General features: G+C 65.0%; 1 protein-coding gene across 6 annotated transcripts; it reads left to right on the forward strand.

The window, feature by feature from the left end:
* Nucleotides 1–9,626: 9,626 nt before the first annotated feature.
* KCNQ2 (potassium voltage-gated channel subfamily Q member 2) lies at nt 9,627–51,910 on the forward strand. 6 transcript variants are annotated; one of them, XM_053927059.1, is made up of 17 exons: nt 9,627–10,104; nt 24,265–24,355; nt 24,781–24,907; nt 25,194–25,369; nt 26,052–26,177; nt 27,136–27,246; nt 27,924–28,019; nt 31,205–31,299; nt 32,319–32,348; nt 34,590–34,658; nt 36,071–36,100; nt 39,778–39,831; nt 42,798–43,021; nt 43,417–43,525; nt 43,905–44,036; nt 48,376–48,499; nt 49,020–51,910. In XM_053927059.1, the coding sequence occupies exons 1-17, from the start codon at nt 9,809–9,811 to the stop codon at nt 49,722–49,724; spliced, it is 2,595 nt and encodes an 864-aa protein (XP_053783034.1). In that variant the 5' UTR covers nt 9,627–9,808; the 3' UTR covers nt 49,725–51,910. The 6 variants fall into 6 exon arrangements, with proteins under 6 accessions (XP_053783034.1, XP_053783039.1, XP_053783036.1 ...); XM_053927064.2 differs by lacking the exon at nt 39,778–39,831 and adding an exon at nt 45,895–46,002; XM_053927061.2 differs by lacking the exon at nt 39,778–39,831.
* The last annotated feature ends 4,376 nt before the right edge of the window (nt 51,911–56,286 follow it).

Raw genomic sequence — 56,286 nt, forward strand, 5'->3', positions numbered from 1 at the left:
CCCTCCCCGGCGAGTAATTCTCTCTTTCTCTCTCTCTCTCTCTCTCTCTCTCCCTCTCACACACACACACACACACACACACACACACACACACACACGTCTGCACCCAGCTCTGGGGGTCCCCTCCCCAGCTGGTCACCTGCGGCAGCACACCTTGTGCCCTGCTCCTCAGCCCACCCTCGGCACACCCAGAAAGCCCAGGTCCAGGCCTGACCTTGGTCAGCAAGGACTGGGGTGTCAGGGTGCCTCCCTGCTCAGCCAGTCCTGCTACAGGAAGCAGCCCCCTGCCTCCCCGCTGTGGCTGCACAAGGAGCTGAGGGTGGGGGCCAGCAGACCCCTGACCCAGCCATGCCCATGGTACAGACTCTGGGCCAAGTGCAGGCCCCCACAGCACACAGACAACCACAGCTGACAGCTTGAAGCAGCAGGAAGGACATCTCACAGTCCGACCTCAGAGTCCCCAGAGCCAGGTCAAGGTGTGGGCAGGGCCCCACTCCCTCGGGGGCTCGAGGGCAGGGGTCTTTACCTCTGGCCCCTTGGCTGTGGCTGTGTTACCAGTCTCTGCCACTGTGGCCCCACAGTCTCCTCCGTGCCCACCTGGGTGAGCCAGGATGATCTCCTAAGGTACCTCTTTTAGGCATTCCTGCAAGACCCTTTCTTGCTATATAGGTCCCATGGGTGGAGCCTGGAATCTCTGGGGGCGTATCCCACCCACAGATATGGGAGGGGTGGGCCCATGTGGTTCAGAGGTGCCCATGGAGGGGTTGCTCTCGTCTCCTTGAAGCTGCGTGGGCCCCTTGAAGCAGCATGAAGGGACAGTAGGACAGGGACCAGACCCAAGCAGCCAGAGTGCAGTTTGGGGCCCACGTCCAGGGCTGCTGGGGGCTGCCGGATGCTGCAGACCCATGGGGAAGGCTCTGGGCTGACCCACAGGGGCCTCCAGGGAGGCCAGCCTGAGTCGGCAAAGACAGACGCAGACCATGCAGGCAAATCTGGGTTTCAGAGCAACGGGGTGGTTTTTAATACCAATCTGTCCCCAACAATATTTACGCTGACAAGTATTTGCTGTTTACCTGATATTCAAACTTCTCTGTGTTTTGTGTGGCACCCCTGCCCAAGAGACCTGGGTGCTTCTTGTGACTGCACCCAGCCCCTGGCCCACTCTGGGCCCCCATCATGGCCACTGTCATGGGTGGGTGGGGCCTGAAGTTGTCCTTCCACACTTGGCCCAGTTAGAATTGGGGTCAAATTGAAGAAACTTGCCAGCCTGAGACAGGGTTAGAGTGAGAACCAGCCCCCTGGAATGGGTTGAAGCCTCCCCTGCGTGGTCCCTGAGGACCCAATCACCCTCCTGTCCTGGTCACTGGTGCCTCCTGGAAACCCTGGCCACCCAGACACTAGGGTGGGGTGCTATCAGCCTGTCCACACTGCAGCGGCCTGGGCTGGGAGCTGCCCTGCCTGCCCTCTGGGTGGGTGCATTCGGGATGGGACACAGGCTCTTCCAGGCTCATGGGCTCCCAGGGTCTCAAGAGGACAGAGGTGGGAGTGTGTCCCATTCCCATCCGAGTCCCAGTGGTGGGGGGGGCCCTGGAGGAGGGCCTCTGCCCTGTTGGTGTGATGCAGGCAGGTCTGGGAAGGTTCAAGCCCACAAGGCTGAAACCTGGTGGGACTCTGGGCCGCGCTGCACCCTTGGTGCCCAGCTCGGGGAGGGGCCCACGCGGTGGGGACGGAGAGGGACAACGACCAGAGGAGGCTGAAAAATGGGACTGGGGCCTGGTGGGACATGCAGCAGTAGCTCCCGGTGTCCACGAGGGGGCAGCACACACAGACCCCTCTCCCAGGTCTTTATCCCGCACCTGGGGTGGGGGGCTCCCCTGCCTCCACCACCCTGCAAGCTGGGGATGGGCGGGGGTCCCGGCTCCGAATGTCCCTGCGCACACTCAGGGGGAGGGGCTTCTGGGGACCGTGGGTCTAGGCCACGGCTGGGGCCTGGGACACAAAGCCGGGGTGAGATGTGCCTACCTGCCAGGAGGGGGCGCTGTGGGGTGCAGGCGGAGCTCCCCGCAGCACACCGTGGGCTGTGGGTCTCGGGCCCTCACAGTGCCGAGCGGCACCGAGGCTGCAGGCGTGGACAAACGGGAACGGAGACGTTTGAAACGAGAGTGCACGGCACACACCAGCAGGCCCCCACACGCGGCGGGACAACCCCGCTGCGCAGGACAGAACAGGGGGCAAGACGCAGCTCCTGGCGTCATTGCAAAACCAGTTCTGACCTCCAGAGAGCCTTCTAGAAGGTTCTGGGCCCCGGGAGCCCACGCCGAGGACAGGGCGGACGTCACCTGACAGGCTGAGGGGAGGGTGGGTGGCCGCTGAGGTCCGGTGCCCCAGGGTGCGGGCCTCTGGGAGGGGCCACTGGAGTCGGAACTGAGGCCACCGGGCAGGGGTGAGACGCAGGGGCAAATGCGGCCGTGGGGGGAGTGGGGCCCTTTTCCTTCGCAGACGGGCGGGGGAACGGGGTCGCAGGAGCGGCCTCAGCTTGGGGCGCCCCCAGCTTGGGGTGCCCCGTGGGCAGGTGGACGGGGCTGTGAGCTGGTGAGGGGCCACTACAGTGCGGACGGTGTGCCCAGGGGCGGGGGTGGTAGAGCGTCATGGCCAGGGCCCACGTTGGGGGCACACCGCTTGGACGCCTGGATCGCCGAGGAGGCGGTGGAGGCCCACAGAGGTGCTAGTAGGGCAGGTGCCCGGGCCCTCCACTCTCTGGTGAATAACAGAGCAAGAACCGCCAGGACCCCTCCAGCAGCTTCGGTCTGCATTCCGGGTGCCTCTGAAAGCCCCCGAGCTGTTGAGGCTGCGGGTCCCACTGAGCCTGCCAAACCCGCTGTCTCCTGGCTGTGTCCCAGTGTCTCCTGACGCCCTCCCTCCGGGCAGGAAGTGCCTCCTCGCTCTCCCCCAGGCTGCAGGGTGGTCCTGGCGGTGACCGGCCAGTGTCCTAACAGTGGTTTCAGACCCGAGCGATCGGGTCCCAGGGTGCGTCACTGGGCAGTGACTGGCCCAGTGGACACGGTCCTTGCCGGGCGCCCTAGTGTGTTTCTGGCGGGGACCGTGGGTGGCCGGCCGACATGTGTCTGGCGTGTGAGCCCAGCGTAGGCCACGTGTTCCTGGGTGAGTGTGGCCTGGGCGAGGGGTGTGGGGCACAGTGTCCAGAGCCCTCGGGAGCTGGTGCAGCAGGCACGTGCACCTGTGTGTTCACAGATGTGCACACGTGTGCACCTGTGTGTTCACGGGCATGCACACATGTGCACCTGTGTTTGGATTCCTGTATGTGCATGTTAGAGAGCACGTATGCATGCATGTGTGTGAGTGTGAGCATGTTTTTGGACTCTGCCTGTGCAAGAACTCCCGGCTGTGGTTGCTGCCAGCGTGGGGTCTGGTCAGCTCAGCACTGAGGGTCCGGGCCTGGACAGGGCGCTGGGCGGGGGCCAGAGGCAGGGTGGGGAGGCCCGAGGGAGGTGGGCAGAGTGGGCAGGCCTACGGGGTAGGGGCAGGGACTGGATCAGACTTTGGGTGGCCACCCCGAGGAAGCTGGCGAGGGGGCCCAGGCCTCTGATGGCGTCTTTCAGGGATGCTGGCAGCTCTGGGTGGGAAGGTGGCTTTGCACCTGCAGGCTTCCTGGAGGACTTAGGGGGCCGTGGGCCGCGCTTGCGCCATCCCCGAGTGCCTGAGGGCCCAGCTCCCTGGGTGGACTCTGGTGACGAGGACAAATGCCAGCCACACTTCGAAGTGGGCTGTGGAGCGGGCTGTGGCTCCTGGGTTCCAGGGCCCAGCTGCCTGGAAAGTTGGCGGGGGCAGGTGGCAATGCAGGGCAGAACGGGGGTCAGAGGATACTCGAGGGAAGGAGGGGCTGGGAGGAAGGGCTGTGCCCCGTCCCGTACGTGCCGGGGGGTGTAAGGCCCCCCTTCCGCCTCCCCGTCTCCAGGTAGAGCTCCTGCCCCCTGGAGGAGCCCCCACATCCTGTGAGGCCCTGGCTCCCCAGGAAAGCTGTGGGCCCTCGGTAGGGGTCGGGGCTCCTGGGACATCAGATGCCTCGGTGTCCTCTCTCCCTCGTTCCATCCCGGGACACCAGGGTCATCCCCCTGCGCGCTGGGGATAGCAGTGCCCTCTGGGCCAGCCCTGCAGCTGATTCATGTGTTTTCACTGCGTGTAACGCTTACATAGCACTTATTCCTGCCAGGCCCGCCCTCAGCGCTCTACAAACCTCCCATTCCACCCCTCCCCGCCGTCATGGTCCTGTGCAGCCTTTACTGTCCTCGTCCCCTATCTACGGGCCAGGAATCCCTGCCCAGAGCCGCACTTGCCAGCGGAGCTGCTGAGCTGCGATGGCGTGAAAGCGGCACGTCGTCAGCAAGGTAGCAAACAGCGCCGTGGGGACCGAGGGTGACATGCTGGGCTCCGAAGACGGGCCCACCCAGTGGCCACTGGTGGGTGTGGCCCTCCCAAGGGGGCCTGCCAGCATCCCTGCCTGCCAACTTCTTCCTGTGAAAATGCTTGTCCATCGGCCTAGCTATTCTCCTGAGCTTTGGGGAGAAAATCTGTTTGCACTATTTCATGCTAGGGTGTAAATGGCTGGCTTGCCAGAAATAGTTGCATTTAAAGAGAAAACCTCTGTCTTAGCCTCCGCACTGTGAACACACAGGGACAGGTAGTCCCCTGGGGGCACTTTCCTGTGCAGTAAAGGAGGCCTCCACCTTCCCCATCACAACAGCCGAAAACGCCTTCAGACATTTCCAGGTGTCTCCAGGTGAGAGAGATTTGGACACGGGTGGGAGGGTGTGGTCAGCGTGTGGGGGGAGGGGAGAAGCGGTTCCCTTTCAGGACAACCTGAGGGAGTGTCTGTGAAAACCAAGGAAGAAGGTGTTTCTGAGCCAGGATGTGGGGTTGCCGGGCACCCACCTGCCACTTCCTGGACTTCGATCTGTGTTCTCATTCGACTGCCCTGCAGGATCCTCTTGGTTTGGCGCCTGGCAGCCCCGTCAGGTGTCAGCCCTCCGCTCCCCTCGACCAATAAGGAACCTGGGCTCTGTGAGGTCACCTGAACTGCTCAAGGTCAGAGGGGTCAGAGACCCACGGGGCGCCCGCGTCCATGCTCTGCTGCCAGCACCGTGCTGCCCTCCGTGGGCTGTGGATGGGGCCCATCTTTGCTGGCAGCGTGGTCCATGGACCGTCCTGGCAGAGACCGGGCTGGCCGCGGGCTCCAGCTCTGTCCCGGCTGACCTGTGCCTGATTTGCCGGTCAGACAGTCTGGCCTTCTGGTCCCCCCTCCTGGCTTCGTGTGGTGACCTTGTCCCGGGAGAGGGGTGGGTGGGAGCGGGGACTCTGAGAGCCCATGGACCCTGCCCCAGACTGGACAGCCCAGTCCCAAGCCTACTGGACATCTGGCCAAGCGGGCAAGGCGCCCAAGCGAGCCTGGGCGGGTGGGCGGGCAGCCAGGGCCCAGATGCCGGCAGCCTGTGAGTGGGCGGGCGGCTGGCCGCGTGCTGGCAGCGAGCCTGTCTCCACGGCGCGGAGCTACAGTCACCCATGTCCTCCCAGAGTCTACCCCGAGGCCTGAGCCGCACAAGCCCCGGGGGGCCCTGGGCGCACATCCTGCTTCTGGCTCCAAGCGATGCCCGTCCGAGAACAAAGTGACTGCTCACTCATTCAAGGAATGTCGATGGGTGGGATTGGGGGTGTGGGCGTGTGTGCTCGGGGTGCGAGTGTGTGCACAGGATGTGAGTGTGTGCGGGGCTGGGAGGGTCTGCATGGCCCTTCCCTGAGAGCTCCCTGCCTGGTGCGGAGGGAGGTGAGCAGGCAGTGAGCCAACAAATCAGACAGCATCAGACTGACCTGAGGGGAGCGGCAGGGCTTCCACCTCAGGGGGAACCCACAAGCAGGGCCTCCCTGAGAAGACGCCCAGGACCTCCCGGTGCCAATGGAGGGAACAGCATTCTGGGTGGAGGGAACAGTCTGTGCCAAGGCCCCTTTGCTGGCTTGAGGCTCCCAGAGGCCTTCATGTAGGTGCTGGGTGGGGCTGTGGGGGCATGGGTGGCAGGTGGACTGGCTGGTCTGGGAGCCTCGGGGCCGGACCCCAAGGAGAAGAGGTCCTTTCCCTGGTGGGGAAGAAAGCACGGGGGGAGCGTCCAAGTGCCATGCGAGCGCTGATGGGCAGAGACCCTGGGCCGACCTCAGCATCCCAGTGCCGGGGTGAGGGGTGAGCTGAGGGCCTGTCTGTTCCTCCCGCCGCGTCGGCCACAGAACGGGGACAGTCGTCACAGTCTTCCTTTGCCCACAAGTGTGGGAAGGGGAGTGAGGGACTGGAAATGACAAAACGTACAGCCTCCCAAACACGGCCCTTGCTCCCTGAAGCTTGCCCTCGGAGGGAGGGGACGCAGGACCTCAGCGCGGCAGGTGGGAGGGGGGCGTGAGGCCCAGAACCTGCAGTTGGACTTCCGTCCCCGGTGTGTCGGGCCTGTCTCTGTCCCCGGCGGCCGTGCACTGAGGGTGGCAGGGTAGGACTGCAGACACCGACAGCACCAGGCAGCTCCGCGTGCTGTCTGCTGGCCTGCCAGGGGCTGACGCTTGTCCAGAACTCCGATCCTTTGGAAAACACACTATAAATTGAATTTTATTGAGTTTGGTGTAAGATGTGTTTTAAACAATGCTTTCACATGTTAAGTCTCTTCTTCACTCCCCACTCCCCTGGGAGCTGGGTAAACGCAGCCCTGTCTCCTCTGGATGGCAGAAAACTCAGGTGGGACCGGGGGCGGAGGCAGGGGGCGCGGAGGTGGAGGCTGGGACCTGCCGTCTGCATTGGCACTTCCTGTTGTCCCAGATCCAACAGGAGGTCAACGGAGCTCTGGCCCAGGCCGAGTGATGGAAAACCTGTCCGTTCTCATTTCCCCAAATTAAGTCTGTTTTCCAGGCTGGCGGAGCTTTCCCTCCGGCCTCTGTTGGGATCATCTGTTTTCTGCTGCGGCCCGTGATGGGGTGACAGGGTGATGGGGAAGGAGCCTGCTCCCCTTTCTACTGAGAGGAGGGGGACAGTGTTGCCGCCCCCAGAACTCCAGCATGGGCCAATGCCTGGACAGAAGCACCTTCTGACGGGCCCAGTGAGCAGACGAGGGCTGTCCCAAAGGGCCCTGCACACAGCCAGTCCACCTCCACGCCCACCAGGGGACAGGCCTCACCCTGCGGATTTGCCCACTCACCTCCCCTGCCCAGTCCCCTGTCAGGGCCAAGACGGTAGAATCGGGAGCCCCGGGTTGGCAGGAGACCAGGAGACGTGGGTTTCCAGGGAGTGCAGAGCCTGCTTTCTGACCCACGCCACCACAGGAAGGCTCACTCTGCAGGTCCCCAGGGGATCTGGGTCCCGCCACCAGAGGCTGTGACATCTGCTAGCCCCCCAGCGTGGGCGGTGTCTGTGCGGGGCTCTGCGGGACACACACAGGGGCAGGGAGCAGGTCAGTGAGGTGAGCTCCCCCCAGGGAGCGGCAGGATTCCTGAGACTTCTACGCTGGTGTTGGAGAGGACAGTGGCCCCTATCAGTCCTGTCAGCTCACCCACTAGTCCCTGCCTGGCTGCTCGGTGTAGCCAGTGACGTGGGGGCAGAGAAGGAGGCTCCGGGGTCTGGGGACAGAGCTCATTGTGGAGTGCTGACAGGACAGCGCCTGGCCTGGCAGTGGCTGTGCCGGCTGCCCGCATGTCTTGTGCGGCTGAATTTTTCCACTCTCCTCCGGCTCCTCACTGCTGTCTTGGCAAAGATGGCTTGAGCCTGAAAGCTTTTCCATCTATTTTTAAATAAGTGGCATTCTTGTCGCTGGTGTTGAATTTACTCCAGCCGAAGGTGTTCGAGACTTGCTTGCCTGGGTTGCAGGGGACAGGTGTGGCACCTGACACCAAACTGAGAACATAAATGACCGATGAGCCAGCTCATCGGAAGGACATCCTGACAGAGAAAAGCAGGCGTTCAAGCCCCGGCGTGGGGTGTGCATTCCGGAACCCAGAAAGCACCTTTGCGGATGAGAGAGTAGAAGGCGGGTTCCCTGCCAGCCCCTCTGTGGGTCCTCTCACCTGAGGGGCCTTCCTCTCAACCCACCCCCTGCCCCGCCCCACCCTCCAGCAGGAGCATCACTGTCCTTCCTGGGCCCCTCCCTCTCACATCAAAGGCCCGGAGGGGGGATTCTCCTGGAAGGGACTGGAGCTCCCCCTTAATAGATGGCAGTAGCATCCCCTTCTGGAGTTGGCACGTCTGAATTGCAATCACTTTGTCCAGTTTTCCTAAGGGTGAGAGTCACCAGAGGCCACCCCTGTGGGTCCAGCTGTGTGGGGAACATAGGCACCTCTTCTTTCCTTTTGCCTCCCAGGCCCCGCGCCTGTCCAGGGTGGGCCAGGCTGGAGCCTCCTTCCTGGGCCTGGGCTCAGCCGGGGAGCCGGCCAAGGTTGCTGACGAGGAGTGGGGAGGTGGGGGCCAGGTGTGTGGCCCCAGGACACGCCCGCGTGCACAGGGGCGTGCACGGCACGGGTGGCAATCTGTCCCCAACATTCTGGATGACTCACAGATTGGTGCCGTGCCTGCCTCCGCCATTCTGTGTTCTGCTGAATGACAGAGAAGAACAGTCCACACAGATGCTCTCTCTGGAGACCTGTGTGAGGGGCCGAGTGACCGGCTGCTGAACGGGCCTTCACCTGGGTGGACCCCAGGGTGCTGGGTGGATGTGGGAAGAGGCTGTTTGTGGTCAGGGGAGGCACCTCCATCCCAGGTGGGAGAGGCCTCCGGGGCTGGGGAGTAAGTGCCCGTGGCCTCCCAGTGGCAGGTTCCAGAGGGACCGGCCAGGACACCCCGAGCTCCCCGACTAGGCACGGCCGCCTCTGCCCACCCGCCTCCAGGGACAGCCTGCTGGCTGTGTCTAGAGACTGCCTTCCTTCGTCCTGGCCCGTGGCACCAGCATCTCCGCTGGCCTCAGGCCCCAATCTCACCCTGGGGTGCATCCTCTATCCCCTGGGAGGTCTGCAGACAAAGCACAGGCTTCCAGGGGTCAGTCTTCCAGGCCCCATCGCTGAACACTGGGCCCACTGCCTGCAGTGGTGGAGGGAGCTGGGGGCTCTCCCTGCCTCTTCTTCCAGGACCTCTCCTCTGGGCCCCGCTCAGGCCACCTCTTAGGGACTCCTCTCAGACGCTTCCCGGCACACCCAAGGGGCAGGGTGGGGGTACCGCTGAGGCTGGGGGTCTGGCTGAGGCTGGGTCCACCTAGAGGCCCAGCGAAGAAGATCCCCACGTGGGCTGGGCCCTATAAGCCAGAGCCTGGCAAGGTCCGGGGCGCACCTCCCCCCTTGGAGGTGACCAGTCCAAGGCCGTTTGGGCCACTCGGGCCCCTCAGGTGAGCGCTGGCCTGGTCCTGCCCACCTCAGAGGTGACCCAGGGGCCGGTTCCCTCGTCAGGGCGCACGTGGCCTGGCAACAGGAAGGGGTCCACTTGCCCAGCAGCAACGAAGCCTGGCTCAGCGGGTCCTGCCTCCTCTCGCTTCCCGCCCCTCCCCGCTCTCCCGCGACTGGTGAGGCGTCGCAGGGGTTAACGGGGGCGGGGCGAGGCGGCGGGCGGGGCGAGGTGGCCGCCGCGTCCCTGCGCGAGACCCGGGACGGCAGGAGCGCGGAGCCGCCGCTGCCGCCTCGGCCATGCGGCTTTCGGGCCGAGGGCCTGGGCTCAGGCCCGCGCCGCCCCCTGCGCGTCGCCCCCGCTGATCCCGCGCCCCCGTCGCGGGGCGCCGCCGGCACCATGGTGCAGAAGTCGCGCAACGGCGGCGTGTACCCCGGCCCGAGCGGGGAGAAGAAGCTCAAGGTGGGCTTCGTGGGGCTGGACCCTGGCGCGCCCGACTCCACCCGGGACGGCGCGCTGCTCATTGCCGGCTCCGAGGCCCCCAAGCGCGGCAGCATCCTCAGCAAGCCGCGTGCGGGCGGCGCGGGCGCCGGGAAGCCTCCGAAGCGCAACGCCTTCTACCGCAAGCTGCAGAATTTCCTCTACAACGTGCTGGAGCGGCCGCGCGGCTGGGCCTTCATCTACCACGCCTACGTGTGAGTGTCCGCGCCCTGCGCCCCGCATCCGACCCCGCGCGCCGCGGCCAGCGGGGACCGCGTCCCCTGGGCAGAGCGAAGGGCGCAGATTGGAGAGACCAGGAAGGAAGGAGTTCCGGGGTGCGGGGTTCAGGTCGGGCGGGGGCGCCCGTCCCCCGCCCTCTCCCAGGCTACCCCCACACACCTGGGCTTGGCCGGGTTGCATCAGCCCCTCCCCCGCAGGACAGGGTGAGGAGAGCTCTAGGCGCCCCTCCTCAGCCCGAGAGCCTCCTCTACACGGCCACTTTGCCGAACAAAGGGCCAGCGGGGAGGAGGGGGTGGCGCTGTTTGTTCTGCCTCTGCCTCTGGACTCCTGGGGGTCCCCCTGGTCTAGAATGCCCGGGAAGAAGCGAATGATGGGGGAAGAGCTGGCCTCTCCTGCCCTGTCCCCAAAGCCGTTCACTACATCTGGGTGGGCTCCTGCCTTCCTGAAATGGGGAGGGGTCCTCCCATTGCTGCCCACTGCAGCCCCAGGCCAAGGAGAGTTGACTCCTGTGCTCGGTGCCCACCCGGCCCAGCCCCACCTGCATCCCTGACTCCCTTCCGCACCCCCCACCACGCAGCCGGGACCCCACTCTGCAGCTGCTGGCTGCAGAGCAGGTGTGTACCTGCTGCCCCTCCTCATTAGGGCTCCAGAGCCCTTCTGGGCAGAGTGGACGCCCAGGGGCGTGGGCACAGCTGCCTGGGGCCTACCCGCCTGGCTCCAGAAGAGGCTGCCAGAGTCTCCCCGGGCCTGGTGTTCAGGGAACTCCTGGCTCCCTGAACAGGGCCCGTGGCCTCGGCTAGCGTGGTGTGCCCCGGGCCTTCCGTGTGGTGTTGGTGCAAGTCTGTATGTGCGGCCGTGTGGTCAGCCTGGCCTCTGAACTGGCAGGCGCCCTCTCCCATCCCACTGGACTGGGCCAGCTCGGCCATTTTGTGTGATGGCATTTTGGGATGGGAGCGAGGCGCGGATTCTGGGAAACTGCCTCCACCCGACCCCGTGCCCACCTGGGATGAGAGGGGCGTGTCCCTGGGAGTGTGACCCGGCGTGGGTGTTCGACAGACCCTCCGTGGGACTGGCACAGCGACCCTGGCAGGGAAATGCCGGGCTGCTTGCAGAGAGGGAGTCCTGGGGGGACCGTGTCCCTAGGAGGCACCCTGAGCGCTGTCCCCAGGCCCAGCGGGCGGCCGGCCAACCTGGGAGTCCCAGGGGCAGGGGCTCTCCTGGCACAGGGAGCATCCGTTGGCCCCCCGCCGGCCCCCCACAGTGGCTCTGGCTCAGGTGCCCCCAGGCAGGCGATGCCCAGATGTGCTGCCCCTCCTGGGAGGGGCCTTGTGTCCCTCACCAGTGACCCTCCTGCCTTACCTCCCTCCTCACCTGGCTGGGGCCGAGGGGGCTCCCAGTGGGACCGGCTCTGGTCACGCAGGTCCTGGCCTGAGGTGACCTCTGGTACATTCCAGCCCACCCGCAGCCCAGCAGCTGGGCACGAATGGCCCCTCTGTGTGGCCCTATTCCCGGCCCTGAGTGGCCGCTCCCTGCTGGGGCCTGAAGTGACCAGTCCGCGGTGCCAGCTGCCTCCTAAAAGCTGCCGCGTTCACACCCGAAGCAGGGTGTGTGGGGGCCCTGGGTCCGGCTCTGCGCTCCCCTGGGGAGGGGTCTGTGTCCTTTCGTTTCTTTTTCTGGCAACCCTGAATCAGGACAGGCAGCCTGGCCGCATGCGGGTGGGGGCTTTGGGGGAACTGGCCTCCCTTTCAAGGCAGCCCTGCTCCGCCGCCGGCTCGGGCCCCTCCTCGACCCCTCTGCCAGGAACCAGCTTCCCTGAACTCCCCTTGCTCCCAGCTCACAGGCGGGGGTGGGGGGCAAACTCGGAGGGCAGCCCAGGGGCAGGCGTTTCTCCTGGGGAGTGGGACGAGCAGGAGGGGGCTGCCCCGCTGTTGGGTGAGGCACTGAAGTCCAGGGACAGACCCGCTTCAGACCTCAGTGTTCCTGTCAGTGAAGGGGGCCAGCAGGGCCTGGGGGAGAAGCATCCTCAGGGCTGGCACCGCGTGGGCTCTCGCCACGGTGACACGCCTGTCCTGCCAGCGTTGCTCACGGCCCATCCATCACGCAGCCCTGGGGGTTGGAGCTCCCCACTGTCCCTGTGCCCAGCCTGGCTCCAGAGGCCTCTGCCTCCGGGGTGCAGCTGCCCTGGAGCCCTGCTCCCTTGCCCAGCTCTGGCTGACGGAGCGACTCCTGCTTTGGCTTGTGGATTCTTTAACTAAATGAAGTTCAAGCTCCTCCTTCTGGCCTGGTGCTGCGTTGGACCTGGAGACGCCAGGGCCGGGAGGGAGGGACAAGCCCCAGGGTGGCAGTCCTGGCTGCAAACCAGTCCTGGGGTCTGGGGCAGCGCCGAGCCCTCCTGGGCCACCTTTTTTTTGCCCTTTGTCACCAAAGCCCAGTTTCTGGAAGGCGGAGGGGTCCCAGTGGGCCCTTGGGGGCAGCTGCTGTCAGACTTCGAGTGTGGGAGGGAGGCGGCTGCCCTGGGGCCTCCAGGCTGAGTGGGCCTCAGGCCAGGTCCCCCTACTGCCCCGCCCTCTGCGGAAGGGGTTTTCTCCGCAGAAGAGCTCTGGGCGAGGAGCCATGGCCATCCCTCCCTCCGCCTGTGAGCTTTTCCAGAGGCCCTTCTGGAGGCAGCAGCCTTCTGGACTCAGGCGTCAGGAGGGGCTGAGACCCCGAGACCCAGAGGTGTGGGCTGGCTCCACAGAAACCACTGGGACCCCTTCTTCCAGTCCTGGGGCCCCTGGAGGGTCCTTCTCCTGCTCATTCGGGATGGGGAGTGGGCCCTGGGTGCAGTGATGGCCCCCGCAGGCCTGGGTACCACTCCCTCAGCCATGACAGGCCCTTCACCGGGCAGGTGGACAGGGAGGGGTGTGGCCGAGCTGCTGACGGCCCTATACCCACTCCTCCCCATGCCCACTTCTCCCCATGCCCACTCCTTGAAGGTCTCGTGGCCTGAGGGTCTGTGCCTGGAGAGGGGGCATCTCTGTGGACGAGGATTTTCCAGGGCAGGGTCTGGAGTTTTCGGGGATTCCTCAGAGGGAGTGTGAGCCTCAGAAAAGGCCCCAAACCACCCTGCAGGGGCTCTGTGTCTGCTCAGGAAAGGCTCTGGGGGGGTCCTTCGATGGGGGGAGAGTACCCCCTCATCACAGGAGCCTCGGGGGCCTGGTCTCCAGGCTCCGGTAGGCGGGGAAAGGCAGCCACACTTACCGTGGTCTCTGAAATTCCTCACTGGGAGGCCCCACTTCACTGGTGGGGAAACTGAGGCCAGGAAAGGTTGAGTGAGTTCCAAATCGCCCCACTGAAGCTAACAGGGTGTCTGTGCCTCAGACAGGAGCACTTGGGGTGCCGGCTGCCTGACCCCTCAACATCCGGGAGCCCCTGTGAGCAGCCGGGACACCAGCTGGTGAGAAGGGCTGACCCACAGGAATACCTGAGCATGCAGCGGGGGCCTCTCTCTCCGCCGGGCCCCCAAGCCCTCTCCTCGATGGTGGCTAGGGGTGCCTTTGGAAGCCTCTGAGGCCGGGGCTGCTGGGTAGTGCCCCCTGCTTCATGGACCCCCATCCCCTTGTGTGTCCAGCCCAGCCAGGGTGCCTTCCCTTGTGGACCTTGGATAACCCAAGTGGGGTCACATCTTTGCTCCTCCCACCTGTCTGCTGTGGGTGGGCAGGGCTGGGCGGGAGGTGGGCCTCTGCCCTCAGCCTGGGCCCCACAGATCGGACTGCATGTAAGGGGCCAGTGCGGGCCGGCCGACCTGGGGGAAGGCTGTGGGGGCTGCATTCTCAACTCCCTCTGGTCGCCCACCACCCACCGCCCAGCAGTCCTGGGAGGGACCACCTGACCATCAGAGAGTTGGAGAACCTTATGGAAATTCCCCAAAAGGCGAAACCTGGGATCTCAGGCTGCTCCGGCCCATCAGGAGGCCTCAGGCCTCTGGCGGCTTCTCACTCGCACCAGGAATGTAACGTGAACTCAGTCCACGGCAATAGCGTGTTTTAGATTTTGAATCACGAGCTCTGCTCGCGCTGCGGAGTAAGTCTTCACGCACCTCCTGTGTCTGCAGGTGATAGGGAGGCAGGAAGCTCAGTGCTTCACAGTTCCGCCGATCGGAGCAGAGGAAATCGTGGTGTTATTAGGAATCGGTCCAAGTCACACGCTCAGACTAGTCCCCTGGGAGACTCAGCGGGAGGCGGTGCCCGGCCCGCTGGGCTCCAGGCCACGGGTGTGGGTGCCGCCGCTCTGCCTGGCTCCCGTCCTCAAAGTGCTTGAGCTCCGTTTCTTCCAGCCTGTTCTGGAAGAAACGGACTCACTTCCGGGAAGTGCAGTGGGCGGGGGCGTGCAGGTGGCATGCTGCCCACTCTGTCCAGACCCTGGTGGTCTCTGTGGCCCTGCCTGCCTCTGGTTCCCCCCAGCGCATCCATGCGCATCCCTTGCCCAGCAAGCCGCCTGCGTCTGTGGGAGCAGCGCTTCAGGGCCTGCCCTGCCTTCCAGCCCTGGTCCTTCTCAGTGTCCTGTGGAAGGAACAAGGCCCCGGGGACCAAGAGCTCTTTGGGACAAATTATGGAGGGCTGTGTGTTTGGGGGGCATGCAAGGAAGGACTAAGAGGGACACGTGGTGTGTGCTGTGGGGGCCCCGGTGCTCCTTGAGGCTTAGGCTGGGTCCTGTCAGAGGCTGGGACGGCAGGTGGACCCTGGGCGGGAGGCTGCTGCCCCTTCTGCAGGCAAGCTCATGGGGACATCGGCCTGTGTCTTGTTGCCACAGACAGTGCTGCGCGGGCAGGTTGTCTGAAACGGTTTCAGGCACACACGTAGGGCTGTTCTGGGATGGACATTCATGGGCTGGCAGTATCGGCTTGCCACCCTTGTTAGCAGTGCTGTTACAGGGCTCACATGCGTGGTGTGCCGCCACGGTGCTTCTGGATTCCAGACCCCGAGTTTCCTCATCTGTGACGTGGGGGTAACAGTTCTGTGAATCGCTCAACCTGCCACTCGGTGCGTGTGACGTTTGTGAAGCCCGTGCTGGTGTCTTCGCAGGGACAGGCCCAGCCGCATGGTGGCCCTCGGCCTGAGCTGTGGGCGCGGCGGGCGGAGGGTCCCACAGACCAGGCTGGGCGTGTGCTGCCTGTGTCCTGGCCACCTGCCCCTCAGCCTGGCCTTGGTCAGTTCTCAGTCCCGTCAGCCAGAGCCTGGGCCTGGACGGAGGGGCTATTGCCGAACAAGGGCCTGGGGCAGAGAAGATGACGAGATAGAACTGGCTTCTGAACCAAGAGAGAGGCTCTTATTTCGAGGTCGCCAGGCAAGGGGACAGGAGGTGGGACTTAGCTTTGTCTCCGGCATCCAGGGTTCTGGTGAGCTTTGAGGGGTTTCAGCACTGGGTCTTCCTGGACAGCGCTCTGTACTTGGGGAAGGGTGTGGCTTCCGGTTCTGGTCACGCCCTGCTCTGCAGTTCTGTGCGGGGAGCAGCGAAGGGTTCACAGGGTCACTCGGGCGCTTTGGTTGTAGGTCTCATTAGAAACGGGACAGAACTGTTCTGAGCTGGTTCTGCAGTTAGTGTTCAGGGCTGCTGCTTAGGCGTGAGGCTGGGCCTGACGTCCAAGCCGCTTTCCTAAGGAGACTCCCGCTCCACGCGGCCCAGGTATCGGTAGATGCTCCCGTTCTGCGGAATGGCAGACATCCCGGCATCCTGAGCCTCTGATGTGGAGACAGGAGTGGGCTAGCGTGAAGAACACCGTCACCAGCAGGTTGCACCAATGAACCCCTAGACGGCACGGGAACACCACTTGGCCCCGGGACATCGGGTGTCCATGCAAGGTGCGTCTGCCAGGCTCGCAACTCCACAAGGCTGAATCTCGCACTGACCCGGTCACGAGGGCCTTGAGGCTGAGCCCCCCCTCGGGCAGCACTGCCCAAGCATGGGAGACGCCTGCCAGGCAGGCCTGCGGCTCAGCCCAGCTTTCCAACACCCCTCGTGACCGGGTGGAGGAAGCACGTCTTCCTGTCATGGCTGCCGGGTGCCTGTCCGACCGCCCCACGGAGCTCAAGCCGCTTAGCCGGATCCTAAGTAGAAGAAGGAAGCAGACCCAGGGTTGTACCCGAAGGGCAACACGCCGATGGAGGCTTCTGACTGTACAGCATGGTTCTGGGCCCGCCCTGGGCCAGGTCCCCCTCGCATTGCCCCCCGAGCCCTTAATTTGGTCTTGGTGGGGTGGGGGCATGCAGTAGAGGTCAGAGAAGACAGATGCTGGTCACTCACAGGAACGAAGGGAGCCACGGCCACAGGCTCAGCACGGGGCCCAGGGGCCAGGGAGCACACGGGCTGGTCTGGGGTGGAGGGGGCCACGGTTTCTGCCATTTGAGACTAGGATGGATCATGCTTTTAACTCACCTTGGAAGGACACAGGGCCGAAGGCCTTGAGGGTCTCGGAGCCCCCGTGCTGGGGCCTGTGTTCCAGGGGCTCTGCCGGACCTGAGTGGGAGCTGCGGATGACGTTCCAGAAGAGTAAGGGCCTCAGTGGGTTTGTGCAGCTGCCTCTGCGGCCCTTTCAGCGTGGTCCCTCCAGACGCCGGGCTGGTCGGCGTTGGAGCCCGTGGACCCTGCTGTGGAGAGTGGGGCAGTGGTGACACTAAGGGCAGGGACGCGGGTCCCAGCGTGGGGGTCCCCCACCCCAACAAAAGCAGGCCCAGGCTCTGGTTTGGTGTGGCAGCCGGTCCCAGGGGCCCTGGACAGTGCAGTCGTTGCTCTGCAGGCTGTGTTCGGTGGGAACCAATGAGAAGGGCCGGAGTCTGGATGGGGGACGTTGGCGTTTGATGTGGTTCCTCAGGTGCTTGGCATACCTGCTGTCATTTAGCCCCAGACACTGGGGTGTGGGGCCCCAGGTGCAGGCCTGGCAGGTGCGGGGTTTCAGGGGCCCTGGCCTTTGCCCGCAGTCCCTGGAATGCAGGAGGAGATGCCCGCTTGGGGTCGTGACCTGCCTCCCTCAGGGAGGCCCTGGCTTCTCCCCAGCCACTGGCTTCCGGGAGCCTCTGTGCTGCTGCCCAGAAGCAGCCGCCGGCCACAGTGGGGGGCGGTGTGCCAGAGTGGGCATCTGTGCTTTCTCTGGCAGCTCTGAGGGTCGGGCCTTGGCTGCCCCGCTTGGGGGAAATGGGAGGGTGGGTGTGTCCCAGGCCTCCAGCCCGGAGTCTGACTTTTGTCTCCAGGATGTGTGGATGGTGTTCCTTCTAGATTGTTCTGGCTGTCTGAAGAGTGCCGGCACCTTGGTCCCCCAGGTCCTGTCTGGTCTGCTCGGTCCCTACAGGGAGCCTAACTGGAGAGCTCAGAACGTTGGAGTCTGCTTTCCTGTGTAGGTTTGGAAAGAGTACTCGAACACTTGTAGAAGGGAAAAGGCCAGTTTCTCCCGGGCCCCAGGTTTTTGGGGGAGGTGGAGAAACACTTCAGGAAGCCGGTCCCTCAGAAGAGGGAGTGGTGGTGGGAGGGCTCGGCGAGCACTGTGCAGGCTGGTATCTGCTTCCGGTGGGCAGGGTGTTCGCGGGGCCCTGGGGGACCAGGTCCTCGGGGGCCAGGTCGACGGGGGAGCCTGGCTGGGGCCCCAGGAGTTGAGAAGCTTGTTCACCCAGAGACCGGCCTCCAGGAGGAGGAGGAGGAGAAGGAGGGACAGAGTGGCTTCCCAGGCGGCCCTTCCCGCTGCAGTGCAGGGCCTGGCAAGGGGGCGGGGCCTGGGAGCTGGCCGTGGTTCTGAGCTGAGAGCTGAAGAGGCCCTCGTGGGGAAGGGAGTCGGTGTGGGACCCAGGCGGTGGGCAGACAGCGCCGCAGCCTCTTAGACCCTTGGTTACGGTTTGTTACCTGATCACAAACATGGCGACAGCCACCGTAGGGCATTGGGAAGCTGCTGGAAAACGCCGGCGGACCCTCGGTCTCGCCTGAGCTGTTTTCAAGGGCCGGACCCATCTGTGTGCTTCTGAAACAGGGCAGGTGACAAGGTGGCCCTGTCCCCAGTACCCCTTCAACCTTGGGGGCAGAGGGCAGTACCGCCCCTTGGGGACCCCTCCCCAGCCCCGATCCCGCACAGTGCTTCCATGTGCTGAGGCCGAGGGCCTGGCAGGGCGGGGCTGGGGGACCCCCAGAGGCAGGAGTCAGCCGAGGTGGCCCTCTGCTCAGGCCAGCTCCTGGGACAGGGCAGGGCTCTTGCAGGCCCCCAGAGGTGCCTGGTGGGGGGTGAGTGTGGCAGGGAAGTGCAGGACAGGCAGGCCCGGGACGCAGGCCAAGACTGGGCCCCCAGAGTGAGCTGGGGCTGGGGGTGGGGCGCTGAGGCTGACAGAGACAGAGCTCAGTGCCCGCGGTGGAGGGAGCCCGCAGGTCGGAACCCACCCCCCCGGCCACACACAGGCTTCCCAGGCTGACGTCCTCCGCCTGGGGGCGCTGGGGGGGCCCTGCGTGGGGGAGTCTGGAGGGAACCATGTGTGGGGCTTTCGTCTCTCCCACCCAAGCCTGTCCTGTCATGGGGGAGACTGAGGCACATCAGGGGTTCACCCGCCCTCTCAGGCCTGACGGCCTGGTTTTGTCTCCTTGCTGTTTTCTTCTTTTCTTTCACAGAAGTGAAATTCGCAGAACATACGGTTAGTCGTCTCCACGTGAGTGATTCAGGGACTCCCGTCTGTTCTCTCGATTCAAAACTTGCCCGTCACCCCGTGAAACCCAAGCTTGTCAGTCCCCATGTCCCTCCTCCGGCCCCTGGGTTCGGATGGCTGCCCTGGGCGGTTTGTGCAGCTGGAGTCCCACCCACCGTGTGGGTCACCAGAGTGAGGATACCCCGCCACACGGGTGGCCTGTCACCTGTCCGTTTCTACCTTTGCTGTGACATCCGAGTCCCAGTGTCCGCGTGGATGCAAGTCGCTGCTCCTCAGGGGCAGGGCCTTTCTAGCAAGAGGCGTTCGCCCCCGCACGGGCTCCCTGGGCTGGGCAGGGCCCCTCCGAGACCCCACACCCTGCCCTCGGGAGCCCTCTGGTCCCCTGCAGCACCCAGGCTGTCTGCCGGGGACCCCGCCCGGCAGTGCTTGGAGGCAGCTTGCCATTGGGCCTGTCTCCGTGGGGCTGCGGGCCTTTGCTCTCAGGCTGGATCTGACCTCGTGGGCTTGGCCGCCACCAGGGCCGCCCCTGTGGGTGGGTTCCACTTGGGGAGCCCAGTGAGCAGAACGGGCGAGGAGTGCGGGGGACCCCGGCTAGCAGGGGCCGGGACCCCTCTCCAGAGAGTAAAGGGGAAGGAATTGGGGGCCGGGCGGCCTCTTGGAGAAGGTGGTGATGTTGAGAACAGAACCTTGGGGACAGGAGGAGGTGACCGAGTGGCAGCTGTGGGCTCAGAATTCCAGGCAGAACAAGGGGTGTGTGCACAGTCGCTGGGGCAGGGACGCTGCCTGGTGAGGCTGAGGCACAGGTGGGAGGGGCCACAGCGGCTGCGGTGGGGGCGTGGCGAGCCGGGGTGCAGTCAGGGCATCCTGGGTGCAGGAGCTGAGATGCGGTCTTGGGAGGGACGGGGCATCCTGGAGGACCCCTGGGTGGGGCTGTTGTCTGTGAGAAGGGTGGGGGCGGGGAGGTAGAGGGGAGAGCCCAGGGTGGCTGCTGCCTGGTGTGAAGGTCACTCTGATGTGCAGGGGCAGACACTGGGTGAGCCTGTGTCCAGCCCTGTGGTCTGTGTGCGGACAGGTGACTGATGGGGAACAAACCATCCCGTTCGCAGCCGCCCTTTCTGGGGGCCACCTGGGAGGCACCTGGGAAGCCATGTGCAGCCTGCAGCTCCCGGAGCACCTGGGGCTTCCTGGAGTGCCTGCTCTTTTGGGGGCGCCTAGGACCCTGACCTTGACAGCCCCGTGTCCTGTGGCCGAGGCTTGAGGGGGACGCTGGCCACCCTGAGGTCACTGGCCCCTGAGAGCCCCTTGCTGCCCTGGTGTTGGGAGGGGTAGGGCTGGATGGGGGCCCCTGGCCAGTGGGGGGGTCCTGAGCCAGGATGGGACTCTGAGGGTCTGTTGCCCCCTGAGTTGTGGCCTCTCAGGTCTGAGGCATCTCTTGAGCACTTGCGTGTAGAGGCAGGGTGCTGGGTGCTGGCCTGCATCCCTCCCTGCAACCTTAGGCTCAGGTGGGAGCTACCAGAACCTTCCATCCTCACATTAGCAGGCTCAGCTGGGTGCCGGTGGCCTAGGGTGGATTGGAGGACCGGGCCTTGGTGAGCCTCAGCCCCGAGAGAGGGGTCTCGTGCACAGCAACCTCCAGAATGAGGCCTCCCACCCCCTCCAACCCTGGTGGGTGGTGAAGTCATTTTTCGCAGTAATCTGGTTTACGCCTGGAGCGGCCGTGGGCAGCTAGGCTACCCATCACCTCGCCGATCGGAAGTGGCAGTGGGACCTGAAGGCAGAGCAGTTTATTAGGGGGCAAAATTAGATTCCAGGCGGAAAGCTGTCCGCAGCCCTCGTGCCAGCTGAGGCGGGCGGGGTTCCCCAGGGAGCCTAGCCGCCCCAGGTCTGCAGGGCACTGGCCTTGGCCTCACGTGGCCTCTGTGCCTGGGCCCCTGGAGGGGTTGTGTCTGCGGACCCCTCTGGGGGAGGGAGGCTGGGACAACCCTACAGGGTCACAGAGCTGCTCCCTAGCCTCTAGTCGTTTTCCCCTAGCTGTGGGGGGCTTGATTGGGACCCCTCCCCGGCCACCTCCTGGCTCTGCCTGAGAGCAGCCCGCAGGGGTGGCAGGGGAGGGGTCCTGATGGTATGACTCCTCTTCCTCCCACCCTGGACTCGTCCCCTGTGCCCTTGAGATGAGATAGATGCCCTTGCCACCCCCGAGTGGGCGAGTCAGTCTTCGGAGGGGGAGGGAGTCTGGGCTGGAGGGCCACAGAGAGGGTTGCACCCCACTGCACGGAGGCGCCTGCCCAGTCGTCCCCCAACCCCGGTGGAGGGGCCGAGAAAGGAGGTGGCATCAGCTTTGTTACATTTTCCCAAAAAAGAGGTACTTCCTGTATTCCGGTGGGGGGCGAGGGGAGACAGAAGTGGGGGTCTCAGCCTGGAGGCAGGGTCCCTCCCACGCATGCACACCTGTCTGCAGCAGCCGTGCAACCTGGGACCCGCAGGGGGCTGGGGCTGACCACCCCGTGGCTGCCACCACCTCCCACCGCCCGGGGCCCCACCCTGCATCCGACGCCCAGGAAGCTGCCCCGCGCCCTCCTCTTTCTAAAGAGGGTCCTGCCCCCGCTGTGCACCCAGAAGCCCCGATGTCTGGCTGAGAGGCGTGTCCTGTGGGGTGGCCTCCCTCCTGGCTGCTCAGGCAGACAGCGGGCCTGGGCCTGCATCAGACACTCTCCAGCCGGGGTCTGTTTCCCTGCTGCTCAGGTGAGCCCCAGCCTTCCGAGGTGGCTTCCCACGCTGGCTGCCCTTCCTGCTGCCCATCTTGGCCCCTGGAATCGGGACCAGCTGCTTGAGATGCTGTTTCCTTGGCAACCGCTGCCAGCATCGGGTCTCCACTTTGAATTCATTATCATAATTAGCCTGGGGCTGCGGGAAACCACCTTCCCGTCTGTCTCCCATCTTTTCTCCCCTGGCAGCCTGGACGGTTTCTGGCTGGGGGCTGGCGACGCCCCCAGGGCTCCCACCTGCCCATCTCTCTCTCTCTCCTCTCTCGGAGGAAGGGACCCGGGTCCTCTGGAGCCTCCCTTGTCTTCTGGGGCCTGAGGGGGTCAGCGCCCTGGGCACACAGGGCCACCTTCACAGGGCCACCTTCACGGATCCACCAGGGCAGGGCGGGGGCAGGAGCCAGAAGTGGGGTGCCAGCTCTCGGCATGCACGATGCTCGGGCGGGAAAGCTCTTCAGAAACACGGGTGGGATCACCCGTTACGCTCCCATCTCTGGGCACCTGTGGGGGTCTTGACCTGCCCAGGGTGGCCCCTTGGTGGATGGCACCCCCATCATCCTGCTGGAGGGTGGGGCCTCGTGTCTGAGATCCGTGTCCCCAGAGCTGGACCTCCATGAAGTGTCCGCTGTCCCTGAGGACGCTGTGCCCAGAAACCAGGAGGCCAGAGGCCTCAGTTTCCCCAACTCTCTGGGGACCGAGACGCTGCTGTGTGCTGGGTGGGGCGGTGGCCGGTCACCAAGGTGCTGGCCACCAGGAGAGGCCTGGAAGAGTGTGTCTCCACTGTTCGGCTGCTTGGAGGATCGGGGGAGGCCTTGCAGTCTGGGGGTTCCTGTTCCGAGCTGCCGGGGCCCGTCCTGGGCCCGCAGGTCTGGCCTGTGGGCATCTGCCATCTTTGCTCTGGGGATGTGGCAGGAGATGCGCGCAGCATCCCCCCCCCCCATCTGCTCTCCTCCTCCTTGGGTGTGGGCGCTCAGAGTCTCCTTCCTGAGCCGGCGAGACGCCTCCCCCACTGGGAGCCATCTGCGACCGTCTGTTCTGAAGCTTCGAAAACAAGCCTGGAGCTGCTGCCGGCACTTACAGGGTGGGCTGTAGGGGGGGGGGGCAGGTTGTCTATCCCGTGTCCAGGTCGCTGCCCGCTGGGATAGGCTGTACAGCGTGGCTGGGCCATCCCGGAATGTTCTGGAATGCCCTCAGGAAGCAGGGCTGAGAGGGCCTGGTCCCCCTGGGACTTTGAGTGCCCTGCACAGGCATCACAGAGCCAGGAGGTTGCTGCCGGGTTCTCCGGTCGGGCCCTGGAGGTGCCGCCCCCACTCAGTCTCCCTCTGCCTGGAGCTCCCCACCCTTCTGTGCTCTTGGCCCCACCAGCTCCACCCTGCCCTGCAGGCGTGTCCTTGTGGACACTCCTCAGGGAAGCCCACCGGGTTTCTTGTCTCCCTGGATCCCCGCCTCCTGGCGCTGAGCCAGGCCAGGCCCGGGTGCCCCTTCTGCGATGGGTGTTGCCTTCCATGTCCCCCATGGCCAACCTTTGGGTCCCAACCTGGAGTCTCCCACCTTCCACCCCCAGCGGGTCCACTCTGGGCGCGGGCGCTCCCTCCCCACGGCCGGGTAGGGAGAAGACACCCCAGGCAAATGGTCAATTATGAATATGAGGCATGGGAGATATCTGGATGTTTTTCCAGGGCTCAGTTAATTGAATAAATTGGCTAACGAGCAAAGGAAATTAATTGCGGTTTTGAAACTCGGCTGCCTCTCTGTGGCGTTTGTGTCAGCAGGCGCTGTCTGGGCCTGTCCCCTCTGTCAGCGCCTCTGCTGTGTCCGCTGTCCCCCGGGGCGGGGGCAGTCAGCCCTACGGCAGGGGAGGGGGAGGTCTGTGTCTCTTGGTGCAGTCACCACGTTGGAGGGCAGGAGGCGGGGCCTCCCGAGGCTCCTGGGCGCTGAGCGTGCGTGGTGCTGCCCAGGCTTGGGTGCAGGCGGGCAGGCCGAGCGGGTGTTGCGGAGGGTCAGCATGGACCATGCAGCATTGGCCCCGAAGGGGCTCAGCCCCTCCCCCACTGGGGACTCAGCTGGGGCTGGGGTGACGGGTGTCACATGGGAGGGGCATGGTGTGCGCCCTCGCCCCCCTTCCCTTCATTGTGTGTGTTGCGCCCCTCAGGAGCCTGGGACCAGGTCCTCGGGGTCAGGGGCTCTGCGCCCTGAGACCCCACCCCACCCTGTCGGCTCTGGTGCGCGCTGTGGACCGGGCCTCAGCCTCCACGCTGCCTGCGCAGTGGTTCCTGGTGCCTGATGGTCAGGGACCGACAGGGCAGCCAGAGACACAAGTCTGTGGATGGGACCCCCAGCCTGTGGACTCCATGTCTCACGGGACAGGAGCCCAAAACACATGGACCCAGGCAAGGGCTCCGGGGTGGCTGCATGTGAAGGTCAGCATTAACAGGGAGACAGAAAGTTTCTGCCTTGGAGCCTAGAGAGGGACTGGTGAGCAAGAAACAGCAGGCGTGGGGTTGGTGGGCCCAGCCTTCGCCGCTGCGGGGCAGGTGGCAGTCTTGCCTCCAGCCCAGGAGGCCAGGCCTGTTCCCTTTAACTCTGAGTCCAGGGTGTCCCGGGAGCCCGAGGCTGTCAGGGCCCACCAGGACAGATGGGGGGGTGGGCAGAGTGTGGGGTGTCTGCTCTGCTGCCCCGCCCCCTGCCTCCGCAGCTGACCGCGCCTCCCCGGTCCCAGGTTCCTGCTGGTCTTCTCTTGCCTGGTGCTGTCCGTGTTCTCCACCATCAAAGAGTACGAGAAGAGCTCGGAGGGCGCGCTCTACATCCTGGTGAGCCCGTGGGTGGGCGGCGGGAGCAGCCTCTGGCCAAGGGTCCCTCTCCCTTCCCCCAACACCTGGCTGTGCCCCAGCTTGAGATGTACTCAGCACCTGATGCCCCACCCCTTCTCCCCCTCCTTCCGTCCTCCCTGATCCTCAGGGCCCAGGTGGCCCTCCACCACTGAGACGCGGGGTGTCCACTGGCAGACACGGGTGGGGTGGGGCTTCAGGCGCTCACAGCAATCCCCCAGGGGCAGGGGCGGGTGCCATGGTGACCACATTGTAATCTCTGTGTTGCTGTTGGGGACGGAGGGGCCTCCCGGGTCCAGAATGCACGTCTGGGGAGCCCTTGTCCCGGGCTTGGGGGAGGGCCCAGCGGAGCCAGGCCAAGGCCCCGCGGTCCAGGCCCGGCGGTGGCTCAGCTGCGCCCCCTGCAGGAGATCGTGACCATCGTGGTGTTCGGAGTGGAGTACTTCGTGCGCATCTGGGCTGCAGGCTGCTGCTGCCGGTACCGCGGCTGGAGGGGGCGGCTCAAGTTCGCCCGGAAGCCATTTTGTGTGATCGGTGAGCCCGCGTGGGGATGCAGGGCGGACAGGGGCCCTGGAAGGAGCGGGTAGGCCAGGCGAGACTGTGGGATGCTCCGCCCATGTGACCTCAGAGCTTGTGGTTCGCCCGGCCGGAAAGGCAGAGGGGCGAAGGGCGGCTGTGCCCCGGGCAGGGCTGGGCGGACACCAGCCACCGTCCCCACGCCGGGCACTCTGCCTGTGCCTCCGTCCATCTGTCCACCCTCCTGGAACCCCAGCCGGGCAGCCCCCCAGCCCGCAGCCTCCTCGAGCTCCCATCTCCACAGACATCATGGTGCTCATCGCGTCCATTGCGGTGTTGGCTGCTGGCTCCCAGGGCAACGTCTTCGCCACCTCCGCGCTCCGCAGCCTGCGCTTCCTGCAGATCCTCAGGATGATCCGCATGGACCGGCGCGGCGGCACCTGGAAGCTGCTGGGCTCCGTGGTCTATGCCCACAGCAAGGTGAGCCGGCACCTGCGGAAGGGCCCAGGAGGTCCCTTCATCCGCCCCGCTGGCTCCCCCGGCTCCTCGAGGGCAGCCAGGTGCAAATGCCCCATCGATGCCCTAGCCATGCCCATTTAGGCTGAGACTGGCGGTGGCCGCTGACAGTGGAACCCCAAGGTGTCTGCACAACACTCCCCACATCTAGGGAGCCCCTAGTGGCCCCAGACTCTGTCCAGCCTGGCTGTGCGGCCCTGCTCGTGGATGGGCCCACACGGCCCCTCCCATCTGAGCCCTGAGCGGGGGATGGGTCAGCAGGACCAAGGGTGTTGGTCCCCCAAAGTGCTGAGGTGCTGGACCTCCCAGGGACAGCAGGCAGTCTGGGGGTCTCCACCAAGCTCAGGGAAGTTGAGGTCAGGTCTCAAGTTCCAACGTTCTCTGGCCTGATGGCCTGTCGGCCTGTCAGCTGCTTTGGGACACTTTCAACCTGGCTGGATGTACATGCTGGGCTGTCCTCAGCTGCTGTCCTCCCTCGTGTGAGGTGCATGGGTGTGGGGACACCCAGGGAAACCAGCTATACCCCTGTCGCCTGCCGCAAGCTTGGGGCCGTGGCCGGGAAGCTGCCAGCTCTGGAGAGAGTCTCCCGGGGGGGGCGGGCTGGGCTGGACGCTGGCCCGGTGCGCTGACGCGGCCAACTCTCCAGGAGCTGGTCACTGCCTGGTACATCGGCTTCCTGTGCCTCATCCTGGCCTCGTTTCTGGTGTACCTGGCGGAGAAGGGGGAGAACGACCACTTCGACACCTACGCTGACGCGCTCTGGTGGGGCCTGGTGAGTCCCAGCCGCCTGGCTCAGTGTCCTTGATGGAGACGGGGTCACTGGGTATGGCCTTCCTTGGGGACCCTTGTCCACGCCCTCATGTGCCCCTGACCCCCGGGGCCTGGGCTAGAGACGTCTGGGCTCTCTCTGGCCAGGGACATCTCCCTGAGACCACCTGCTGGCCACTTGGGGCCATGGTGCCCAGGTCGGCTGGGGGTGGGTACTCCGGCTGGTGTGTGGGTGGGGAGTGTCCAGCCCCGGGGGGTCCGTGTGGCCAGTGTGATCATCTTCCTCCCTCCCCCCTCCCTTGTGGCCTACCTGTGTGTGAGCCCTGCTGGAGGGGCAGACCGGCAGTCCTGCCTGTCACGTTGAGGGACAGAAAAGTTTGTAAAAGGGAAACCGCCCTCCGCCCCCAGGGTGGTCTGGATCGGGTGGATCCAGGCCCCTGCTCACGGCCCCTCTGTCTCTCCTGGCCTGAGCTTACAAGTTACCCACTAAGGCAGCCCATGGCCCTGCCCCATGTCTCACCACGTCCCCTCCCCCTTGTCTTTCCTCTCCGCACTGCCCCTCTCAGGCCCTTCCTGTACCTGCCGGCTGCCGGCCGCTGGCCTCGGTCCTGTGGCAAGTGTGACAGCTGTCTCCTGGGCTCTCCCAGCCATGACATGGGGACAGAGCCTTCAGATGCCCTTCCCCGCCCTGTGTGTTTGGGAAAGAGGGAGACGTGGGGAGTTTCCGTGTGTTTGTTGCAGGGTTGAAGGTTGGCTGAGGCTGGCCCTGGCCTCATCGGGGCCCGTGGGGGCGGTGTGGCCTCCGTGTCTCTGCCACCTCCCAGGGTCCAGCCTGCCCTGTGGGGGTTGCTGAGCCCTTGCCTTCAGCCTCCCGGGACTGAGGAGGAGAGGCCGGTGTAGGGCCACTGGCCTCTGTGTGGCCACTGCCCGGCCTGGGCGTGACCACGCTCGCTGTCCTGCAGATCACACTGACGACCATCGGCTACGGAGACAAGTACCCCCAGACCTGGAACGGGAGGCTCCTGGCAGCTACGTTCACCCTCATCGGTGTCTCCTTCTTTGCTCTTCCTGCCGTGAGTCCTGCTCCCTTTCCGCCTTGGGTGGGGGTGGGGTCTCGGGCTCCTGAATGACCCCTTGGGGAATGTGGGTGGGCAGCCTGCTGGGCGCTGGAGGTGGCAGCCAGGGGCAAGGGGCACCCTTCCTGGGACCCCCAGTGGGGCTGCCCTGGCTGGGAGCTGGTGGCCTCCGCACCACGCCATCAGAGAGCTCTGAGTGTCCCCAGGCTGTGGCTTCTGGCCCTGAGTGTCTTGGTCAACGTCAGTTCCTCCCAGTTGGGCAGGCTGGCCAGCAGGGCCCTCATGAGCAGGATCAGCGCCGGGTGGTGACCCGCTCCCTTGTCAGGCCTCCAGGGGACTGAGGGCCCATCTCCTGCAGAGGGACATGGGCTCTTTAACTGTCCACTCAGGGCCGGCCGGCTGGGCCAAGGGAAGCTGGTGAGCGGGAGGCTGCTGTCCCAGGTGGCCCTTGGCCAAGAGCCTGGCTGGAGCTCGCTGCAGCGTGGACAGATCAGGGAAGGGACGCACTCAGCTTGGGCCCTGCCATGCTCCAAGCTGGCATGTCCTTTAACCCAAAGCCAAATGTTTCCCCCCAACCTGGTGTCCAAATGATTGGGGCTGAGGAGGTGGGAGGTGGAGCCCCAGAGGCAAGTGTGGGGTGGGATGGGGCGCTGTCTGACCCTGGTGACTTGCAGGGCATTTTGGGGTCTGGCTTTGCCCTGAAAGTCCAGGAACAGCACCGGCAGAAGCACTTTGAGAAGAGGCGGAACCCCGCCGCGGGCCTGATCCAGGTGAGTCCAGGTGGCCCCCCCAGGACCTGCGGAGCCCCTGACCCGGTCCTACCATGCGCAGGAGCAAAGCCCTACTCGTGTTGTCCCTGGCTGTGGACAGGCCCTGGTCCCTCTGCAGGAACGTGTTGGGTGTGGGAAGTCTGGTCCGTGTGCTGAGGACCGGGTGGTCGGCCAATGATGATGCTGTGCTGGCTGCTGTCCCATGTGGGCCCCGGCCCCAGGCCAGGCCGTCACCACCGCCACCTGGCTGCCTTTTACAGGGCCCTGTAGGCAGAGGCGTTCTCACGCTTGTGCTGCACTTGGGGGTGGGGGCTCGAGATCCCCCCTCCAGTGGCCTGGAGGTGCTTGAGCCCCGTTGGTGCTCCCGGCTCACACAGCCAGCCCCACTGCCGAGACGCGGCAGCCTCTCCGTGTCCTGAGTGTCCTGCCTTTGCGTCACTCAGCTGGACACTCACAGGGCTGGAGCAGCCTCCCAGGTGGCGTCTGTCAGACGCACAGGCAAGTGGGCTGGCTGCAGCCACTGGGGCCGGGGACAGCAGTCCGGACCAGCCACAGACAGGCTGAGACACCTGGAAGGAATAGGCCCAGGGGAGAGACGCTGGGAAATCAGGGCTCTGGAAAGACCCCACATACGGGGGGACCTCGAAGGCCCCATACAAGTCCACAGCTGGACGCAGGGTCAGAGGAGACTGGAGAAGACCCCAAGCTTCACCTCAGGCTGACCTTTGGGCTTTGTGCGAGCAGGAAGTGTGGGTGAACGCAGGGGTGTGCGCAGCTGTGCCAAGTACTGGGAGGGCCAACTCGGGGCCACACGGCAACGACGGAGTCTTTGGCTTCTTGGGTTTAAGGAAACCTCTTTCACATCGTTGGCAGAGCGCTGAGCTAATGGAACATGGCTCAAGTGACCACACACAGCAGGGAGTGCTGTGTGCATGGGGTTGTTCAGAAAAACCATTGAACACACCACTCGGGAGGGGGCAGAGCCTGGCCCCCAGAGGTTCCATGTCACACTATCAAAACATCCAGTTTTCAACAGGAATATGAGGCAGAAGGAGGAGGGAGGGAGAGCAAGGGACACAGAGAATATTTGGAGAAATAAGGCTGAAAACTTTCCAAGTTTGGTGAACGTCACAAATCTCCAAACCCAGGGAGCTCAGGGAACTCCAGCCAGTGAAAAAAGATCCGCAAGGAGATGCCTTGGGGTCAGACGGCTAAAACCCGAGGACAGAGAGAGGACCCCGGAGGCCGCGGGACAGGTGACACTTCAGGGATGAGGATCTTCAGTGAGATGCTTAACTAGGGAAGCTGCGGGGGCGGGAGGGGGTGTGTGTGTGACACATTTGAAGTCCTGAAGATTCCTGTCAAAGAAGAATCACATTTCTGGAAAAGCCACCCTTCAACAGTGAAGGAGGAATGAAGACGTCCCCGCACAATCAAAAGCTGAGGGGGCTGGTCACCGGCAGACCTGCCCACACGGAACGCCGGAGGGCGTCCTCCGTACCGGAGGTGAGGGCACCGGGCAGTGACTCCAACCTCGTGAGCGCTGGTGAAGGCGCCCGCGGGGGTAAATGCAGATGCCAGTGATCGTGTGTTTTTGACTTGAAACGTGGTTCCCCCATATGGTTTAAAAGGCAAGCGCATAAAGCAATAATCGCGCATCTACATTTCCGGGCACATGACATGTAAAGATGCCGCCTGTGACAATAACAACAGAAGGGGAGCTCGCTGACGCTGTCTTGCTCTGGACTCAAACCAGACTCTCCTGTGTTTGCAGGGTCCGTCGTGACCCCCAGGGTAACCGTTAGTAACAGAAACGTAAGAGCTAAAACCATAAAACTCTTAGAAGAGAGCGCAGTGTGAGTCCCCATGACCTTGGCTTCTCAGAAATGACACCAGAATTGCAAGCAGTGAGAAGTACAGACAAATAGAACTTCGTCAACATCAACCACTCCGCTGCATGGAAAGGACACTGTGGAGTGAAGAGACAGCACAGAGCGGGGGGAAGGCATTTTTGCAAATCAGGCACCTGATGAGCGTCTAGGGTCCAGAATGTCTCAGGGACTCTCACCGCCCACTAGGAAGTGGGCAGAGGGCTCCCACAGACACCTATCTCCCCAGAGGTGTGCGTGGACCGGCCAGCCGAGAAATGCCTTCAGCACCGCAGCGAGCGGCCAGCTCTCCGCTGGGAGAGGAGGTGGAGGGAGGGAGCCCCACCCACTGCCGGGGATGTGGGGGAGGACGGATGTGAAAGGGTACGGCTGCCCTGGGGAAGTCCGGAGTCCCTGAGAAAACCATCATGTGACCCAGCGACCAGCTTTTAAGTGTGCGCCCCAAAGCACTGAAAACAGGCGTTCAACCACACACGTCCACACCGACGTTTGCAGCAGCTGCACTCACAACGGCCGGAGGCGGGACTCCCGCGTGTAGGTCAGTGGAGGGAGGGGTGGACAGAGTGGCATTGCCATCACATGGGAGAGTGTTCAGCCTTAAAAAGAACAAGGCACGTGGATGGGCCTCGACAAATGGCTGCGTGAAGAAGCTGGCACCAGAGGCCACACGTCCTGAGTCCCTTGGAAAGAAGCCCTGGTGGCTGTGCAGATGGGGGTGGGCAAGGCTTGGGGGGCCCTGGGGGGGCCTGCCGATGGGGGTGGGGTGGTTCATGCTCGGGGGATGGGAGTGTGGGGCCTGATAGTGCTGAGAGTCCTGCAGCAACGAGAACGTACTAACTGCCCCTGGATCGTGAGCTTTAAAGGGGTGACGGGAATTTTGGTAATTTCGCCACACGTACGAAAGTTGGGGATAGAGGCCCGGGCCAGGTCGAGGATGGTGTCACTAGCAGGCCCGGACCCCGTGTGGTGCTCAGTTTGCCTCCCCCACTGCCTGTGAGCCTCCATGCTTGGAGGATGGGGGCCTGTGTCCCCTATCCCCTATCTCCTGAGGTCGCATGCTGGCTGGTGCCCTCAGGATTGGGGAGGCAGGAAGTGAGCATGGGGCAGGTTATCACTGTCCAGTGTCAGGGAAGACCTGCTCCACGGCCAGCCCCCACCAGCCAGGTGGCAGCCATGTGGCCCCATCTACAGAGGGCACACTGAGGCGCCTGCGGGTGGGGACAGGCGGGAGGGCCCCGTGGGGTCGCCGTGGCCCCAGCCCTGGCCCGTGGCTGACCCACCGTGTCTGCCCCACAGTCCGCCTGGAGGTTCTACGCCACCAACCTGTCGCGCACGGACCTGCACTCCACGTGGCAGTACTACGAGCGCACGGTGACGGTGCCCATGTACAGGTACCGCCGCGCCCCGGCGGCCTTCCGTCCCGCCCCACTGTCCGCTCAGAAGCCCCATTTTTGGTTGTTCATTCTTTTCATTGATTTCTGTTTCTTTTTTTCCTTTAAAATGTATTTCTTTTCAAAATGGAGTTCTGCGTGTGGTTTATTTCACTGTTGATTTCGCTTCGTTTCATGACCCGCGCGGCTTTTATTTTCACCCCCATCCCCCCTGCCCTCCCCCACCACTTATCCCCCTGCTCCTCGCCAGAGCTTGGGCACTCGCCTGGGGCACAGTGACCGTTGGGGCAGCCGCACGACTTAGAGCACCAAGGTCTCCGCATGGAAAAGGGGGTGATCCTAGACCGCAGCAAAGCTTTAGAACCGGGTGACCCGGATACCCTGGGGTTCCAGGCGGCCTCGGGTGGGCGAGGGGGGTGGGAAGCCCAGTCTGGGTGTGGTTGGCAGAGGCACCCCCAGGCTGTGAGGCCGCGTGGTCAGCAGGCAGAGTGCTTCCCAGCCAAGAGCAGCTGGCAGCCCTGATGGGAGTGCCCAGCCTGGATTGCCTGTGCCCAGCCCTGGCTCAGACAGAGGTCTGAGGTGACAGGTCCGGTGGCCACCTGCTGTCCACTCGGGCCTGGTGCCCCAGGTGGGTGGGCGCCACCCTGCCCTCTGCCCGAGGCTGTCCCAGGAATCCCTGCCTTGGGAGCCCTCACTGACTGAGTGTCCTGAAGTCAGGGCTGGCCTGGCACCCAGAGGCGGTCCCCACCTGCCATCGACCTCAGTGGGCATTTGTCACCTGGGAAGAGGGTGCCGTCCCCCACGCCACATCCATCCGGAATGCTCTGCCACCCACGGCCTTGCGCCCCTGGCCTCCCAGCCGAGGCGGGGGGCCCACGCGCTAACCTTCTCTGTTCTGTTGTTTCCCCCGCTCTCCTCGACTCTTTTCTCGTTTTCTTTTTCTTATCCCGTTTTTTTTTTTTTTTTTTTTTTTAAATTTACGTTCTCTGCCCTTGTGTGTGTGTGAAAACACTTGAAAGCTCGCAAGCTCAGACCTACGGGGCCTCCAGGTAGGACCTGCATGGGACAGAGGCGTGTGGTGTGGTCTGTGCTCCGTGTGGGCTGTCCTGGGGCCGCCCGGCGACCCCTGCACCCTGCCCCAGCCTGTGGTCCAGCTGGCCGGGCGCTGCCCTCGGCACCCCCTGCTCCCGCCTGGGGTGCACCTCCCTCGCCTCCCTGGTGTCTCCTCCCGACTGTGCCCTGCCTCCCCCTCAGCCGCTTTCCTGTGCTGGATCCATCTGTCCCAGGTCGTCCTCTGTCCCTTGTCCTGCTCCCTGCCTTGTCTCAGTGGCGGGGGTCACTCTGGTGCCTCCATCCTCGCCCTACGGGCCCCCATCACACGGCGCAGAGGCGGTGGAGCTGGGGGTTTCCATGTCCCTGCTTGGGGACATCCCAGTGGGCCCCGCTCCTGGCAGGCACCCCACCCTGCACCTGGGTCCTCTGTCCAGGCAGCTGGGCTCTGGGGCTCTCTGTGTACTGGCTCCAGCGAGCAGGAGGCACAGGCCCCGGGAGGAGAGGGACCTGACCCCAGGCCTCTGTGGAGGAGAAGGTGGTGATGGGAGCCAGGTCTCCCCATTGCGGACCCGGGAATCCTGGGACTCCGGGCTGCCAGGCGGTTTGGGAGACCCTGCTCAGACCCCGACGAGCTCCTTGACCTGGGAGGTTTCCCCAGTTCATCTTCTCTAGCCAGTCCACCTCTCCTGGGGTCTGCAGAGGCTCTCCGCCCCCAGCCTTGGGCCTGGGTAGCTGGAGTTGTCCCCAACCCTGCTGGTCCCCTGACCAGCTGCTGCTCTGTCCTGGGGGTGCCCCTGATGTGCCCCCCACTCCTGTCAGCACACTGCACCCTCGTCCTCCCCAACTGACCGCCCTCGTAGGTGATGCTCTGCGTGTGGTGTCCGCTTGCCCTTGCCCCAGCCTGCCCGCCCATGTCCCCCCCACCCCCCCGCTGCTGTGTGTCCAGGGCATGCTGTCCCATCCGTGTGTCTCTCCCTCCAACCTGTGTGGGGGGGGCTGACCTGCGTCTCTGCACCAGGCTGGCGGGTGGGTGGTCGAGGGGAGTGGGGAGGCCCCTGTGTCCCCGGGTCCAGTCTCGGGGACTCCTCTGGGCCCACAGCATGGTGGCCGACTGCCCACCCTCCTGCTCAGTGCTGGCCCTTGAGTGCGGGCAGCCCTGGCTAGGGGAAGAGGGTGGGCTCGCGGGACCACCCTTCCCCACGTGTCTGGGCAGCACTGCCTGGCCTGGCCATGCTGGGCCTGCAGAGGGGACAGCGACTGGCCAGGGCAAAACCAGAGACGGTGGCCAAGGTCAGGGTCACGTGTGCGGTGGAGCTGCTGAGTGTTTGAGTGTGAAAATGACGGGTCTGTCACTCAGAGAGGGGGCAGACGTCTGTGGGGGGCGGGGGCTCCAGCCTTCCCTGGAGGCAGAAGGACAGAGGGACCCGTATGGCTCAGCCACAGGTCGGGGGCAGGCCCAGGAGGAGACAGGACCGGGGGGAGGCTCTGACACAGCCCCCTGCGGTCAGGGGGCCCCAGAGCCAGGAGGCAGGAGGGTGGAGGGCCTGGGACTCAGCAGGCTGATGGCTGAGTGGGGTGTCGCTGTGGGGGCAGCTGGGTTAGGAGGGAGAGACCTGGAGACAGGGAGCCTGGGGCCTCCCCAGGACCCCCCTGGGCCTGCAGACCCCCTGCCCTGGTGTGAAGGCCAGGCCTCAGTTCTTCACAGAGGTTCTATCTGGACTTGCCTGGTGGCTGGTGGTGGGCACGGGCTGAGGCGGTCCCTGGGGTGTGGCAGCTCCGGGGAGCAGGGCCCTGGAGCAGAACCAGGTCCACTGTCTGGGGTCCCAGGGCCTCTCCCTGTGCAGGCAGCTTCTCTACAGCCCAACAGAGCTTCTCTGCCACCCTGAACTTGCCCCAGCTCTGCAGACAGGGCCCGGCAGCCTGTGTGCTCGCTGTGCAGCCCTCAGGGGTGTTCAGGGCTTGGAGAGGGGAGGGGCAGGTGTGAACCCCCTGCCTGGGTACTGGCACCCGGCTTGGCCTGCTCCTCGCAGTCAGGGGCCGGGGCCCTGGGGACGAACCTGGGCTCTGCTCCTCCCCCTACTGCGTCAGCTGGTCACTATGCACTCCCAGGGGTGCAGTAAGGGAATGTGGGCCCTGGGTCCCCTGCCCCAACCTCTCCTCTTCCTGCTGGGCACAGGCCACACCCCCTGTCCCTGGGCTGGGGCAGGCGGGAGCTCACCGGCCTCTCCTGCCTGCAGACTCATCCCCCCGCTGAACCAGCTGGAGCTGCTACGGAACCTCAAGAGTAAATCCGGACTCACGTTCAGGTCAGTAGAGGGGCTGACGGCAGCATGGGGGGTTCGTCCATCCTCCTGGGGGCCTGCTGCCCACGGGCACTCAGCAGGGGCAGGTCACCCCCACATGGAGCGGCCATGGGACCTGGTGATGCCAAATGCTGGGCACAGAGGTTGGGGGGGGGTTAGTGGAGAGGATAGTGGCCCATGTCAAGAGTCCTGAGTGGGGCAGAGCAGCTGAGGGAGGTCAGTGCTGGCCCCCCCAAAGACGTGTCCATGCCCCGGAGCCTGCGAATGCGACCTGATTGTGGGAAAGCCTTTGCCGATGTGACTGAGCGAAGGGTCTCAACGGGAGACCGCTCCCGTTCAACACGTCTCTGAATCCAACTACAAGCGTCCTCATACTAGACAGCGAAGACAGGTTGAAGTGGCCACCAGCCCAGGGACACCTGGGTCCACCAGGAGCGGAAGGACTGTCCCCTGTAGCCTCAGAGGGCGCTCCGGCCCCCAAGCTTGCACCCCTGGCCTGTGGAACAGGACAGTATCCATTTCTGTGGTTTGAGCCCCCAGCCCGTGGCCCTCGATCAAGGCAGAGACAGGAGTGCACACTGGTCCCCGTGTGGGAAGTGGGGCACTGCGGGGACAGGTGCTGGACCTTGCAGAAGTGGCCTTGGGACCGGGTGACAGGCGGCGGGCAGTTTGGGGAGAGCTGTGAAGAGCGCGAGCAAAGAGGCCCGGCGGTGTCGGGGAGCAGCTGCTGAGCATGGGGACACGCAAGGTGGCTGTTCCCAGCACGTGCTTGGACGACGGAGGGACTTGAAGGAGTCCTGGGCGAGGTCTCAGCTGGAAATGGGGAACATGGCCTGGTCGTCGGGGGCTGAGCCGTGTTGCCGAGTGGGGTGCGCAGCAGAGCTGGACAAACTGGGACATTTAGCCCAGGTCCCCAGCTGGGGGTGGGCGGTGCGGCCTGGTTTCTTCTGCCATGGATGGAAAGATGCGGGAGGGAAGGACGATCTGAACCCAGAGAGGACTGGCAAGCAAAGAGAAACCAGCCTCGAAGGCGTGGGCCCGTGAGCTGTCCAGACCGTGAAGGACGGTGAACTGGGACACCCACTCAGGGGGAAGTGGGCTTCGGGGCCTTGGCCAGGCGCAGGGTGGGACGATGTCTGCGGGAGAGGTTCTGTGCCTTGTGGGCCCACCAGCCCTCGGGCAGAGGCAGGCGAGCAGAGGGGGCTCCAGGAGAGAAGCTGGAATGGCCGGAGACCCTCTTTACTCCAGGACCTGCCTCCTGGCGGCCCGGGGACCCTGGGCTGTGGGTGTGGGGCGGGCGGGGTGGGCTGTGCTGGGTGCCGAGGGAAGCCCACCGGGTCGGGCTGTTGGGTGGGTGAGGGGGCGGGTGTGCCAAGCGGGGTCAGCCCTGACAGTCTTGTTGCTTCTGTTTCAAGGAAGGAGCCGCAGCCGGAGCCAACCCCCAGGTCAGTGCCCCCGACCCCCGAATCTGCGTGCCTCGCTGCCCGCCCTGGGGAGTTCTGTGCAGGGCTGTGCCTGGGCCCCTGCCTGGCGGTGAATACCCGGTGCTGATGGGGGGCCCCTGGGTCTGTTTCCGTGTTTCTGGGAGGGCAGGCCCTGGGCCCCTTCGGGGGTTTTCGTGAGATCCCAGCAGGGTCAGGGCCGGGAGTAGGGCCGGCGGTGGAGGAGGGCCATACTGAGGACTGAGGACTGGCCTAGGGGCAGACCCTGGTTTGTTTAAAGTTTCGGGAGGGGGGAGTGAGAAGGCTCCTTTTGTAGCCCAGGGTCTCCTGTGTTTTGGGGGGCTCTGCAGGCCCTACCTGTTCTGTTTGCGGCAGGCAAGGGACCCTGAGGGGGGTGCTGTGGGCCGGCTCTGCTGCAGGCAGAAGGGGTGGCGCCCCCAGTCTTCCTGGGGTTAGAGCGAAAACCCAGGTCATGCCACAGCATCAGGTCTGATGAACTCCAGCCCGGCTGGGTGGCCCCTGCTGAGTTCTCTGAGCTCCGGTCCGCCAGCGCCCCGCCCCCCGACGCCCAGGGAGAGGGAGGCTCATCCCCCGGGCCACAGGCCAGAGACCTTGCCCTCCCACCCACCCTGCCCTGCCCCTTTGGTGCCCCTACTAGTCCCCAGGCAGGGAGAGGGAGGTGGGCTGAGCCCACTGGCTCCAACGGCCAGGAGAGGGCACACTCCCCCCAGACCCCCAAGAAGGGAATGATGGCTGGTGTCCACGGGCAGAGCGGGCAGTGCTTCTGCCCTGAAGTGGCCAAAAGATCAGCAGCGATGGGGCCCCTCACAGGGGCTGACAAATGGACACAGGCCCGGAGCTGGTTTAGCCTGGGGGAGAGGGGGTCTGGGCTCTGCCCTGCTGGTGGCTGCCTGCGGACGGTGGCCTCTGTGTCCCACCCGCTCACCTGCCCATCTGTCCATCTGTCCACTCAAGGCCCCAGCGGCCTGAGGCGGCTCCGTGTGCTCCTGGCCCCAGCTTTCCTTTCCGCTTGGCAACTCTGGTCTCAGCCTCTCTCTCTCTCTCTCTCCTCTCCTGCCCTCCCCTCCCCCAATCTGCACATCTGGCCCCTCCCAAGTGCCTTTAATCATGTCACTGCCCTTCTGGGGCCCTTTCCCGCGCGCTCTGTCTTTGGGGACGAGGTGCTGACCTTGAAAGCAGGACTGAAGGTGAGGACACGTGGGAGCCCCTGGGCTCTGCCCCCTGCTTCCCGCTCACCGATCCTCCGTTTCCTCCCCGTGTGTCCTGTGTCCCTGCCTGCCCGTGACCCCGCGGCTTCCCCGGGGCCTGCCTGGCCCAGCCTCCTCCTGGGGACCCAGGGCCGGCCCTCCACCGGGGGGGGGGGGGGCACACCTGTCAGCCAGGTAACTGCAGGCAGCGCTGCGGTCCCCTCTGGTGTGCGGGCAGGCATTCTGCCCCTGCATCTGCGAAGGGGTGCGTGTCCCCGGGCTACCTGGGAGGCGGCCCTGCCCCATGGAGTGCAGGGGATGGGGTGGATGCAGGGACGGTTGCTCAGCTCCTGACACTCCCGCCCCTCCTGGGCCTGGCTCAAGGCAGGCACTCACCGCGCCTACAGTGATGTCAGACAGAGGCTGTCTGCGTCGGGTCCCGTCCGAGCAGGGGGCTGGGCAGCCAGGGGTCCCAGCTGTGCCGCTCCGGGTGTGTCTCTGACCCGCCCTCTGACCTCCCCGTTTCTGACTGCCCCCACCCCCGCCTGCCCCGGCGGAGACCCCTGCCCCCGGCCGCTTTGCGCCTTGTCCCCGTGGGTCCCCCTCGTCACAGGCATGTCTGTCCAGTCTGGTCTTGGTGCGTGTGCGTGTGCGTGTGTCTTCAGCCTTGTGGGCCCGGCTCCCTGGGCTGGACGCCCAGCTCTCAGACCGGTGACGCTCTGGTTGGCTGATGGGGACAGGGGAACCCCTGAGGCTGGCCCTGTGTTTGGCGGGGGACACCAGCAGCCCACCCCTGCCCAGCGCTGTCAGGGTCAGGGGCTGCACCGCCCCACGCTAGAGTCACTGGCGTGTGGCTGTTTAAGTTTTCCTTGAAGTGAATGCAGTGAGCGAGCTGGTCCTGTTTTGCCTTCGGAGGGGCCAGGGGCTGGCCGGGTGTGCTCCTTGTCAGACAGCATCGGGGATGGTCCCCTGCGGTGACTCGGCTGAGGGCCCGGGAAGAAGTGCTTTCAGGGCAGGCAGCTGAGCGGGGAGGGCTGCAGCGGCCACGCTGGCTCGGGGTCTGGTCGCAGCCGGGACCCCTCACGGGCTGGATGCAGAGCCACCACCCTGTCCTCTTTCCCAGGGGACGGCTTCCAGGTGGGGGCCTGCCCCTGCAGGCCTGGGACCTGGGAGGGACTGGCTGAGGGGTCCCCATCTTTCGCTGTCTGGCATACTCTGACGAACCTGTGGCTGATGTGGGGTGAGGTGCCCTGGGAGAGAATGTTTGCCCTGAATTTGAGGGGCTTCGGTGAGCAGGCGGAACTGCTGGCTGGGGGTCCAGGTCCTAGGGACGCAGAGTCACGGCTGGGGGCGCGGGAATGCTTGCTGAGGAAGTGGGAGCCCAGTTCCCTCCTGCCGAATTGAGCACTCAGCGAGTCCTGTTCTTCAAGCGACCAGGCAGCTCCCACAGGGAGGAAGCTCGCGGGGTGCTCGCGGTCCTCCTTGGAGGGCCAGCCTGGGTGGGCCAGTGGCGGGCTCCGAGGACCCTGGGCGTGCTGGCTGACCAGACATGGCCAGGCATGTCCTTTGTGTGAGTGGAGAGAGGCATCTGGATGCCAGCAGGTGCCACCGATGTCTGAGTGAATGCGTGCATGCCAGGCCTTCCTCCCCGAGCGGTGACCCCCAGGTGTGCCTGGGTTCCTCGGGCACACAGTTTGGCAACAGCTTCGAAGGTGGAGGGAGAGGGAGAGGCTCCAGGAAAACGAAGGATTTCTTGTAGTTCTTGCTTGGTGCTTTCGTTTTTTGCTTAAAAAATGTGTGTGTTTTGGCAAGGAGATAAGTCCCAGGCTGTCGGGAGGCCCTGGGGGGCTGACCATTGGAGGAGCATTTCCTGCAGAGCCCCCCTAAACGGGTCCACCTCTGCTTGCGGACTCTGGACCCTGACCCCCTTCTCTGTAGCTTCCCACCGGGGAGAGGCAGCCACGGCCCCTGGGTCAGCGAGGCCCACCACCGCGGCGGGCAGCCGGCCGGGCTCGGCGAGACCTCACTGATAAGTTTGCGAAACCAAACTGCACGTTGTCCCCCCCAAAATGCGTGCTTTCCGGAACCCTGTCCATCTGGAAAGAACAGCCTTTGGCAAAGTCTCAGTCCATGTATTATTTTTCTGTGTGCATGGAAACAACAAAAAATAATACATCTCCTCAAAGACGCGACCCCCAAGCTCTGACTCTGGAAGGAAAAGGTATTTTTGGAGGAAAAAACGAGAGTTTTTTTCCTCCAAAAATAGGGGACGATTTTCTTCTCCAGGCCGGCAGAAGACTTTACGTGCAGCGCCTTCACGGCCCTGTTCAGACACAAGCTCTGCGGCTGGGGGACCCTGAGCCCAGAGCCACACACACACCCCAGCCCCACTAGGGGTGGTCGTGGGGCCTCGGCTTACCTGCCTGGCCCAGCTCCCTGCCCGGGGACTAACTGTGCTCTCCTCATTTCCAGTAAAGGCGGACCGTGCAGCCAGGGCCTGTGTGGATGCTGCCCGGGACACTCTAGGTACCGCGGACACGGGGCTCGGACAACCGTTGCTGCACGGCTCTTCCGCTCCGGACTCTGCCTGTTAGAGGTTCTGGACGAGCCAGGGAGGGGCCGCCCCGGCCCCGGCCCCTAGCTCCCGATTCCGATTGGCAGCTCGGCCCACAGCCCACGCGGGCACTGCTAGGCACCCCCTGATTCCAAGGCTCTTTCTCCCCAAGCAGGAGGGGGCTGGCTGGAGCCCCTGGGTCCCGACCGCTCGGGGCGCCTTCTTCCTGGCGTCAGTCCAGCACCTCTACTAGGCACCTGAGGACGGCCCCCCCCTCTAACCGCCGCCCCGCTGCCCCAGGGCTGCCCTGGCACACCAGATACACCAGGAAAAAAGGCAGACTGGCGGTGGAGAAGCCGTCCACCCTCGGCACCGTGGGTGCCGCTCCTCCCCTCTGTCCACTGCCGGCTGACGGGTGTGGAAGTGTCTGTCTCTCTGCTTGCTCCAGGTGCATCCCCTCCTCTCCTGCCCGCCTCCCACCCTGGCCGGCGCAGCCCTGCAAGGTGTGGGCAGCACTCACCTGCAGTCATTTGCATGTGGTTGCTGCTGAGTGGCCGGTGCCCGGAGGGGCCACGCAGCAGGACCAGGGCCCCGGCAGCCGCATGCTTGTAGCTGTGCATCCGCGCATGCTCCAAATCCTTCTCCACCCTGAGAGGGGCTCCAAGGGCTGCCCCCCGCCTGTCCTTGCTACCTGCGTGTTCATGGACTGACATAGGCGCTTGTGGGGAAGGCTCTCAGCCCCAGCATGGGAGGCTGGGCCAGGCGGAGGCCGGCCCGCTGGTCCGGAGCTCTGCTGCTGTGGTCACAGGCTGCTCCCTCAGTCAGGGGCTGTGGTCGAGGTTCCAGCCACCTTCAGTCCTGCTGTGCACAAACCTCACAAATGTCACCTCGTCCTCCCCACTCTCCCAGGGCATCCACGGCCGGCCGTGGCCAGCAGCTCCCTGTGGATGCCGGCTCCCACCCGCCGAGACAGCCCGTGTGTGGCCAGGATGTGTCTGAGCTCAGCTGGGGTCTCCCACTCATCCCCTCCCAGTTTGTGGCTGCCCCCCCCCGCCCCATATTTAGAATTTCACCCTGGGTGAGGACTGGCAGGTGGGGAGGGGAGTGGATCTCGGCTTTCTCCCCACACCCCAGCCCCATGTGAATGCTAGAGTGCAGGTGCCTCCCGTCCCAGTGAAGGCCATCTGGCCAGAGCCCCCCACCTTGGCTCGTGAGGTGAGGGAGGGCACTGCAGGACCCTGGTGTCTGGGTGGCTGGGTTCGGGGGGCGAGTGCCTGCAGGTGACTGAGGAGGCCCAGGTGTCCACCCTGCGGTGTACTACAGTGGGGAGCCCCGCCCTGGTCTGAGGTACAGGCAACAGGTCCCGCCGCGTCCCAGCCCTCCTGGCTGGGCAGGGCCATCACTTCTCATGGCCTCCCTGCACCAGATGGTAGCCATTGTTGGGACAGGAACACAAAAGAGGCCATGTGGTCAGAGGCCCCACAATGCCTGGCACTGGGCGTCCCTCAGTCTCCACCTGCTCGGCTGGGCCTTGCCCTGGGTTCAGCAGTTACGAGCTTGGGGCCAGTGTTCTGAGCAAACTGATGCCCCCCCATCCTGTGCTCATAGGGCACCGGGAGCTCCGCACCTCAGGGCTGTCGGCCCAAGGGGCTCTTCTCCCCGTCCTGCAGGGATCCCTAAACCAGCACAGACAGGCTGTGGGGCCTGGGGCAGGGAGGGGCACCCACCTAGGGTGCAGCGTCCAGGCTGGGTGGGCCCGGTGCTGGCCGCCTCCTCTCCATGGCTGGTCATCTCTATGCCACCCGATTGCGTGTCTGGGCTGTGGGTGCCTACTGAGGCCAGTGGAGGCGGTTGACCCAGGGTGGCTGCGGTGGGGCTGGTGATACCTGAGGCGTTAGCTGGCATGGTGGCTGCCCACAGGCCCCCACCCCGGGGCAGGTTTGTCCCAAGCCCCCAGGGGCAGTGAGGGGCCTGGTCAGAGGCCTGAGCGAGCGGGTTCCCAGTTCACAGAGCCTTGCGGTCCTCTCTCGGGGGCCGGGGGACTGCCCAGTGGGAGGAATCGAGTGGCTGCCTGGCCTGATGCTTCGCCTGGCTACCGTGACCCACCCCATCTCCTGGCTGCTGCCCCAAAGGACCTGTCTCCATGGTTATCAAGAGCTGTATGGACAGGGAGGCCCAAGGACCTCCCAGGGCTGTGGCTGGCTGGCTGTGGTCGCCTCCTCCCTGCAGCCTTGGGCCAAGGCTCGGGACAGTAGGCCTCTTGCAACCAAGTGGCCAAGTGGCCGGCAGAGCTGGCCCATCCACTCTATCCTCTGGGAGTGGGACGGTCCATTCCCACTGTGTCCTGTTGACGGGGGCAGAGCCTGCACTGTCCCTGGGGTGGAGGGGAGGAGGACAGGCACCACCCTCCACAACGCTTCTCCTCCGGCCTCACCCACTCCCTGGGGCTGCAGGGGCCCAGGGGTCCGCTGCAGACCTGACCCCTCCTGATGCTGGAGCAGTTACCAGGTGTGGAGGGCAGACAGGGAGCCTGCGGGGTGCCCAGGGAGAAGCCACCGCCAATGCTGCCCTGCCGTGGGGTCCCCTTGCAGTGGGAGGCCTGGCTGGATGTGCGGACAGGGCTCAGGCCCCTGTTGGTGGTGGCCACAGGTGGTTTAAGAGTCCACTGGCCCCTGGCCAGGCCGAGCACCCGAGCCAGCCCGGGACCCCCTGGTGGAGCGGACCTCCACGGTATCTCCCTTGGCCTGCGACCTCCCACCCGACCCGGGTTCCAGCCGCTGCCCCTCGGCGGCTTCTCTGGGGCTGAGTCTGCATCTCTCTCCTTTCCATGGGGGATGCCGCCAGCTCAGAGCCGATGGCGGGCGTGAGGGTTCTGTCCAGAGTGACTCTTCTTGCTGTCTTTCTGTGTGTGTCTGTCCGTCTGTCCTCCTGGGAGCAGTCAGAAGGTCAGTTTGAAAGACCGTGTCTTCTCCAGCCCCCGAGGTGTGGCTGCCAAGGGGAAGGGGTCCCCGCAGGCCCAGCCAGTCCGGCGCTCGCCCAGCGCCGACCAGAGCCTGGAGGAGAGTCCGAGCAAGGTGCCCAAGAGCTGGAGCTTCGGTGACCGCAGCCGCGCGCGGCAGGCCTTCCGGGTCAAGGGCGCCGCGTCTCGGCAGAACTCGGAAGGTGGGTCAGCCCTGCATCCTGCTGTGGTCCGGCTGCTTTCAGGGTTCACTCCCCAGGGGGGCAGCACCCACTCATTCGTCTCTTCGTTTGTTGGGGTGGAATCACCTCACAGGAAATGAGCCATTTTAAAGCGAACAATTGAGGGGCGCTCAGCGCACTTGCTGCGCAGCTCCTGGACGTTCCACCCGCCTTCCTCTCGTGTGTCCGGGACACACCACACGGGTGGACCACGCAGCGTCTCTAGTGTCTGGCTTTGTTCACAAGTGTTTTCGGGGCCCCTCCACGGTGCGAGTGGGTCAGAGCCTCTTCCTCTTCATGCCGAGCGACATTCCGCTGTTACTGGGTACGGACACGTCCCCTCTGTCCCCTCATGCGCTGTGTCCCCTTCCACCCAGAAGCAAGTCTCCCCGGGGAGGACATCGTGGACGACAACAAGAGCTGTAACTGCGAGTTCGTGACCGAGGACCTGACCCCGGGCCTCAAAGTCAGCATCCGGGCCGTGTGGTGAGTAACCCTGGCGTCCCCCTCACAGAGCCCAGGAAGGGGCGCGGTCACTCTGTCCCTGAGGTCCGGGGGTACACCTTGTGGCCGACACCCCTTCGGTCCCGGATCCTTGCGGCTCACAAGGCGTCAGTGTCCCTGCCCGTCACCCGGAGCTGTCCGTGGGCGGCCAGGGAGGTGAGGCGCTGACTGCGTGGCTGAGGCCGGTGTGGGGGGGCGGTGTGTTTGGTGGGTGGGTGGCCCAGGTAATAGGGACACCTTGTCCAGAGCACGTTCTCAGAGCCGCAGGGAGGGCCCTGGGCAGGCAGAGGCCGGCACTGGCCCTGCCTGGGGGGGCCTGGTGGTCTCTGCCAGGGGCTCACGGTCCCCATCCACCCCTCAGTGTCATGAGGTTCCTGGTGTCCAAGCGGAAGTTCAAGGAGAGCCTGCGGCCCTACGACGTGATGGACGTGATCGAGCAGTACTCGGCTGGCCACCTGGACATGCTGTCCCGCATCAAAAACCTGCAGTCCAGGCAAGAGCCCCAGGCCTGGGGCCCGGAGGCCGGTCCTGGGGAGATGGGTGCTAGAGGGTGCACGCTCCCCGCCAGAGGTTGGGCGGGGGCCAGGGCGCTGGGGGCACGGAGGCCAGCTCTGTTGCGGCCACCTCTGGGTGGGCCCTTCCTCTCGGCCCACACGCAGTTTCCGTGATGTTTGTGTTTGACATCTCTGCCATCTCTCCTGCCCCCTCCTGCCTACGCTGGTGTGTGTGTGTACTCACACGTATGTGCACGCACGTGCCTGTGTGGATGCACATGTGTCAGCACACCATGTAGATCTCTCTCTGTGTGTGTGCATGTGTGTGCGGGCATGTGAGCCCATGTGGGTGTATACACGTGTCTCTGGTGTGCCCTGTATGCCGTGTGTCGTGCACGTGTGTGATGGGGGCAGAGGGGCTCCGCCGAGAGGGGGCTGTGGGGTGTCAGCTGTGTGCCTTGGCGCCTCTTCTTCTCTCCTCTGACCCCTCCTGGGGCCATCCTAGGGCACATGTGTGCCAGGCTGGCGTGCTCACCCCAGAAGCCCCCTGTATGAACACATGCTCCCCCCACCTGGGGCACACACAAGCACACCTGGGAGGGGTGTGTATGCAGTGCACACACAAACCCATGCCCACGGCAGCACACACATGTGCCAGCACACCTGTGTACACACAAGCACACTTTCAGCCTGGCGTCCACATACATGTGCCCCGCAAGTCCGCCCGCATGCACACATGTCAAGTACACATACCCTTCTAGACACCTACCCTCTGCACGGGCAGACAAGCCGTGCACACACGTGTGTGTGTGAGTAGGCCACATGGCAGTCGTGCCCTCCTGAAGTGGGGCACGTGCTCCTGCTTGTCAGAGCCCCCCGTCCGCAGCCCCTCCAACACGGCCGTCACCGGGGAGGCCTGGGCCCTGGGTCTGCACCATCAGGGAACTGTCCTGGGGGGCAATGCCGTGTTGGGCTGCCCCCCATCTTGCGCCCGGATGCAGGGGAGGGGTCTCTCTGGGCCTTATGCTGTCCCTGTTGGGCGAGGGCTGGGGTTGAGCCCTTCCTGTCCCTGGGCTCAGGGCCCCGCAGAGCATCAGCCTGTGCTGTGCTTGTGAGCAAGTGTGTGTGCCGCTGTGCCCATGGGGAAAACAGAGTGTGGAGAGCAAGCCTGTGTGAGTGTGTGAAACACATTGGGTGTGCACGGATGTGCAAACATGTGAGGGTGTGTGTGAGCAACATGTGAGCATGCACATGACTGAGTGTGCCTGTGTGGGCTTGTGAGCAATGTGCACGCACACAAGTCTGTGTGTGAGGTGTGTGTGGGTGTGCATGTGTGTACACGTGCAGACTCTGCATGTGTGAGCGTGTGAGCAGGGTGTGTGTGTACAATGTGCGTGCGCGAGAGCAGCTGCCCGCCGGGCCTCCCTCGCACACCTCACTGCCACTGTGGGGCTCACCAGGCCCTTCGGCCCTGACTCTCCTTTTCCGTCCTCTCTGTCGGGAAAAGCCAAGTGCTCCCCATGGGGCCAGACGTCTGTTGTGGCCACCATCCCGAGTGCTGTTACTGCAGGCGTGGCAGGTGCTGGGCCCGCTGCCCTCTGCCCTGCGCACCTGCATGCTGGTTGGGCAGGCGGGATGTGCCGAGAGGCGGCCTGGGGGCGTGTGCTCGCTTGAACACGGGAAGGCTCAAGCAAGCGTGGCGTCCACGGCGTGGTTGCGTGTGGCCATAGTTGTAAAAAGCGTCCCTCTGTTGCTTCAGGCTGGGTCGCTCCTTCTGTGTCTGCAAGCCCCCAGCCGCCCGCCTCGTGGTGCTTCACGACGTGTTTGCTGGTGTCTCTTTTCTCGTTTACTTGCCAGGATAGATATGATTGTGGGCCCCCCACCCCCTTCAACTCCCCGGCACAAGAAGTACCCCACCAAAGGACCCACGGCCCCTCCGAGAGAGTCACCCCAGTACTCACCTAGGTCAGGATGCCGACCGCCCCGCCTGTGTCTGTGCAATGGCCAGCGCCCTTCGCTCCAGCCACATGACGGCAGGCCCTCGCTGCACTCCGAGGGGACACGTCCAGCCAGGGGGAGGCGTCCCCGGCAGGGCCCAGGCAGCTTTACAAGGATACCCGTGCGACACCCTCCTGGGTGGGGCTCCCTGGGCAGAAGCAGTGGCCAGCACCGCAAGGACTGGGGGCATCCGGGGTGCGGGGGGGCCTTCAGGGCCCCGGCCCACAGTGCCCTTGCTCGCAGCCCTCAGGCCCGACTCTGGCCCCCAGCACCTGCCACCTGCGGGGATCTAAGCGAGTCCCATTGCTTCTGTTGCCTTTAACCCTGTGGGTACGGACAGTCAGGTGCCCAGTGAGCGCAGGGGCCCTGGATCCCATCACGGTGGGTGTGACCAACGGGCACACCCAGCTAATGGGCATCATGCATGGTGAGGGCACACTTAGGTGGTGAGTCGGCACAGGCAGACTCTTCAGTGACAAAAAATTCAGACCTTGGGCGGGTCTGGTCGGCCCAGGGAGGGTGGAGTCCCTGGAGCAGGGACGTGAGGTTGAGGACTGAGGCACCTGGCTCTGCCGGCAACTCAGGAGCCGAGGGGCCCAGGGGCGTCTGGAGGCCAAGGGTCAGCACTCCAGGCATCTTGACCTAGTGCTTCTGGGGAGCAGGCCTGACCCAGGGCCTCCCCGGAGAGTGTTTTCTGGGTGCCCTGCTTGGCCATGTCCCCCAGCCCTGAGCCATCCTTCCAGACCTTGCTGCAGGGGACAGAACTGGGCGTTGAGAGCCAGGAGCTGGGCAGGCCTCCCAGCCACCTCGGCCAGAGGACACAGTCGCAGAGAAGGGGTTGGAAGGACAGTCTTGGCACATGGCGGGGAAGCTGGACTCCTCAGCCTGAAGCCTAGGGGAGGGGTAGCACCGGCTTCTGGGGGACCCGCTCCACTGCCCCCGGCAGGAGCAGCAGCCGGCTGAGCCCTGGACCCTGGCTCCTGGGAGACTAGCCAGGCAGGCGGCCCGTCATGTGGCAGGGGTGAAGGCGCTGAGCAGGTGTGCCTGGACCGTATGAACGCACGGAAACACCGAGAGCCCTTCCTCCCTGTCCGTTCCACACCGGAGTCTGCTTGGAGCCCGAGGGCCCCCCGCCACCCCCACCCCACCCGCCCCGCTGGCCCTTTGGTGCATGAGCCCAGCATGAAGCTCAGCGGAGCATGAGGAGCTGCACCATGGCTCACAGCCTGAACCCCTCTTCCACTTCCTGGGACAGAGAGGAAAAATCACCCCGAGTCCCCACCAGAGACAGGCAGGGCGGCCCTGGGTCAGGAAGGAAGCCCAGATGTGGCCCAGGCCAGATCATGTGGCCCCTGCCCCCGAGCTTGAGAAGTGGGCTCTGTGCTGGGGGCTTCAGGCCACAGATGAGGGGGGCTGCATGGCCTCAGCCCGGGGCCCTGCCCTGCTTGGCGGCCCCTGGCAGGTTCACAGGAGCTGACCCCACAGCTTGTAGACCGCCAGGCCCCTGACTCTGCGGGGCGCCCCCACTCTCGGGCTCCTGGGCCATCTTCCAAGCGGTCCTGCTCAGCATGGGGCCAGGGGACACTGTGCTGGTCACACAGAAGCCCCTTCCTGGAGGCTTCCCCCTCTTCTCCTTGGCATTCAGGACCTACGGCCTTGTTGGAGACGAGCTCATCAGTGTGCTGCATCCTGCACATGGGCACACACACACACGTGATGAAAGCACATGGGTAGACACACACAGCACACCCGTACACACACATGTGTGTACACGTGCCCGGCAGTGCGCGTGCTCACCCACATGCACGCGGGCAAGCACACACAGGCACCCTCTCTGGTCGGCAGTGTCTCTGTCTGTTCCCCTTCAGTCGTGCGTGGGCAGCTTCCGGGCTGGTCTGTTCCCCGCTCCCGTCCTGGTGCATGTGCCCGGCTCCTTGTCCCTGCTTCCCCGCTTCTGTTGTTGCTGCCACACACAGCTGACTCTGTCCCCACCAGGCCGCTAGGCAGAGGGCTCCTGGCACATGATGAAGGAGGGGAGCTCGGTGGGGGAAGGGCTGGGGGTGCAGAGCCCAGGGGCGAGTGGCCCCGATACCTTCGTGTGCCTCCGTGCTAATGTGCTGGCCCACTGGAATGGGGTGGGCAGGGAACAGACCCTGAGAGTCCAGGACCAGGTGAGGACAGGTGCCTGGCGCCCACCTGTCCTGGCACCTGCTGTCCCACGCTGGCTCTGGGCACGGCCTAGTGCCTGGAATAGGGGGCGTGGCCTGGCCCAGGAGGAAGGGCTGTAGGCCACCACACCCACCTGAACTCATGCTGGGGGACGGGGCCTTCCCCCCGCAGAGTGGACCAGATTGTGGGGCGGGGCCCGGCGATGACCGACAAGGACCGCACCAAGGGCCCGGCGGAGGCAGAGCTGCCCGAGGACCCCAGCATGATGGGCCGGCTGGGCAAGGTGGAGAAGCAGGTGGGAGAGCCCGGGAGGGCCACCCTGCTGCTAGCCTGGGGGTTCTGGGGTGGACGCTGCAGGAGGGGTCCTGGAGCTTCAGGCACGTGGGGCCCTTCACAGCTAAGGGTGCTGCAGCTGGACACCTCACAGCCCCGAGCCCTCCCTGGTCTCGGGTACTTTTCCTTCTGTGGCCGCAGACCCTTGGGGCAGGAGAACCATTTTTGCCCCCTACCTTGCCTGGGGCCACTGAGAGATACCGTGGACTGGGTCCCTATGGGTGGCCCCTGTCATACCTAGGACCTGGCCCCCACTGCCCCGTCCTGGGGGCGAGTCCTCAGCACCCACCCACAAGGCTTCTGCTTGGCTTGGGTTCTGGTGCCAAGGGCGGAGGCTGGTGCCGTCCCTCTGTGGTGGGCAGTAGGCAGCCAGCCTCACGGGGAGAGGGGGGGTCCCGTGATCGGAGACGCTGAGGCCACATGCAGTGACAGGGTGGGGGGTCAGAGGCAGGGAGCCGCCCGCTCAGCAGCCGCCACTACAGGTCCTGTCCATGGAGAAGAAGCTGGACTTCCTGGTCAGCATCTACACGCAGCGCATGGGGATCTTGCCATCGGAGGCCGAGGCGTACTTCGGGGCCAAGGAGCCGGAGCCAGCGCCGCCGTACCACAGCCCCGAGGACAGCCGTGAGCATGGGGACCGCGGCGGCTGCATCGTCAAGCTCATCCGCTCCACCAGCTCCATCGGCCACAAGAATTTCTCGGCGCCCCCGGCCGCACCCCCCGCCCAGTGCCCGCCCTCCACCTCGTGGCAGCAGCAGGGCCATGCCCGCCATGGCCATGGCACCTCACCCGTGGGGGACCCCGGTGCGCTGGTGCGCATCCCGCCGCCGCCCGCCCATGAGCGCTCGCTGTCGGCCTACAGCGGGGGCCACCGGGCCAGCACGGAGTTCCTGCGGCAAGAGGGTGCGCTGCGGGACAGTGACACATCCATCTCCATCCCATCCGTGGACCATGAGGAGCTGGAGCGCTCTTTCAGCGGCTTCAGCATCTCCCAGTCCAGGGAGAACCTGGACGCACCCCACGGCGGCTACGCGGTCGCGGCGCCCTGTGCCAAGGTCAGGCCGTACATCGCGGAGGGCGAGTCGGACACGGACTCAGACCTCTGCACGCCGTGCGGGCCGCCCCCACGCTCGGCCACGGGCGATGGCCCCTTCGGCGACGTGGGCTGGGCCGCGCCCCGGAAATGAGGCCCCGTCAGCCTCTTCCTGACTCTCGGCCTTGAGGTTTCCAGGCAGGACCCTCGGGGCCTTTTCTTGGAGTCACATGGCGGTGCCTGTGCAGGGCGAGGCGGAGGGCAGGGGCTGCTGGGTCTCCGTGGTGAAGGTGCGCGGAAGTCCTTTTCCAACGGGGGCAGGCAGGTGGCTGTGCCCACTCTGCAGGTGGAGGCCCAGGTGTGAGCAGGCAGGGAGATAGCAGAGGGCCGGCCCACGGCCGCAAGGTGGAGGTGCAGGGTCAGGGAGCAGGGCCAGGCTGTGGGGGCCCGGCGAGGGGCAGGCCTGTCCATGTGCACGGCTGGGACGATGTCCCCTGGCCTCTGGGTGCCCATCCAGAGAGCTGCCGGTCAGCATCGTCCCATCTACCCCTGTGTCCAGGAACCCGGCCTGGAGAGGAGGTGCGAGGCCTCGGGACCACAGGGGAGCGTGGCAACCCTCGGACTCCTGGTCTCGGCTCTGTGGGGGAGCCTGCCCCACGGGCTTCTGGAAGGGGGTCTCCCGATCACCGGAGATCTCGGGGTTGGGCATCCCTCGTGCTCTCCACCTTGCCGGCTCCCAGGCTGGGCCAGCACTTTGACAGAGGCCTAAGTGTGGGCAGGGCTGCCAGGTGGAGGGGGTGCCGCCCTGGGCTGGGCGATGTGGTGAGCAGACTCCCCCTCTGTCCTTTGCTAGGGTCCCACTTCACCTGTGCCCCCGTGGTTCCCTGACAGGACCCAGGTCTGGGTGAGGCTGTGACTACTGGGAAAAACTGTCAAAGCCCTGGGTGTCGCTGGGCAAAGGCAGCTCTGTCCTCCAGGCCAGCGGTCCCCAACCTTTTTGGCACTGGAGACCGGTTCCATGGAAGATGATTTTTCCACGGACCAGCGGCAGGGGGCAGGGAAAGGAGACGGAGCTCAGGTAGTAATTTGAGCGAAGCTTTGCCCTGCTACGCCCCCTGCGCTGTGCAGCCCCGTCCTAACAGGCCACGGGCCAGCACCTGTCTACGGCCTGGGGGTTGGGGACCCCTGCTCTGCGTTGTCTCTCCTGTCCCCGCTGGAACTGACTGATCCCCACCCGCTCTCCACTGACCAGCCCTTGGCTGTGGCCTCTTGGTGAATTGGGAGCCAGGGACACTGTTCTGCAGCCTGGGACCCAGGGAGCAGGATCCAGCCCTCCTGGCCTGAAGACTGTTGAGCCGGGAGCCCGAAAGTGGGGGGTCCCCACAGGCAGTGCGGGTGCCTGGCACTAGGGCAGCGAGCCTGGCACCACACGTGCTCACAGGTGGTGACCCCGTGGGCGCAGGGCTGGGCCCCGCGAGGGCCACTGTGGAGCCACTGCCCCGAACGCTGGGTCCAGGGAGAGCCTGGGCTGCCTCCTCCCGCTGCTTGTTTGAGCCCCGACTGGCTGGGGCCCGGGAGGCCAGTGAGAGGAGTCGTCTTGCCCTCTGGGAAGGGCTTTTAAGCAGCGTCTGGGGTCCTAGGGGTCGGGGTGCTGGTGCCCAGGGGTCTTTGCAGCGGCGTCTGCTGTCCATGGGGGGTCACTGCATCGCTGCAGCCCCTGCCCCTCACCATTGCCAGGACACGCCAGGGCCCACCTCTTCCACAGCTGCAGCCCAGGCAGCTGGAGGGCAGGGAACTGGCCGGCAAAGCCCGGGGCGGGGGACCCATCACAGCCTCCCAGGAAGACTCGGGCACGGAAGCTGCTGGGTGGCGAGGGGACGGATGAGGAGCCCCCCCAGCCTGTGCCCCGATGTGTCTGCTCATGTGCTCCCCCTCTCGAGGGCAGTGTTTTTCCAGCCTCAGGCCCCGCAGTGACAACAGAAGTCCCTCCAGTGTAGGTGCCCCTGGCCCTCGGTGGGACGCAGCCGAGTGGCTGCTCCCCTCTCTGCCTGCCTTCAGATGAGGGGGGCCGGGTGGGGGCAGGGAGAGAGCCCCGCTGTGGGCCCCAGGCGGGTCCAGCAGGCAGGTCCCCAAGCCAAGCATGTCTGCACCTGACCCTAGCCCTGGGATGGTCACAGCTGGGGGCCAGCAACCACACTGTGTCCCCTGTCAGATCTTGGCCCTTTGTCCCCAAGAGAGGTTTCATCCTGTCCCCGTCCTGTGTCTGGTCCCCGAGCATCTCAGCCAGATGTGGGAGCCAGGGCCAGGCGAGCCTCAGCGGTCGCAGCAGGAGGGGCTGCGTGGGGGTGCGGGGTGGTCTGGGGAGGGGGTGGGGTCGGGGTTCCCGCTCAGGGGCCTGTGCAAGTCCCCTAGGTGCCCGTCCAGGGCGCGGGGCCCCCACCTCCGGACAGAGGCGTCCTCAGGGCGCTTCTGTTGTCTTGAGTGCTCCTGCGCGACCACAGGCGGCTGGGCGGCCGTTCCCAGGATGGTGCGTGTGTCAGCTGGAACACATGCCCCACGCCACACACGCATACCTGGGCTCACGTCTGCACGCCTGCAGCACGCACACTCACACACAGAAACGCACACAAGCACACAACACACACATGCACGCTCACGCCCACACTCACCCACGTGTGCACTGGGCAGCCCTGTGACCTCCCTTCATGTCTGCTTTAAGGCATTAGGAGTTAGGGACTGAGGAAGTGGCGGTGGTCCTGGAAGCCGGTGGGGGGGGGGCGGGCTCTGGCCTCCCCGTTCCTGGGCAGGAGCTGCAGAGGGCTCAGTGGTGCCCCCCAGGGTCCCACGCTGCCCCCTCAGCTGGTCGGTAGCAGTCTGGAGTGTTTGTGTGGCCGATGCCCTGAGGTGGCTTGGGCTGGGCCAAGGAGGTCTTGGCCCCTGTGGGGGGTCCAGATGCGACACTGGGGGCTGCCCCCTTGGCCCTGTGGCCTGGCCCTGCGTTCCCGCCAAGCGTGGGGCCACCCCTCCCTGTATTGGCTCAACGCCTCCCTCTTCTGTCCAGGTCGAGTCATGAACCGAGGCCCCCGACGGGCCACCTGGAGGGGGTAGGGACCAGTCCCAGGGCAGAGGGTTCCCTCTGGCCTGCCTGCCTGGCCCAGCCCTGCCAGAGGCCACAGCAGCCTCCTCGGCAACTGGGCCACCCCAGGCGTGGGACTCCAGGTGTTGACATGGGAGACACGCCCCCGTCTCTCTGTTGTCCCCCCACATTCAGGGGACACCCAGACATCAGGCTCCCATCTTTGTGGAAAGGGCTCAGCGCTGAGATGCTTCCAGATGCTTCTCAAAGCCCAGGGGGGTGATGGGCGCTGGGGGCCTTTGCAGATACGCTGGTGTTTGTGTCGATTTTATATTCACCTGAATTGTAAATAATGTACAGACGGCCCTCAGCTGCCCTCAGCAGGGGTGGCCCAGCCCCATTTTCTGTGACTCTCCAAGCCGGACTCCAGGCCACCTGCCTGTGTGTACTCATGCTGGGTAGGAGGTAGGGTGGGCAGAGAGGCCTGGCAGGGGTGGGCTGCCTGCTTCCAGGGCCCGCGGAACTTGTGCTCCTGTCCCTAGGGGCAGGCTCCACGTGGGCCCCACCAAGCACGAAGTAGAAACAACCAAGGAAGGCTTTCTGGAGGCAGCAGTATGGTGGGGTTGGGTCTGTGCCTCTCCTCTCTCCGAGGAACCTGGGGCCAGGAGCACACAGGAGTCCTGTGAGGCGGGTGCTGACCCAGGAGGCTGCTCTGCAGGGTAGGGTGGGGGTTGGCGGGAGGCTTTAGGAAACAGGGTAGAGTGGAAAAGTGACATTCTATGGCAGACAAGACCCCTCTTCATGGCCTTTCACAGACATTTGTAGGGTTGGGGAGGAGTTGGGTGGTCTCCTGTCTTGGACACTTGCAAGGGTGACCCTGGCTGATGAGGACACTGGGATAGGAGGGGACCCTCCCTGGGTGGCCCTGGTCCTGGGGCTTGCAGGCAGGTGTGCACATGTTACCGTGTGCCTCGCACTCAACTCTGACGGTTTCATAAAGTTGTTGCCTTAATGCATGTTGAAGGGATTGACTGAGGTGAGCCCTGGGTGACCGCCAGGCATCGGCACCCCCCCGCCTCCGCCTCCGCTGGTGGTCCACAGGACCTGCCCCACCGAGGGCACGGAGCCGGCCGACTTGTATGTCTGGCGCCGGCTGCACCCCCCACTCCGCCTGCACGTCTGCCTGGATCCTCCCGCCCACCTGCCCGCGGTTGCCCGCCAGCCTGAGGGCGGCCGCAGCCCCCACCTGCGCTGTTGCCTTGGCTGCGTTTGCACTTCTGCTCATGCTCCAAAGAATACTCCCTAATGCCTTGCGTGCGCGCGCTCTGCGCGCAGCGACCCAACCTCTTCCCGTCGAACGCGCTGCCGCTGCACACTGCGCCTCGAACGCGCTGCGGGTTTCCAAGGACAGACGCCCGGGGAACAGCGGGTTCCCAGGACCAGCAGGCGGCCCGCTCGCTCTGCTCCCGGTCCAGCGGACACACGTGCCAGTGAGAGTGGGCCCAGCGCGGGTCCCTGGGGACTTGGGTGTTTAATCTGGCGGCCGGGACGCATGTGCAAAGTTCTTGAAAGTTCTACTGCCATGGGGACGGGGACGGGTCCAGGTGCCCAGGGGACCTGCGCACTTAGTAAAACACAGTGATTCAACCTGCACAGTGCGTGGCCTCGTCCCTTCCGCGCCGTTGCTGGCCTGTGCCTTCTCGCCACCGCCAGGAACAGCCGGGCCCTGGGCGCGGGCTCTGTGCACGGTGTCTGAGTGGGTGGGGGTGGCCCGGGAGGTGGCCTCGGAGCCACCTCCCACCTCCACACCTGCCTGGTCATTCCCCTCACCCACTATTCCACCTCTCACCCCTGGGCCTCCCGCTCCTGCCCCGGCCCCGATGGGTGAGGTGTGGGGGACAGGGGAGGCAGCCACGACCTCGGGTCTCCCACCCGAGGGTTCCAGGCTGCACTGGGTTTGCAGAGAGCAGCTGTACCGCCCGCTCCCTGGAATATTCCTCCCACCAGGTCCTCCCTGGCCTCCAGGGGTGGCCTCCAGGGGTGGACTGAGCAGAAGAGCAGCTCAGTGGTCTCATGCTCGGCGCCTCGCTGACACCCGGCCCTGCGGTGGGGGCGGGGGCCCCAGAGGGCCGCTCAGCCACGGCCCCAGGAAGGCTCTGAGGCCACATCCGGCCCCTCCACTTACTTCTAGCCAGGGGCACCCCAAGCTCTCTGTGCCTCGGTGTCCTCCCCAGCAGAATGGGGTGATCGGTGACGCACCTCGTAGGATTGGGGCGACGGGCACAGAGCAGGGAGAATGGTGCAGGCCAGGGACAGAGAGGGCAGCGAAAGGTCTGGTCGTGCTGGGGAGCCGGGCGTCCCTGAGAGGGACACGGGGACCGGCGCCTCTGTGCCCAGGATGCCACTAGGTGGCGGTGCTCACCCAGGAGCGGGCAGCTGCGGAGGCAGCCCTTCCATTCAGCGAAGCCCACTTGCAGAGGCGGCCCAGAACCGGATCCCGAACCCTGTGGCCTAGGTCCTCAGTCCTGGCCCCGGCTCTGAGCTGGGAGAGGGCCTGAGGGGTCAGAGGAGGGCTCCTGTCCTGGGGGAGGGGGCTCCAGTTGTGGGCAAAAGGCTGGAAGGGGAGGGCTTGGGACCGTGGTGGGGCCCTCCAGCTTCACGGCAGCGGCAGTCGCTGCTCCAGGTCCACACTCCCTGGTGGGGCTGCGGGCACCGCAGACTCACCCAGTGCCTGCCCTGCAGCCCCTCTCCCTGCCCTGAGCCCGGGCCCACCAGGCCCCACCCCACCTGGACTCTGAGGCCTGCCCCCTACCGGTGAAGTGACACCTGCTGAAAACTGCTGTGAGCCCCCGCCAGGAGAGCCCCCACTCCACATGGATGTCCTGTGTGCACCCGTGTGTGTGCGTGTGTGTGGTATTTGCATATGTGACATGTGTGCATGTGTGGATGGGCCCTGCAGCCATCAGCCCAGGAAGGAGCCCCCAGGCAAGGGGCATTGAGGAGGCCGGTGATGATGCTGCCAGTTTCTCTCCAGATAGAGCCCCATCCTCCCTGCATTCCGGGAGGTCCTGGACAGGCCTCAAACCTGGATCCTCCAGGGTCCAAGGTGGGCTCGGGTCAGTAAGGCCCCCCCTCAGGACCCCCTCAAGGAACCAAACCCCAGGGAGGGAGTCCCCAGTGGGAGACTGGCCAGTGCCAGACTGAAGTTGGTCTCCTGTTTTGAGGGCCCCAGAGACTGGAGCAGAAACGGGCCCAGCCTGCCCCCCTGACTGCAAGGCCGCAGCTGCCCAGAGTGACACCTCTGTTGCTATGGTCTCACTTGCCGGAAGCCCAAAGCGCGTGGACAGGTCTCCCCAGAGCTCTGGCCACAGCTCAGCAGTTACTGAGCCGTGGCTGAAGGACAGAAAGGACAAGGCAGCGCAGGTCTGTTTGCAAACCCTCACTCCGTCCTCTGCCAGGCCACTGCCCTCCGGCCTCCTCTCCAACCAGGGTCCCTCAGCCCCAGGCCTGCCCCTGGCCCGGCGTCAGAGTCCTTGGGTCCGCACTGGGGGTGGACGTCAGCATAGCCCCAGACTAGGGCACCACTGGGTCCTCTGGAGTCCCTATGCGGTCACAGCCACCATCTGCTTGTATGAGGTGC

Source organism: Desmodus rotundus, chromosome 6 (assembly GCF_022682495.2).
Source record: "Desmodus rotundus isolate HL8 chromosome 6, HLdesRot8A.1, whole genome shotgun sequence".
Lineage (NCBI taxonomy): Eukaryota > Metazoa > Chordata > Mammalia > Chiroptera > Phyllostomidae > Desmodus > Desmodus rotundus.

What these genes read in the sequence shown, in the direction of transcription:
- KCNQ2 (XM_053927064.2), top strand. Translation starts at nt 9,809, where the DNA reads ATGGTGCAGAAGTCGCGCAACGGCGGCGTGTACCCCGGCCCGAGCGGG. An exon ending in ATCAAAAACCTGCAGTCCAG is followed by an intron (nt 44,037 to 45,894) that starts GCAAGAGCCCCA and finishes TTTACTTGCCAG; the next exon opens with GATAGATATGATTGTGGGCC. An exon ending in TGGGCAAGGTGGAGAAGCAG is followed by an intron (nt 48,500 to 49,019) that starts GTGGGAGAGCCC and finishes CCGCCACTACAG; the next exon opens with GTCCTGTCCATGGAGAAGAA.